Consider the following 71166-nt stretch of genomic DNA (forward strand, 5'->3'; position numbering starts at 1 on the left):
GACAGCAGATTTAGGCTAGAAACCAGGAAAAACTTCACAGGAAGAGTGGCCAAAATTTGGAATGGGCATCCAAGGGAGGTGGTGCTCTCTCCTACCTTGGGGGCTCTTTAAGAGAAGGCTGGATAGGCATCTGGCTGGGCTCATCTGACCCCAGCCTAGGCAGGGGTCAGGCTGGATGATCTGTTGAGGTCCCTTCCGACCCTAGCATCTATGAATCTATGACAAGAGACTTGTACAATATGGACCAGGACACTTTCATCAAACTGCCTTCCTCAATTGAACTTCTTCCCAGAAGCTGAAATGCTTCAGTGCTAGTAACCTTAGAGGAAAACAAATGTGTAAACGAGGACAGGGGACTACTCATGGTAATGCTACTTAAATACTTAACTTTAGATTTTATTTATATTTTTAAAAATAAACATCAATATTAAAATACTGATTGACAAATAAACCAGCAAACTAAGGCATTCTAATATGAAGTACATTATAAAGCAAGTGTAAGCAGATAGGTTTTGTTACTAGACTTGCTGTGAGCATCCTACATGGACTTCAGTGCAGAGCTCAAACGGGTTTGCTGCAGTGACAGCAGTTTTGCCCATAGCAAACTTAACAGAAGAGCAATTCTTAAACTTCCTACTATGGCTCAGGTGAGGTCTATGATAAAAAAGAATTGGGATGGAGTGAAAAATTTGTTCCACAGTGGTAACAGAACAGGCAGGGTTTACAAATGCAGCCATAAGCTTTCAGGTGCTCTTGGAGCTACAGTGCAAGTTGCTAGCCCCGGAGCTGGGGTGCAGGTGCAATCATGCTCTTTGCTAGTTACTGATCAGTGCCCCGCTCCCAGTACAATGATGACTGCTCTCCAACACACAGGCTTTCTTTATTTTGTTCCCGACTAGCTTGATTTTTATAGTCTAGGGGGAGGTCCCTTTATGTGTTAGTGAAACCTCAGAGTGAGCTCCCAGTCATACACACTACAAGATAAGTGTTCTGCAATGTTTTTCATGTGTGGAAACCCTGAAGAGCTGCTTAGTAGGCCTGTGCAAAGCAGCTAGTATTTGATTTGGGTTCGGATTTGACCCATTCGGGGGATAGTGATTTGATTCGGCTGAATCTGATTTAGCCAGGTCTATCCCACCCTGGCAATGGCTGCCCCACTGGCCCAGCTCTGTGCACTTGTTAAAAAAAAGCCCTGGTGCTCACCGGGTGCTGCTGGGCAGGGGATGATCACTGCTGCCCCCCACTGGGCCATACTGCGTGGGGGGGCCCTGCATGAGCCCCCCCAACCTGCCCCCCACTTCCCCAGCCCCCCCATGGTTGCCCTGCCTGGGCAAGCTCCATCCCTTTAAGATAAAAAATGAGAAAAGGGCCAGGGGCTGATGCAGGCAGGGGCAGGCGTGGGGTGGGGGGGTTAGGGGACTGGCAGGGGTTCCCCCATGGTCCACCCCCCCGGTCCCCCTCCCCCACCCCTAGTACTTACCAGCTAAGAGTCGGCTGCAGCTCCCTGCTGCAGCTACCCGGTACTGCCCAAATCATCAAAGCTCTCCAAATCTTTGCCAAAGATTCGGAGAGCTTTGAATGGATTCAGACCTTTCAATTGATTTGATTTGGCTTTGGAGAATGAGCCACCAAATCAGGCTGAATCTCATCCGAATCAAACCACCACCCGAAGCTTCGCACAGTCCTACTGCTTGTGACAAATGACTCTAAGCAGGCTCCCTTGGAGTCAGAGGACACATCCCAATGTGTGTACACGTGCAGTTTGCGGCACCTTAAACCCATCTGAGGTGCCGTAAACTGCATGTGGCATGTGTACAACCATTTGCTGCACTACTAATTTGCAGCATGGCAGGTCTGGGGTGTTTTTGACACCAGGAGATCCCCATGTCAAACTGCTGCTAAAAAAGGCACAGAGATCAGAGTCTGGTCGCTGCTGCCCCACAAGGCCCTCAGGACCCCAGGTAAGGCTGCTGGGACCAGCACAGGTGCTGGCCCCAGCCTCCCCTACCCCCTGGATAATTTGCCTTGCACCATCCCCATGTGCAGGGGCACAAATCTGTGCTGCTGTTATTTTTGCCAATGGCAAGCCTCTGCATGTGGGGACACACCCATAGACTGCAAACTCATCCCACGGTCCAAGGGATGGGTTTCTCTGGATTGTGGATGCAAAGTTGCAGATGAGGTGTGCAACCATGTAACGCAACAGCCGCTGCTTGGGGAGGTTGAACAAAAGCTCCAGGAAAGAGCTTGGAAATGGTTTATCATAAGGGTTTGGTGCCTTCACCAGTAAAAGAAACAAGGGTTAGATAGAGCAAGGAGGATGGGGAGACTCTAGGACTGCTTGCTTGCTTTTCGTTCGGCAGGTCTGGCTGAGTGCATCTTGCCAGAACAGTCTGGCTCTGTCACTTCCTGGTTCAGGGATCCTAGTCCCAGGCCATTGTCCCACTTGAAGTACCTGTGAAGCGTACAAGATAAAATCTCCTAACACGTCTTCCCCCAATCAACCTCCAGTGCTGCATATGTTTGTAAGTTAATAGCATCTCATTCAAGTGAACTGCCAAACATCCAGGGATAAGCCTGTCAGGCTTTGTGCTCTTCCTGGCCACTGAGAAGCAATGCAGCTCAGAAGTGCTATGTAGGTAAAGGGCTGTGTCACTCCTCTTCTGAACCAGGGTTTGCTCAGATCAGTCAGAGCCACGTCCGATGAAAAGTCTGCTTACAGCCTTCTAGCTTCACTGAGCACTAATATTTGAAAGTTCTTCATTGAAGTGTCCAGCAAATCCCCTTCCTTATATCCATCCCCTTGGTCAGACCTTCTGAGACCCTTCCTCTTCCCACCTGACTTTGGCTGCCTGTTTCGTTGCTACTTCCGATTTTCACTCCCCAACGTAACAGCCCCACCTGTTTCTACCACCTTATTCGCCCTCGGCTGAAGTTAGGAAGGTGTTCAAAGAGCAAGGTGAGGAGGAGTTTATGAACTAGACCAGCTTTCAGTGTTAATTGCCGTGAAGCTAGAGAGGGGCAAAGCAGTCAAGGTTTGAAAGGTAATCTCCCTCTCCAACTCCTACAGCAGAGAGGGATCCATCCTCAAGCAGAGAAAGTACTGAAGCTCCAAAAGACCCGGCTGGCTAGTTTAAGTGATTTCACAGCAATCTGGCTGGCCATCCCTCCCTCTTCTTTATCCTGAGGATCTCGCCTCACTGCTACAGAAAAAGAAAAGTCATTTATCCTGTCCGACTAATTAAATTATTAACTGTCTGTCCACATTCTTTTTTGACTAAACTCTTTTTCATGAAGCATGTGTGCATCTTTCAGAAAATTGGGTTTTGTTGAGAAACTGCACAGTAGAAAGCCAGAGCGCTTCTGCTTACTGATGCTCACAAGGTGCCTGATGGAAGCTGTAGCTCTGTCCCATTCTCCTCTATAAGCTGGGCTCCTGGCTTGGAAAATACCTCATGGGAGACCACCTCCACCCCAGACCCCAAGAGCAGAGCACAGTGCACTATGGGAGATACAGTCTTACCAGACATTCTGGCTGGAAAAGGAGGTGATCACAAGAAATCCAAACTCCAACTCCCACGTGAACTGCAGCTGCATTTCAACAGCTATTTTTGGCCCAATTGTACTCCAGCTCCTATCAAGGAATTTAATTTTTTTTTCTGTGGAAAATTCAGACCCAGATGACTTCCAACTCTTCCTCTGTTTACAGGGGGGAAAAAAGCCCTTGTTGGCCAACTCATTACAGAGTACTCCTAGGTATGCTCTGTAAGGGAACATACCCTCTCCAGCTTCAAGGGTAGGTAAGTGGTGGGAGGAGAAGAGATGCTGGAAGCGAGCTGTATCTGTTTGCTGCAAGCAATTTCACTCTACAAGCAGATGCCTTGTTACTTTATGGGGTGCTGCTGACTCATACAAGCCATTACTTTTCAGTGGAGGAGAGTTCACTGAAGTGGAGGGTTGGCCCCCTGTCATATTTGGCAGGAATGAAAACACTTGTGGGACTTTAGGGGTAATTTAATATATGGACGTAATGAACTGGGCTTGAGCTCTTGGATGGAGTATGAATGTGGTGGAGGTTCTGATCCCAGATGGTGAGACATGCATGTCCAGTGAAGCTAGTCTCCCTGGTTGGGAGGGCTGATCTAATGCTGCTTCCTTGGGATGGTAGGGCTCTTCCCCTGCTGCAGACACAAAGAGAAGAACATTCACTAAACTTTGACATGAAACCAAGACCTTTCACAAAAAAGAAGGGAGATTCCAGCCTAGCTAAGGGATTTGAACACTCATCTTAGCTGAGTGCCTAGATCACCAGGCTACTTGCTAGTCTGGAGTCTGTCTAAGTGAAAGGTCCATTTCAATCCCAGGAAAGCTTATTGCATGAATGCTTCTGTCCAAGCCTCTACTCTTCTGTAAAGAGTACCATCAGTTTTGATAAGTCAGTATTTTCCAGTGAAAAAATATTTTGTCAAAAAAACCAAAAACAAAAAATCCAACAAACTGAACTGGCCCTTGTACCGAACGCTAAGCAACATCAACCTGCAAGCAATTCACCTTCCTTATGCACACGGTGTTGCATTAGGCTCTGCTGAAAACTGGGAGGGTGTTTGGGGACACAGCTCCCCGGGCTGGCACAAACCCTTATTTTTCCCAGCAGAATAATGCCATCTCTGATCAAACAAAGGCATCTGCTTCTAACCCAAAAGCTTGGGGAACATGTGTACAGGCAAACCCACACCTTCTGTCATCTGCTGAGGTCCCTCTAACAGCTAATATATTCCCCGGGTTCACTTTCTGTCCTGCCAGCAGAGCTGACGAGGTGGAGCTGGGCAGCTCTGGCAAGAGCTGCATGGAGCTACCAGAACCTGCGTGGAGACGCACATGCTTTGGCAGCTTGATTTAGAAGCTCCTGTCTGCAAGCAGAAGCCCTGCAGTGTAGATGAGGCCATTGCAGGACATTGTTACTGGGGTAACAGTGAAAAATGTCTTTTCCAAGTTAACCCTCTTTTAGATTTCATAGACATCAGGGCTGGAAGGGACCTTGGAAGATCATCAAGTCCAGCTCCCCGCTCAAAGGGCAGGAAGTCAGCTGGGGTCATAGGATCCCAGCAAGATAAGCGTCCAATTTGCTCTTGAAGGTGTCAAACGTAGGTGTTTGAACCACCTCCGATGGCAGGCTGTTCCAGAGCTTAGGTCTGAAATGCTCCCATCTGACACACATTGTAGAATGGACACCTAGAGCACATGGGGGAAATCCCCTATTTTCCTCTCCCCCTTCACAATTTCTAATCAAGTTAATACAGGGAAGTCTCTTCCTCAGCTAGAGGAGGTTGATCCCCACAAAACCTTTCCAGGAACTCTGCCAGGCCCCGGTTTAAGTGATTCCAAGGCTGGGGTTTTCTCCGCTCCCTTTGGAAGCTCTCCTACTCTGAACCCCAACAGGAAATATTTGCTTGTCTTGTTCCTAATTTCTCCCCTCGCCAGTTCTATCTGGTTCTCTCTCATTATTCCTTTCCAAGCCTAGCCTGAACCATCCCTCCTTTTGACGAACTGGCAGAATCAAGCCCAATTCCCAAGAACTGCAGGACAAATCTCATCTTCCTTCCACTCCCCATACTGTTGTGCCAGGCTATCACGAGCGTTCTGGTGTGAAGAGGGCCTGCGCTGGGACTTGCATTGACATACCTCCTGCACAGATGGCCAAAGAGATTTCAGGAACCACTTTTGTTTTTTTGTTTTTTTAAGCCAGACAAGGAAATCTGTGGCTTTCAGCAGGTCCCAGTGAGCAAAGTGACCTGTCTCTTGTGCAGCCTCTGGAAGAATCTGAATGTGGCAAAAGATGCAATTGTTTTCACTGGGGCAGCATGAGGTTACTCACGGGAGACTGTGCCTTTGAGCTGTTGAGGTGGGTGTACATTAACACTGCAATGTTGCTGTGCCCGGCCTCCAGTGCAATTGCTACTGCATTGTTACCATCCTAGGAAATAAAAGAAAGAGGTGCAGGAGATACCCGAGCTTTCAGAGTAGATCACCTGGTGCAACTGTTAGCAAAGCAGCTTTAATTAATGCAATCCCATCTTCCTGCAACTACTCTGAGCTCTTTAAGCCCATGAGTAAGTACCACACGCCACTTGGGCTATGACACTGAGAACATTACTTAAGTTTTTGGGGACTATCTAAAGGAACAGAATAGAAGCAATAAGCTTATACACAGCTTATAGACTCTGTTCTTTTACAGAGAAGGTCAGGACAGATCCACCTTTCACCTCCCCTCTTACTGGGTGCGAAGTGCAGATGGAAACAACACTGGATGATGCCTGCCAGCCACATTCCTTCTGCCTCCACACAGCTGTTGGCTTCATCCAGGCCATTCTCCCTTGTCAATGGCTTTTTGTCTGAAGGGGTTTGTGTTTTGACGGACATTGGAAACACCCATTTGGAAATGTCATTTCGAATACATGCAAATCAAGGGTGTGTGCTGTGCACTATTTCTAGCTCAGAAAATTCCACTCAGCCAATCAGGCAGCAGAAATAACTTAATGGGCAGCCACAAATAAGGAATAATTAGTCCCAATTATACAATTATTATTATTATAATTATAATTAGTCCCAGTTGTACAAATAAGGGGTCTGACAACCAATCACCAAGAACAAACATATTTATAAAAATCCTGGTCCATTTGCAGATAATTTGCAGGGTGAAAATCCTCAGATCTGTGCATCGAGCAAACCTTGGGTTTGCAAAGGGGGCCATGCTGAAGAGACTGGCATATGTAGCAGAGGACAGCAGTGGAGAAACCAAGATGCACAGAGCAGGGTGAAAACAGTATGGAGCTCAAAGGAGAGAGGATAGGAGAGGACAGACTGGAAAATACTAACAGTAAAACCAAAGAGCCTGAGAAAGTACAAGGGGACTGTGTGTGTGAGCATATGAGAGGGCAGTAGGGGGCGTGCACGACAGCTCCTTTTTATCAACAGCAACTCTGTCCGATAGAGAAGACTTTATGGGGGTGAGGGCAGCAGCTTGGAAACAGGGCAGAGAAGATGCAGGGAGAAGCTCCAGCCTTGGGCCAGAAGTGGCACTCACGTTATCCACAATGGAGAGGTCACAGGCCGGCTGTGCCAGAAGCAGTCTCACAGTCTCCACCCGTCCGTGCTCGCAGGCACACATCAGCGCCGTGGACCCTTCCTCATCCTGCAAGTTCACATCGGCACCGCAGGCCAGCAAGGCTTCCACCATCTCCTGCCTGCCGTGGCTGACAGCCAGCATTAGCGCCGTCTGACCAGCCTGGAACCGAGAGAAGAGAGAGGAGGCTACAAAGGGGACTTGACACCTTCCAATCCAACAGGGAGAGGGCATGGCAACTTCTGCCAATGCCCACAGAGGTGGAGAAGACTGCTCCAAGACAGACAGATGTTACAAGGACATAAGACAGGAAGGTCTAACAGAACAGCAGGGAGTGCTGGGGAGGGGACAGGCCCACTCAGCCAAGGCTGATGCATACCAAGGGAGAAGGACTCTTTCCACTTCTCTTCCCAAAGATCTGCTAGGCTCCACCTAGCCCATAAACCTGCTCATCTCCCCCTTTCTCCACAGCTGAGTTCCCTCTTTGCCCCAGTGCACTGAAATGGAACAGTGTTATGTTAAAGCAGGATATGTTAAAAACTGCCAGAAACAGAGTCCAGGGGACTCACGCAGGGTCAGGCCAGCAGCCAGGCCCAGTGTCTGTGGCTCTTTCAGTAACTGCAGTCCAGCTCTTTTGCTTGTGGTCTAGCCCCGTTCCCATGAACTCCTCTGGGAGGTAGGAATCCACATAGCAGGCCTGCAGTCAGCCCTCCGCCTGTCGGGAGATAGGCTGCAATTGGGTAAAAAAAAAAAAAAAAATAGGGACAGAAGCAGAGAAGGAACTCCTAAAGATAAGGCCTACAAATCAGAGGCAGGAGCAAAGCCACATGATATCAATAAGCTGCCCCACAGGCGTAGTCCTTTTCAATACCTGTGGTTTGAGGAGCAGCCTGGGAGCTCCCCCATGCAGAACTGGTTGGGGATCTGCAGTATCAGAGATGTGACTGTTCAGTGGTGAACGGCCCCAGAAATACCCACCTGGCTTGCTTTAGCATTGACATTCCCCATACTAAAGAGTCTCCTGACAACATTCATGTCTTCTTCATGCTCCACAGCTGCCAGAGCTGCCAGCATGAGGGCTGTGTATCCAGCTTTATTCTGGTGGTCAACGTTACAGACTCCTGCAGAAAGACAAGATGATCAGAGTGGCCCCGGCTGGCAGGACAGAGCAGTGAGCACCCAGCCTTCCTGTGGGCCTCCTTCCCAAGCCAGGGGGCAGCTAATGGCAAGTTGTGGAATCCAGCGGCAGGGACAGGAATGACACGGTGAGGGACCACTGCACACTGTATGCAATGCAACCAGGCTGGCACAGTAGAGCAAATCATGATGACCCAGTGGGACAGGTTTTGTTTACCAACAGCCATGCAGGAGGGGACCAGATGACATCTGAGTGTGCATCATGGATGAGCTAGGCTGCTAGGAGGGGCTCATGGGACAAAGAGGAAGCCTGAGAGCAGAGAGGTGAGGCAGCTGCTCGCAAAGGAGCCAAATTCTGTGCTCCCATCTCTTAGGTAGGACCTAAAGATGAATTTCCCCTCCTCAGGGCTTCAAGGGGCTGAACATGACTTGGCCACATGGTCAAAGCCATAAAGCTGGTGTCTTTGTTGCACTCACCAGTGTCCAGCAGCAGCCGCACGATCTGGAAGTTGGAGTGGGAGACACTGTAGTGGAGGGCCGTGTTGCCATTCCCATCGGAGAGGTTGACGACATGGGCGAGCAGTGCTGGCGAGACTTCTGTGAAGGCCATGAGGTGGTTGGCAACCATCTCTGAGACAGAGGATTTCTGGCTGGACACGCGGAACCACTCCTGCAGAATGAGGCTACTGCTGGACAGCTTGGGAACAAAGAGGGCAGTGCTGAAGCCATCAAGTGCTTCTCTCTGGGGGAGCATGCTCCTTGGATGCAGCCCTTGAGCACTCATGGCTTCCTCTGCTAAATCTCACAGACCTGCTGGAAAGAGCTCCCCAGAGAATCTGTGGCCCAAGGCTGAGCCACATCCAGCCAAACCCTCCCACTGCAGCACAGTCAGCAGTGCAATTTATTGCGCCTTTTACCCTCAGTTACCTGACACAGCCCCAGGCAGCAGCAAGGTCAGGGGGCACTGCCTGTAGGATGGGCCAGCACTAAACCTCCTTGCCTTCTGTCAGCAGCCTTATACAGCTGGGCTTAGGCATTTGCCAGGAACTGGTGCAGAGAAGCATGCAGAGGGGATGGTGTGCAGGGTAAGCCTGTGACAGAACACTTTACCTTCCCTGGACACTGCAGCGCTGACCCAAGGATTGCTGTTCTCAGGCAGCAACATTTTAAAAACTAGTTTCAATAGGAAATCGCAAAACAGGAAATCATCCACAAACCGGATCATGTTAAACATGGTTTAAACAGGGACAACGGATTCTTATCTCGTTACCTGGATTAGCTTCTGTAACTCCTTTGTTCCGCCTCGTCTTTTGTATTTTATTTTTTCTCTCCTTATACATTGCTTTGTGCATGTCCTTTCACAGCATCTGATGGTGTGAGCTTCAGCCCATGAATGCTTGTGCTCTATATACTTTATTTTGTTAGTCTACCCTGCCTGATTTTAGACTAACATAGCTAACTACCTCTCTGTGCATCTTGGGCTCTGGAAGAGAAGATACATCAGAGAGGAGCCTTACACTCACATATTGGGTGGTCCTGAATAATGCCACAGCCCTCAGATCACTTACTTCCCCAGGCTCTTCCCACAGTGCCTGGGATGGCAAGATGAGCCCCACAAGACTCAAGGCTGCCAAGTCTGAAGCAGAGGGAAGAGACTTTCCGTGAGAAGAGCAAGGGATGTTCATGGGGAAGCTCAGGGCTTCAGTGTGTGGGAGAATGACTCGTTTCCATTCTCCTGGCTTCCAGGCCGCCTCCTAGCAGCCGCGCGTGCTGCAGATAGGGGCTCCAGCAGATAAAACTGCTGCTCCCGGCGCTGCAATGGAAAAGGAGTTGGTGGGTCCAAGTTTGGTTGATTGTAGGACTTTGAAGAAGACTGTTTGGGAGAATACTCTACATCAGGGGTGCTCAAATCCCAGGCCGCAGGCCAAATGTGGCTTGCAAAGCCATGTCATCTGGCTTGTGGGGCTCCCCATATGTCTGGAAATTTGGAGGTATGGTAGTGGTGGCAGCTACCTCTGCTCCCTTGCTGCCAAATTTCTAAACTCGTGGGGAGCCTTGCAGGCCAGATAACATGGCCCTACATGCTGTATCAGGCACATAGGGCCCAATTCCAGTGTACTGGGATCGGTGGAGACAGCACAGGACTAATCAGGGTGCACACGGCCCAATCTAGGTGTGGGGGGATGGGGGAGACGATGCAGGTCCCAATCTTGATGAGGCAACACAGGGTCTCATTCTGGCACTTGGGGCCTGATTCTGTTCACGAACTGGCCCCCACCATTAATCCAGCCCGTGGCCCCAAAAGGCAGAGCACTACTGCTGTATATGGCTGCGGCTCTCACCACAAAGAATACTAGCACACACTGCAGATCCTAAATGACCTGCCACAGACCCAAAAACCTTCTTTCAAAGTCCTGGCCCTGCAGACAAAGCACGTGGTTCCCAAAAGTATAGGAGTGATACCCCCCACCCCCGGCCTGTGGAACTATCCCAGCTGCTTCACCTTTCAGCACCCCCTTCTACTCACCACCTCCTTGCTCTTCGCAGAACTGGGATGGCTGAGAAGGCTCTTTACAATCACGCAGGCCTCTCTCATTCTCGGGCTCAGTTCAAACCTGTTAAAAGCAGGTTGGAGCAGGATCTGTATACATCTGGCCCACAGAACCACGGAGATATGTCCAGGAGAGGACACAGCTGCAAACAAAACAACCCTCAGCTTGCTAACAGGTGTGTGTACTAACATGAGGCCACCTTCCATCCATTCCTCAAGCAGCATAAAAGCAGAGTTTGCTGTGAGCAACCAGGACTGTGGGGTTGCTGTGAGCAACTAGGACTGTAATCTAAAATTGCTTTTAGATTTCTAGCAGAACAGGCTAGTGGGTTATTCAGCAATAAATGCCGAGGATTGTGGGGAAAGTAGACATGGTGCTGTGGTGGTGGTACCAGGGTCTGAGTGGGAGAAGGTTGGGGAGCACCTTATCCTCACAACCAGTAATTAACTTGTTCTCTCATTCTGCAAACTGGACCCTGAGCCACAGAGAGGACAAGTGACTGCCCAGTCACACAGCTATCCCACAGCAGAGCCTGGCAGTCAATTTAGATTTCCTGAGTCCTAAATGGAGGACTTTGGTTTCAGCCCATCCTCCCCTTTGGCAGGTTGATACCTTTGGCAGGTTGATCAGTCAAGGAATGTGGAAGCATCAGACTGGAGACAAGTATTAGCAACAGCAATGGAAGGGCAGGCTACAAAGGCAGAGCTCCAAGCTGGGTCTCAATGTTCCCCCGAGGTTTGAAAAGCAGAAAGCCCCCATCGTTCACGCTCTGTGCAGCCCTCGAGGCTTTGAGAACGCCAGCACTCAGTGGGAAAACTGAGGCTAAAGGTAGCTGCCTGTGGCAGTTTAACTTCCCAGAAGCAACTTGATTTCAGGAATGGAAATGGTCCTAAGACCAACCATAATTTAGGAATGTAAGGGCTGCCTGGCTACCTGCCCTTCTCCCACAGAGGCCAGTGTTGGACACTTCAAGGAAGAAGTGAGTATGCAATTATACAAGGTTCCTCTGAGCTCATTCTTTAGGCATTCATTTATGTCCCAACAGCACAAGGGATCATCTCTCATCCCAGCTCTACAGGTATGTGAATCACAGCTGTGCTGACGTTATCTATTAACATTAAAGGGGGTGTCAAAATAGGGAATGTACTTGATGCCGATCAGCTATTATATCTGAAAATCATGCCTTCTTTGGCTGTCAAATAGTTTATATGGGGGCATCTAACTCATCTGGCCCTGCAGGATAGATGAGGGGCATAGGGCTGGACTGTGAGCTGGACTGGGCATCTGTTGGTCTTAGGTGTACAGAGCTGGTCTGGTGCCTGACGTACGGTGCACAGGGTTGGACCCAGCTTGTTCTGTACATGGCACACAGGGCTGGTTAGAGGCACGCACTGCACGTGGCACCTGCAACAGACCAGTCCTAAGACAACAGTGTGCCCTTGTTGCCAGTAAGGCATACTGGACTGCACTGGTAGGAGTGTTGCCAGTAGGTCAAGGGTAGTGATTATTCCCCTCTATTCAGCACTGGTGAGGCCACATCTGGAAAACTGTGTCCAGTTTTGGGCCCTCCACTATAGAAAGGATGTGGACAAATTGGAGAGAGTCTAGTAGAGGGCAATGAAAATGGTGAGGGGACTGATACACATGACTTGTGAGGAGAGGCTGAGGAAACTAGGCTTATTTAGTCTGGAGAAGAGAAGACTAAGGGGGGATTTAATAGCAGCCTTCAACTCCCTGAAGGGGAGGGCTGAAAGATGATGGAGCTAAACTGTTCTCAGTGGTGGCAGATGACAGAACAAGGAGCAACCATCTCAAACTGCAGCAAGGGAAGTTTAGGTTAGATATTAGGAAGAATTTTTCTCACTAGGAGGGTAGTAAAACACTGGGACAGGTTACCCAGAGATGCTGTGGACTCTCCGCGTTTGGAGGTTTTTAGGATCTGGCTAGACAAAGCCTTGGCTGGGATGATCTAGTTGGGGATGGTCCTGCTTTGAGCAGGGGGTTGGACTAGATGTGATGTCCTGAGGTTCCTTCCAGCCCTAATTTTCTATGATTTTCACTGGGCATGTTTTCATTTTCCATATAACTATTGCATATGGTTTTGGGTCCTACTGAGCTCTTGCACTCAGTGATGTCCCATGGCAAGGAGTACAATAGGTGAAGCCTGTGCTGTATGTAAAAGTATTTCCCTATATTAGCTTATATTCCTTGATGTCATTCTTGTTTCTGGAGGGCGTAGGGCTCAGCCTATCTTCCCTGCATAACTCCTTATTCCCTCTAACTTTTTCATGTGGTCTCTTATTTATTTCCTGCTCACTTCATGCTGCCATTTAGCCAAAGTGGTTTTCCAGGTGTATGCAACTGGAGGCCTGCACTGGACATTACATGCTGCACCTGGTCAAATACAGCAGGCTTCTCTTGTGAGCAGGCTCCTCTGGCTGTGCCTCGCACAATCTTCAGTCACAGGGGGAGCAGCTCTTTCCTCTGGCTCTAGAAGCCACAATTGGAGGTCTTAGCAAACTTCTGAAGATTGAAGGACACAGTGGAAGCAGAAGAATGGCAAGAGACCAGCGTGGCTGCACAAGAAACTTCTAGGATTCCTCCAAAGCAAAAGAAAAGCATAGAGTCAATGGGAAGATGGGCAGGTCACCAAGAAAGCTTACCAGGAAATAGCAAGAACCTGCAGGGACAAAATCAGGGAAGCAAAGATGAAGAATGAGCAGCACCAGGCAAGGGAGGTTAAAGACAACAAGAGCTTCTATACATACACTGGCCAGGAAAAAAAAGACCAAGGTGACCAGGGAGCCAGCGAAGAGGGACTGCCAAAAGGGGAGCAGTTTGCAGGCAGTTGCTGGAGGCTGGGCCAGAGCCTGTAAGGGGTGAAGATCCCTTTGATATGGGGGGACATCACAGCCGAAGAGGGTAGGGGTCAGCCAGCATGCAGGCTGTTATAGGATCAGAATGGGGCCAGAGTGAGAGCTGGGCCCAATGAAAGAGAGCCCAAGGACAGCATCCTAATGAGGTCCTAGGTAAGACCTAAAACTGCACCCTATCAGGGGAGGGTGGTCTGGTGGGGTTGTCCATGGCTGGACAGTTTCCCAAAAATCCCAGGCCAGTTACCTCCCCAGTGAAAGGCAGGTAGGGGCACCAAATAACTCCAGCCCCCACCATCTGGTGGGTCATTCAAATCAGAGGGAAGCAGGGCCAGGCATGCCTAGGCACAGGCACCTGAACCCAGGGGGGTGTAAGCTGCCAGAGGATAGTGGGGCCAGGCACGCCTATGGGAGAGGCACCTGAGCCTGTGGGGAGGTTAGACCCTGGTAGTAATGGGGCCAGGTATGCCTATGGAAAGGCACTTGAGCCCATGGGGGTGTAATACCCTGAGGCCCCAGCATAGGGGCACAGTGTGGGCCCCAGTGAGCAGGGCAGAGTAGCTACCCCTGGAAAAGGGGTGCAGTGTTGAGGCCCCAAAGAAGGAGGCGAGCCGAGTCTTCATCAAGGCTGAACACATCAAAAGATGGCGGATATATCCCTCCCCCAGAAGTGGAGGGCTGAGAGTCGGTTGATTGAGTCGAGATAGTGCTGTCCCGCTTCCTGAAGAACTTGTCCAAGGAAGACTGCACTGAGCAGCGCCACTTCTCCCTGTAAAGCTCTGTGTAGCAGGCATTGGCTTCCTTCATCAGCCTGGCAACCTTAGCATTTCTTTCACAATTGGGATAGTTTTCGTCAAAGAAGGCTAGGTAACCATCCAAAAGTTTGAACGCACCAGCCGTGCCTTCCATCGTGAGAACTCGGGGGGAGGGCCTTTCATATTCTTCCATGGGCTCTTCCTCTTCATGGTGCTTCTTATCCAGCTCAAGAAGATCCTTGTTTGAGAGTTCCTCCCTATGGGAATCGAGCAGCTCAGCCATGTTTTCCTCGCTGACCTGCTCAAAGCCTACCCTCTTAGCCATCTCGACGATCTCATGTCTTGCATCACTGATAAATTCATCAGCAGCAAAGCCTTGGAAACGATTCACAACAGCAGGCCAGATGTTTTTCCAGAAAACATTAAGGGAACAGGGCTTATTTAGTTTAGAGAAGAGGAGACTGAGAGGGGACTTAATAGAAGCCTTCAGCTACCTGAAGCGGAGTTCCAAAGAGGCTGGAGCTGAACTGTTCTCATTGGTGGCAGATGACAGAACAAGGAGCAAGGGTCTCAAGTTGCAGCAAGGGAAGTTTAGGTTAGAGACTAGGAAGAATTTTCTCACTAGGAGGGCAGTAAAATACTTGAAAGGTTACCCAGAGAGGTGGTGGAAGCTCCATCCTTGGAGGTTTTCAAAACCTGGCTAGACAAAGCTTTGGCTGGGATGATCTAGTTGGGGCTGGTCCTGCTTTGAGCAGGGGTTTTGACTAGATGTGACCTCCTGAGGTTGCTTCCAACCCTAACTTTCTATGATTCTCTGAAGCCCCTGGAATCCCTTCAGCCCTCACTTTTTGGGCAATCACCCCTTCAGTCACCCACCAGGCACCATGCCTTGATGTCTTTTTACTTTTACAGAAAGGAGGCTGCTCCAGGGCTTCCTAAGTTGCTCCCTCAAATAATCACCAGGTGTCTGTGGTCCCTGCTTTATGGGCAAATCGCATAGCTCCATTCCATCCCTACACCACGTCCCATGCCTCGCAGATGGCATCCTCATCAATGTTCTCTTGCACTTAGCCCTTCCACTGGGGCTCCCGGACCCTTACTCACACTCCAGCCCAATCTGGGTTCCAGACCCCTCCCTGGGACCCTAGAAACCTCCTCTTCCCCTTAATTCCTCCCCAACCTCTGAACTACTTTAGGTGTTACTCTCCATGTTGACCTTCCGGAGCTGCAGCCATCCTGCTAAGGTGGTGTTTTCTCAGCAGGCTCCAAGCTGTTACTACTGGCTCATCTTGGTGGAGACCCATAGGGTTCTGTTCAGTGTGTTTATCTGCAGATGACACAAAAAACTGGGAAGAGCTGAGAACAAGCTGGAGGACAGGAGCCCAATTCAGAAGGATCTTGTTAAACTGGAGAGCTGGGCTAGAGCCAACAGGATGAAATTCAAGGGTGACAAATGCAAGGTGTTACACCTCAGGAAGAATAATCAAAACCACAAATATAAAATGGGAGACACCTGGCTCAATGGCAGCACCATGAAAAGGATCTAGAATTTTTGGTGGATCACAGACTCAGTATGATTCTGCAGTTTGATGCTACTCAGAAGGCAAATATGGTTTTGGGCTCCACCTATATGAGCACTAGGTACAAGACACGGGAGGTGATAGTACCCCTTTACTTGACACTGGTTAGGCCTCATGTAGATTATCATGGGCAGTTTTGGGCTCTACATTTTAAAAAGGACTTGGAGAAGTTAGGGAGGCTCCAGTGGTAGGCAACAATAATGATAAAGGACTTGGAAGGCAAGTCATACAAGGAGAGGTTGAAAGAAATAGGGATGTCTAACTTGTTGAAAAGGCAAGTAAGAGGGGATGTGATCACAGTCTTCAAATATCTGAAAGAAGAGGGAGAATATCTTTTTTCCACTGCTGCAAAGAGCAGGACTAATGGCCCGAAGCTGTCGCCAAGTAGGTTTGGACTGAATATGAGGAAAGACTTCTTTGCATCTAGAACAGTGAGGCAGTAGAATAGACTGCCTAGAGAAGTTGTGAAATCTGTCTTTGGAGATGAGCCAGAGGTTGGAAAAGCATTGGTCATGGATGTGCTAGGAGTAGCTATGCTTGGAGTACTCTGTAAAGAGCAGGCGTTAGAAGCTCACCAGATTGTTGAGAGATGACGAGTAGACATTTGTAGCCTAAAGCAGGTGGAAATTGGAGATGACAAGATGATGATGCTCAGCAGTAGGAGAAAGAAGCAGAGCTCCACAACTGGCTTAGTTATGAAAGATTAAAGGAGATGGCATAAGATTATGCAGGGGATACAGAAAGGGGAGTTCTGGCCATCCAGCAAGAGGGTCTGTCAGACATCCTAACAGACAGCCCAGCTTAGACTAACTACCCAGTTCTCCAAACATGCCAGAAGCTCTGTCTGGCAGCTCCGCCCCAGCTGATGAACCAGCTAGCCATTGTTAGGTCTTCTTAATGGGCTGGTGGGGAGAGCAGTCTCCTCATCTAAGTCCACCTGTGGCAGCAAACTGGAGGCCAACTAACAGTTCTGCCTGAAGGTCAGCTGTGGCAAGTGTCCTTGGATCCTGTGCTCCCTGGTTTTCTGGCTTCTGACGCTGCTCAGCTCTGCCCTGCAGCTGGATTCTAGCTTTTGGGAACTCCACTTGGCTTTGGCAACTTGGTCCCTGGCTCCAAAACCCTGACGTACCCTGCGACTTGGATTCTGCTTCTGGTTTCCCCCTTGGATGTGGTACCTTTGACCTCAGCACCTGTCTGGGGACACAGTGAGCACAGAGTCCTCACAGCAATGTGCCTCTGCACAGCTATCAAACTTCCACAGCTTTTATGGATGCACTTCTCAGAGTGCCCTGCAGACAGAATCCTTTCCAAGGGAGCTAGGTGGGCCTGGGCCTACCCCAGGGCATGGGAATTGCTCAGGATTTTGCTCAAATTACCTAAAAGGTTCATCTACCAACCATCCCAGCAGGGTGGTTGCCAACACCCCCAGGGGAAGGTCATAATGGGAATAAAATGAAACTCTTTTAGCAACTCTAGATTGAGTGACTGTATTAGAAATGGCTCCAACAGCCTCTGCTGGCAGCCTCTTGTTGGGAAATGCTGGCTTGCCTCAGGTACAAGATGCTCTACATGTCTGACTTGCACCTGTCATTTAAGCTCAGATTAGAGCTAGTCACAATTTTCCTAAGTGACCTTTTTCTCCTGCTGAAAGACAAGGTTGAAATGTTTTACCAAAACTGTCAAACTTTGGCACAATTTCAGATGCAAACAATTACAATTAGAACCTCGTGGCTCCGCTGCTTTTTCATTCTGGACAACGGGGAGTAATTTTCTGTGAAAAGGTTACATTTCTTTTTGAAATTTTCTGAAGAAGTGAAGTTAAGCTTTTCAATCAGCTCAAGCCAGTCTGCAGCTGAGGTTTCCCTGGCACGTCAGAGAGGCAGTGGGCAACACACCCAGCACTTGCTATTGCTCCTGGCTCTGAACGCTTCTGTGGAATAGGTCTAAATGAGAGTCTACTTGCTTCACTCTCTACCAGGTCCAAGGGACTTTGACAGCAAAGGTGCGCAGGGCTCTGAGATAAATGTACCTTTTGGCCAAGCCTGGCTGTGGTGGGTGCCAAGCAGAAATTGAGCCCTGAGGGGACCCTCCCTGCACTTACTTCTCCTTCACCTCTGGGGGTTCTGGGGCTGGTATTTGCTCTTCCCTGTGCTCATGCCGCTCTTCACTCTTTCTCTGTTCTGTGTCTACTTCAGGATTCTCCAAGTCGCTCTCATTCTCGCCCACATTCACATCCTCATCTGAGGAGTCAATGCCACCCTCAGCATCGCTGTCAGAGCTGTTGGGTGAAATCTTCTCAGAAGAGCTGTCTCCATCCTCCTCCTCGCTGGACGTACTCTCATACCTGCCGTGTGAGAGAGAGCAGATTAGGGTTCTGCCAACACAACACTCCCGAGGCAACCGTGTTGCACTGAATGAGATCTGGAACAATACTGCCCTCTGCCCCCCGCATGCATGAGAAAGCAATGTCTTTCTGCCCCGCTGCTGCATTTTACAAAGGACGGTCTTCAGGGTTTACAGAAACATAGGGTTGAATCTTTTGCCCCAGCAAGAGGTGGGAAGGGTACATACTCCCCGTTCAGCACCCCCACAAACTGTAGGCTCTTCCTGCCACCCTCAGCCTCGTTCTTTGGTAGCCCATCTCGCTTCTTCATGATGGACTTCAGGGATCCTGTGAAGAAACAGAGAAGGGAAGTTCACATGGCAGAAAGTCCCACCCCAGCACAGAAAGACAGGGTGGGAGATAGGACCGAATTCTCGCAGACATCCAACTGCAGACACACACTGTCTATTGGAGGGGAGGCTGACTTTGCCAGCAGGACTGAAATGGAGCAGGGTTGCTGGCCCCGGACACACAGGCATGGTAATGAAGATAGGAGGAAGCAGGTGGCAGTGGGCTGTGGCAGCTTGCCAGAGGCATGCTAACTTGAGCCAGGATGGCTTCCTCTCCAGAGCCTTTAGGCTCATCATGTAATTGCTGAGCTCTGAGATGCTCCTGTAAGTCCAGCCCTGAATGCCCAGGGTTTGTAGCCATCCAGACTTCTGCAGTCATCACACTTAGAGCACAAACTCATTGTAGCAGAAAGCTGGCTGCTCTGTTCACCTCTATTCCCTGGGGACATCCCATGTTTCAGGCGACTAACTCTCAGAGACACAGTCCAGAGTGGGGCAGGGACAGTAACAAACCCACGTGCCTTGAGCTCCAATTCTGACTAGCTGCTTGCTCGAGTGGGAGGTGCTAAAGACGACGCACCGTCCTTGTCCTCACATACACACTGCTTGAAATCCCTGTCTCTGAACCCCAGCAACACGCAGTCCTGCCCTCCAGACTCAGTTGCCTCCACCCTTCATGCAGCATCAAGCCCTGCCCTCTCACTCCTGCAGCACAGAGCCTCATCCACTCTGACAAAACTCTCGCTCATTTGTTTTTCCCATGCGAGAGCACAAACTGGAAAGCGGTCACTAAGCCGTGTCTGATGTCATCCCTCTCCATGCCTGATTGATGCAGCTTCCTCTCCGCTTGGCAGTAGGGCTCTCGAGTCTCCCCCCCACCAATGGTGAACAGCAATGCTGAAGTTAACACAGCAGCATGGGTGTCACCTGTTGGATGGGAGAGGAGACTCGAGCATTGGACTGCTTGGGGCTGTGCTGTGGTTCAGACTGGCTAACACCCCAGTTTCAGGATTTCTTGCAAATTAACAGGAGGAAAAAGATGTCAATGAAGTTGTTCTCTCAGGGACTGAGTTCTGTCTTTGGCTCAGATGTTCATGGAAAGGGACTTACCAGTGCCAGTACTCAGAGGAGCTCTGCTGTCATTCTCCCAAGTCGTTGCCCGGGCCGTGGGGACACATTCCTGCATCCCCGTCTTGGAGTCCTTGAGGCTCAAACACGGACTTTGTTTCTTTTCTGATGGCCCTTTTTCTCCTGGGGCCCCAGCTGCTTTACTGCCACCAGCAGCTCCAGGCTCAGTGAAATTTACCTGGTTTCCAGCTTCTCCTGCATCTTTCTGTCTTTGTGTAGACTCGCCAGCAGCTGCCTGTAGACCTGCCTCTGCCACTGCTGCAACACGTGGCACAGTGATCCCCGCCTCTAAATTGGCTTGAGTGGCTTTCTCTTCACAGGTAAGTGCTGAATCTGGACCTACAGCAACTTCTTTACCTTTCAAATCATAGTTGATTCCAATGCACAACATGCGAGGCGAGCAATCGACTCCCTCATCTATCATTTCCAGGGGACTGCCCACTGCCTGGTTCTGCATTGGCACTACTGCCTCTACACATGCTTCTGCCAGTTGAGGCTTGGCCATTATTTCCTTATCTATCAACTTTCCTGGCCTTCTGGAACAAACCTCTACCCTCAACTCCTCCAGCTCCTTAGTTGCTTCCTTTAAATGTCCTTCCATCATGTTGATTACCTCCTTCTGGTGGCTAACGGTGTGCTGCAGCAGCTCAATTTCCTTCTCTGATTCAGTAGAAAGCCCTAACAAGGACTCCATGACCCACACTGCAGCATCCCTGGTCGTGGTCTCCTGGCCGACTGCTACCTCTCGGCACGGCTGCTGCGATCGGTAGTAGAACACGACGTCGTTCATGTCCATTTCCTCACCCACGCCTACGGACTTGCACGCTCTGTCACTAGGTCTGGTAGGGCGAGTCCCCGTTCTGCCAGCTCTCACATTACGCTCTGAAGTGGACAGCTTCTCGGTGAGTTTCCTCAACTCTGTAATTTTACTTGCTCGAGCTTTGCCCAGTTCAGCCTCACCTTCCAGCTCTCCCTGTGTTTCCTGGCTCGCTGGGGGCTGCTCCTCGCTTGCAGTGGGAGATTGGGGAGGGAAGGTAAAAGCAGAAGTCTCACTTGTTTCAGGCGAAGCTTTCTCCTGTAAACCCGCCAGCAGCTTCTCCTTCTCCTGCTTCAGTTTAGAGATCTTCATCTCTAGGACTGGGATGGTCTTGACTTGTTCCTCCAGCTCCTTCAGCTGCTTGAGGGCAGCAGCCATCTGCTCCCGCACATGCTGCAGATGTGTGGCACTGAGATTGGTAGCTGGTGTAGTCCACCCTGAACTAAAAGGGCTCATTTTCATGGAACCTGTAAGCGATGGACTAAGTATGGCTTGGCTGTCCCCATTTCCATTCGAAGGCACAGAGGAGCATGAGCGGCTCTGGGTAACTGAGGCAGCACTGGAGATGGAGTTGCTTGTCTTGGAGGGGCTGCTGGGTGGCTTGGGTATTTGTGCATTCCCACTACTCAGCAAATTCAGCTGCTCTTGCTCTAGTCTCCTACTTGTCTCTAGCAAGGTTTTTTCCACACGGGGATTTCTCAATAGAGATTTGGGGGAGGGAGGTGGGAGGAGGTTTATAACAGAAGTGGGAGACATTGGGTTGGAAAGTTGTTTGCTCAGGGCTTCTCTTGTTTCTGAGGAGTTGGACTGTGTCCTAGCATGTGGAGATAACAAGAGGGTGGTCCTTCCATCCTCGCTGGCTGTGGATGCCAGTGATTCAGTAGAGGTCCATCCACTAGCATGGCTTCCGGGACTTCTGAGGCAGCTGAGCTGATGCTTGGGCCCTTTCGCTTTCCGATGCAACTTCTTCAGAGTTTGCCCACTCTGAATGTCATCTACATATTTCAGAAAATCTAGATCTAATGTGAAGCCATATGCCGTTTCCACAGAATAGGAGCTCTTCTCTCCATCATCCTGATCTCTATACAGGAAAGGGCCACCTAAGTCTGTAAGGAAAGCCAAAGAGAAGTACAGAGTCAAGGCAGTAAAGAGTACAGCAAACTCATCTCGGACGCTTGCTCAGCTCCTGCTGTTTGTTGCAGGGTATGGGCTTGATGCCAGACCAATTAAGTAAGTGGAAGGAAAGGCCCTGGTACTCCCTTGCCTTGCTGCAGACAGGAAGCAGGGATCTAGCCTCCATGTATTGCTTGGAGCCCCTTGTAAAGCATGAGTCCGTCTCTGTGATACCAGGTGAGTTTAAAACCCAAATTTGAAAATGAGGATTCATTAACATTTTTAAGGAGATGATAAAAATGCATTTACCATCACTGCAGACAGAGCTATGATATGGTGATAAAAAGGGCCTGGACACATCACAGTGGAAAGGATTCCATTGACTGCAGAAAAGGTAGATGCCTGAATACAATGATGTGGCCTAACTCAGGGGTTTAAATATGAGGAGCAAGGAGGTGGGCACCACAGTTCCCCTTTCCCTACTTGGGGAAGTAAGAGCTCTGTCTTTGCTGCACTACCCTATACTCGTAGCCACCTGGTCTAGGGGTCTTACCCACCGGAGCAGCACAATCCTTCATCCAGAATCGGGAGACAAAATTTGTCAGGTGCAATCAAGGTTCAAATTGCTGGGGAGCTTGGGGGGGCTGAGACCCCCATAAGAGATGAAAACCCCTCTTGAGCTAGTCAGGACTTCTTCACCCTGCCTGTGCCAGCCCCACCCCTCCCAATAGACATATGTCACTGCACACAGTCCCTGGCCCACCCCATGTCTTTCTAAACAGCCCAGGTGGTGGTGGCAGCTCCTTCCGGCTGTCACTGCCACTGGCTCCAGCTCCACAGTACTGGCAGGGGACCCATACACACATCCCCAACCCCGGCCAATTTTTTTTGCAGGCTCCGCAAGAGTTGAAGTGTAATTCAAACCCTGGGTGATGCCCAGGGCTACTTAGGAACTTGCTGTCCGAAATGATTTTCTGACAGAAAACGAAGTTTCTGCAATACTGCAATTTCCGAAGGGGAAAAAAAATCCTCTGTTTTGTTGAACATTTTTGATTTTCTATTTGCAAAAAAATTAAACACTTGTTTAGCATTAGTGTGGCCCAAACTGGATCACTGTTCTGTTGAACTGACCAGAAGTGGCTTATTGACCCGATTCTAAATGAAATGTTAAACTAAATTTTCTTCCCCATTTGTGCACTGTTTGGGGGGGGGGGTTTGCCAGAGGAGAGTGGGGGCAGGGTTGGGAGGGGAACTGCAGTTTGATTCCCCATTCTTTGCTCTGAGTCAAGCTTCCTGGAGGACTACATTTCCCGTCATGCAAATCTTTGTAATGCCTCCTGGTAAGCACAGACTGGTCCATAGGGGGGGGCATCAGGCTCCTGAACTGCAATCCCCAAGATGTATTGACATTTATTAGTGTTAGATGTATTGACATTTATTAGTAAAAGTTTTCAGGATTTCCATTCTGAGAAAAAGTTCACATTATTTTTTTTGCTCCGATGAACCAAATGCTGAAACAGATGGAAATTCTGAATTTTGCTCAGCTCTAGTGACAGCCACAGGTGGGTCAGCCTGAGGCTCTGCAAATGCTCACCACTCAGAGGGGGCTGCAGTCTGTACTATTTACATGGGTCGCAGTAGCTGACTGCCACCCCACAATCTCCTTAGGGCACTGCTGGCCTGGCATTATCTGAGCATTTTGTGTTTTCTGTTAGGAACTGCCTGCATCTCCTTACCTGGCAGGTTCTGGTTCAGGTGTGCAGGCTGTGCCATCTTCTAGGGGATCACAAAGCCATAGACCAGCAGACTGTGAATCTGAAGAGACAGGTTATTGTAGAGTGAATTGCCTCCACATATATGGACCTGCCCCCATAAATGCACACAGCACAGCCTGGAGGGAGTCCCATCTATCAACAACCATGCATCCTCCAGGCTTTGCACCCAAACAATAAAGGAAAACCCCAGTTCCAAGGAGAATACTTTAGCCAGGAATATGACATACCCCTATCGGGTAAAATCCTCCTCCCTTTGAGCTGTCTGTACTCAGACACAAGATTTTGTCCTCCCGCAAAGTGGGCCCAATGGAGTACCCAAAGCAGCTGCCAGGAGCTAGAACGATTACACATGGCCCCCTTTGTCTCCCTCGCCCTACCTAGATTCGGCAGTGTTTGCACTGGCTTCTGCTCTCAGCATGCCTCAAAGCCAGCATGACACCCCCCCATCCTGGATGTGGCTAAGTGCACCTTCGAGACACATTGCCAGGGGGGTTTTACATCTTCAGGGGTGCCCTTCAGCCCCAAACCCCTCTGCTGTCTGCAGCTTGGCCACTGAGAGCAGACTGAAACACTCCAAAGGTCATCTCCCTGCCCTGTGGTGTCTCAGCTTTCTCCTCCTCACCTAGGTCTTGCCAGCTCTTAGCAGAGGGGAGTCTGTCAGCTAGAAGAATCGCACCCGTGTCCAGTCACGTGCTCAGAAATGACAGATTCCCCTTTCTTTGGAAGAGGCCTGCCTATATGGTCAAATGCTCGGAAATCCCCCTTACCACTGACAGCAGTAAGTTATAAAAGATAACAACAAGATTTATTATAAAAACAAGAGCAAACATAAATCTGTAACCATATGTTGAGATACAGAGATATAAGAATAAGCACATGAAAGAAAATATCAGAACAATAATCTGATCCTATCCTGCATCTAAAAACCACACAAATGCAGTTCCTACTCAGCTCAACAAGTTAGAAAGCAGCTCCTGCCTCCATCCTTCCCATCAGGGCTTCCTGTAACTTCTCCTGTCAGCCCGTGCCACCCAACCCACTGGCTCAGGGTCTAAAGGCATTCCCTATATCTGGGAAAAAAGACAAACTTCTGCTCTCGTGGCAAGGTTTAAGTATGGTTCCTTATTTATACATTTGCACGCATTAGCCATTGGATTCTCGGGGACTACCATATATATAACTTCCTGCCCCCCAAGTGTGTATGTGCTTACCAGACCAGAAGATGTTCCTGCTCCAAATATGATCAGGAGAATGCTTGTATCCTTTTAGACCTAAAAAGTTACCAGTCCAATATCCTAAAGATACTACCTCTCACCTAATTTCCCCACTGCGAGACATGTCTTTCCCTGAATAGACCAAAAAGCCACGTGGTAGTCTCACTACAGGCCGCTCCTTTTAAAATTTAAGTTGGTCATTGTCTGGAACCACAGGACTCAAATGCCCCAGGCCCCTTCCACAAAGGTCTATTTGATTAGCTGTTAAGCATACCCATGTCAGATGCTAATTAGCCAAGGAATGTCTAAATTAAATCACTGTCCTACTAAATTGTTTTGACCAAAATAGGAAACATAAAAAGTACATCCACACCAAATACCATAATTCATACAGATATAATGATAAGTACAGCTTGACACCATCTGTATGTATAGATGACACATGCTAGTCAGTAAAACAAACTCAAGAAAATATGCATGACATTCCCCCAAACCCTCAACATAACGGAGGTCTGTGACAGTTCTGCATGTTATTTTACCTAGCAGCTAAGTCCTTTCACCAGTGGCAATGAGGAGACCTCACATAAAACTTGGAAAGGAAAATGTAACATGGAAAAAAAAAGAAGAGCTCCAGCCAGACACCTCCAGATGTTATCTGCAGCATGGACAGAAGCTAATTACACTGGGGCAAGGGCAGTTCCTGGCAATATCTCCCTCCTTTTCAGTTGTAGCTTCTAAAGTGTTTTTCAGTGCAGGAAAGTATAATCCTTTCACGTGTGGGGAAACCGAGGCAGAGAAGCAACTTGTCTCAGATTATACAACAGCACAGCTGTGAACAGAGACCAGCCTTTTGATTCTCAGCTAGCATGTGAACCACTGAACCACGCTGTCATAATTAACAAGACCTGCAGCAGAGGCGTTTGCACGTAAGCAGGGCCTGGGATTGTCCATCAGGAGGGTAGTTGGGGATATGGCTCAGACCCTGAAGTGAGCTCACGGCTCTTCCTAGGAAGGTGTTGATCTAAGCCCAGTAGTTCCAGCTGCAGGCTAGTTTCCCCGGCAGGAACGAGCTTTTACAATCAAGCTGTTTGTACATTTATGGCAAGTTTTTAAGCCTTCTCTGAAACATCTGAATGCTTTTTGGCCTCATCTCAATTTAGAGGCAAGCGTTATAAATGCCAGCTCTAAATCATTCAAGTTACAAGCCCCTCCCCAAAATCAGGATTTTGCTTTGAAATCTGGAGATTGTAAAACATTGCAATTGCAGCCTTTTTGTTCTCTTGATTCTTGAATTATTAGAGGCACGTTTTCTAACTTTCTTCCAGAAACACAAGGCCTGGCCACTGAGGCCTGGATTCCCCTCTGCCTTGACATCTTGCCTGCAGCTCAAGTGAAAGTTTCACGTCTCCTCGGGAGTCTGATCCAAATCCACCCCTGACTAAACATGTTTCTTTCCTAATCCTCCCTGCAGAGCTCGCTCTCTCTCCTCTTCTGACAATGGGCAGCCTTCACTGATTTTAATCCACCCAGGAAAGTATGTAGCTCTATCTTATTCTTTCAATGAGAAGCCCTCACCCAGCTGGGCTGGTCTGGACCTGGTGGCAGGGCAAGCAGTGGGGGTTAACCCAGCTGCCACTCGCCCCCCTTCCCCTGCCTCAAAACAGGCCTCCATCGCTGGGGATTTGGTGGTGGGCCCTGCCTCCACATTCCTGGCTCCTCTACCAGCCCTGCAGGCCAATTAAAACAGCTCCATGGGCCAGATCCAGCCTGCAGGCCATATTTTTGATGCTCCAACCCTATAGTGATGCAGCTCACTCTGCGGGAGACCTCAAAAAGGAAGAGAAGGGCCCAAACACCTTTTCGTTCAATAGGCTAGTGCAGGGGTGGCCAACCTGCGGCTCCTGAGCTGCGTGCGGCTCTTCAGAAGTCAATACAAGTCTCCTTGAATCTTTGCACAAGCACCTGACGTGACGTGTTGGCTATGGAAGCTGGTCACCGTGCGCTGGTGCCACACGGTGCAAAGATTCAAAGATATTAACTTCTGAAGAGCCGCATATGGCTCCAGAGCCGAGGCTGGCCACCCCTGGAGTGGTTCGGCACTTCCTCGGAGCGTGGGAGATCAGGGCTCTAGATCCTCCTTCAACCAAGTCTTATCTAGGTTCATCCCAGTTGTTAAATCTTGCTTGCTTGGCAGCCAATGGTGATGAGGCCAGAATGAGAGCATGCAACTGGGAGTGTAACTCTGCCCAATGGGGAAGGCACTGCCCCGGGAGGAACCAAGGGAGATCTAAGTTCCCAGTGCATTCACTTTTAATTTCTTTCCAAAGGTGGCTTGGCATACGCCATGGCAACAGTTGGCTCTTAGTTGCAATAAGATAAAGAGAGGTGAGATTTCCTGAATTCCTGACATGCTCAATGTGCAAAACATAAATGGAGGGGGGCAAGTCTCAGAAAGCGGCAAGGAGCCTCCCCCCAGGTGCTATGGCGGTGCTCGGTGCTTTCCATCACCTGGTCCGAGTCTCGACACACTCAGCAGTTCCTGGTTATCTCTCTAGCCAGAGGACGGATCACATGCAGCTCTCCGCTCAACCACTGTTGTATGAATCATGCCCGCTAAAATTAGCTCCTTGCAGACAGAGTAATTCCATACTAGGAGCAGAGAGGCAGAGAGAGCACGTGTTACTCCTGCTCACTTCACTGATAGCGTGCGAGGTGCCAGGGATAAGGCATAGTCTCATCCCTACCAGAGGACTGCATTGGAAAGGGGAGGGGACAGACATCAGTGATGTAAAAGGTGTCAAGTCAGGCATCTGACAAGCTCGGGCTGTAAGAGGACCAAGTATTTTCTTATCTCTTCTCTAGCCGGGCACCAACGTGACAAGGACAGGAAAGCACAAGGAGAGGAAGAAAGGAGAAATAGAAAAGCAAATGGCTCACAGAGGGGTGCAGAGGTGAACAAGCCCAGTTCTTCCTTTAATCCTATGACAGCCTGTTAGGAAGTGCCCCAGAAAGACTTGAGATAACTTGGTCAACCTCCTTCCTCATCTAGCAGAATAATGTTGTAGCTATGATGGTCCAGAAAATATGCCAGAGGCACAGATATGGGCGGGGGAGAGGGCAGGGGTGATAAAAGATATTACCTTCCCCCACCAATAAATAAAAATCCTTGTCTTTAGAGTAATCAGGACCATTCTCACAGGGCAAGAATGACATGGGAAGAGTAGCTAAACCCAGAGACAGCTGTAAATAGCAAGATAAAGCCTAGAGATCTGCCTGAATGATGCCCTGCTAATAGTTACCTGAGACCATAACAATCTTAACAGAGCTGGAAGAATAAAGAGTTTTCTCTTCAATGGCTGAACTGGAAAAAAAAAATCAGGGAAGGGAAAAAATCAGGTTTTGGTTGAACTAAAAATTATGTTCTTAAATGTTTTGATGAAATGAAAAAAACCATGTTTCACGTCAACACAAAATAGTTCATTTAATCCACAACAAAATGTTTTGCTCAGTACTGGTTTTCCATTATTTAACTCTTTCAAAACAGTAAAACAGTTTGTAAACGAGCATCTGGAGTCAGGCAGAAGGCAGGGTACGTGTACCCCTTACAGACTAAGTCAGAGATGTATGTATGTATCTCTCTCTCTATATATATGATTTTGTAAACTCAGGCATTATTTTAAAATGCCAATTTTTTCTTTTGAAAACTTGCCCTCAGTTTCCCCCACTCCCTCTAAAACTCCACTATCATCAAAAGGATGGCATCCAGCTCCCCGCGGGAGTGTGAGGCTGTCTCATGACCAGCCTGCTTAAGTGACAATCCCCACGCAAGGCTGCTGTGCCAGGACAGACCTCCCGAGCACTCAGCAGGGACTGTACATTGGCCCCATTGGTCTCTCCTCTTTCAGTCTGGTTCTGAGCTCTTGTTCTTATGACCATGCAAACACATCCTGTTTAATATCCCGGTGGTAAATATGACTCACGTGATGTCTGACTGTGCGGCATTTCATCTACTGCGAGTGCTTGTGGCCACCAGCGCTACCCAAGGACTGCTCCCTGGGAAGGCAGGCTGCAGCAGGTCAGCGCTTTGCATTGTGTCAAGCCGTGCTTAGAAGAATCTCAGAAATGAAATCCTGGGGCCAGGGCTGGGGCAGCTCACAGGAGCCTCCTGGCCTGTTGTCAGGCAGCTGCAGGGCGGGGGGCAGGGGTGGATGTGAGGACTGGCCAAGTGAGTTAAGTGTCTCCCCAGGGCAGGGAGGGAGAGGAGCAGACCTTCCTGCCATGCCATCCCCTCCTGCTGACCACTCCTCCCCGAGCAGAGGGGCTGCTGCACAATGGCTTTGCAAGACTGCACGCAAAGGCTTGCCATATCCAGGTTATCTGCAAAGCGAACACCCCCCAGGGTTGCCTTCCAGCATAAGCATTACAGCGCCGATTTTCAAGGAAGTGGACTGCCGGTCATATGAGACTAATCTTTCTCTGTGGGCAGAGGGAACATGTGCTGGAGGCTCTGCTGATCCTGAGCTGATTTTCCCAGCCCTCTATGGGGTTTGTCTGGTTGCAGTTTCCCAAAGACACCAGTCATCATCCCTTATGTTCAGAGCTTAGAGCAAGTAGAAGTCAATCCTATGGAGCACAATCAGCAGCGGAGGCCCTTCCTCCTTACCAAACAGCAGGGCCATAGAGCGTATGCAGGTAAAGGGTAGGGGGAGCAGAAGGGCAGACAGCAAGCATAGCAAAACTCAGCAGACCTTTCAGGAATGAGTCTGAGAATACCATGAAACAAGGGGGGGAAAAATCTATTCATGGAAGTTTTCCAAGACATGACTGCATTAGCTGGGGAGCAGATGCAATTGTTCACATCTGACCTGCTGGAACATCTGCCTGCATCTGCTGGCCTCTTGCACCGGCACTGCAGGAACAATGATACTTACTTTTATGGGAAATAGCTTAAACAAACACATTCCCAGTTTGGGAAGTAAAAAGGGAAGGGAGTCTGCAATTCCCAGAACCAGTGCCAGGTCCAAGCTGCCAGCACTGCAGGTCTAAAGGGCTTGTGATAAGCTCGGGCTCCAAAACAACTCTTATCTGATGTGATCAATCATATCAAGCGGCTCAGCCACTTACAACAGGGGTGAACTTTGTGCCTCAGACCTCTTTTTAGAGTAGGACAAGTTGTCTCTCACAGAATACCAAACACCCCAGTACAACATAAATACCTCCAACATAGTTTCGCAGCCAGCTTTCCACTGGGTCATTTCCCTGCCTATTCCCAGGCACTGCATGAAATAAGCAGGAGTCATAGTCCTGTACCTGGATTTTGATACCTTCAAAATTCACTGGAGCTGGATGTGGAGTTTAGTGTGAAATTCATATCTGGGTATGGATTTCCCAAAGTTTGGGACTGTTCATCTTGGGTTTCTAGTTTCAGCCTTTTGCCAGAAAGAAATGGGTGTGATGTAGCAATGCAGCACAACGGCCGCTGCATCAGTCTCCATATACCTACAGCATCCTAACAGGGAGAGGCAGGAGGCTAGGAACTGTCTGCAGGGAATAGGGAAGGGGCATTAAAAAGGAACTGGAGAAAACACTTAGAAATCCTCCTGCAGGCTACAGTACTGACGACATGGCAGGCAGATGTTCTTAAAGATCTATACAACTGACAGGGGACATCTGCTCTCATAATACTCTGCAACTCATTTGAAATAATAACAACACAGGTTTCCCTCGATTTATGCGGGTTCGATTTATGCGAATTCGCTCCCCCAACCAGGTAAGTCTGTGAGTTTGGGAGGGGGGGAGAAAGTCTGTGAGTTTGGGAGGCAGAGGAGGGGAGGGGAGGAGGAAGAGCTGCGGGGCTGCTGCAGCTGCTCTGGGAGCGGCTGATGCCAGTAGCTTGCAGCTGCTGCGCTGCACCGTGCCCTGAACCCCCCGGGGCTTTGCTTTCCCAGAGGTACTGTGCCCTGAACCTCCCACACGGTGCAGGCCAGCACTCCCAGTGCTGCAGTAGGGGCAGGCAGCAGCCTGCAGCCGGATGAGAGCAGGCTGGGGCTGGCGGCAGCACCGGGCTCTTCCCAGTGATCAGGATGGGCTGCAGTGATTGGAGGGGGGCTGCTGCCACCCCAAAATTCACTGTAGCCCCCTGCAACCTACCCTCCCAGCGCTGCTGCCAAGCTCTGGGAAAAGCCTGCAGCGGTTGCCGGCCCCAGCCTGCTCTCGTCTCACCGCAGGCTCCTGCCTGCCCCTGCTGCAGCCCTGGGAGTGATGGGCACTGCCTGCTTGCAGCCGCCAGCCTGCACTGCGCCAGGGGTTCAGGGCATGGTGCAGCCCAGAGGCTGCAGGCAGCTGGTGTTGGCTGCTCCCACGGCCGCTTCAGCAGGGGCTGTGGTGAGTAGGGAGAAGTGGCATGAGTGGGGCTGCCACCCCCCCTGAGCATCATGAAGGGGCCGGTCCCACCGCTGCTGCAGCCTGGGGAGCGGCAGATGCCGCCTGCTCGCAGCCACTGGGCTGCACCATGCCCCTCTCCCTGCTCCTTCCCTACTCCCAGTCTTGCTACCTCAGGAATGCATCCCTATCTGTTTCATTGTAAACTGGGTTTGCTTTGTGCAAACTCAATTTATGCACTGTTCCCTGGGAATGCATCTACCGCATCAATCGAGGGAAACCTGTAATAAAAGAGAGAGGGTGAGCAGCGTTTTCTCTCCAATAACACAGCTCAGACTCCAGCTGGACACCACTGGCTCAGTGACTGCTTGTGGCAGGGAGTGCCACAGGCGAGGTGTAGAAAATTATTTCCTTTGAGCAGTTTTCAATTTGCTGGCTTGCAGTTTCTTTGGATAGCTCCCAACGCTTATACTACACGACAAACAGAACTGACCTTCTCTGGTCTGTTCACTGCTGTCTACGCCCCTCTTAATCCCTCCCCAACACTCAGCAGTCCTACTTCAGATGGAAGCCGCTCCAGGTTCCTTATTGTTCTTACCGTCTTCCTTATCGTCACTTGCCTTTAAACTGCCACAATTTCTGCTGGAGCCTCTGGGAGGGGGAGGGTACTGACTGCAGAGTACCCACACCAGAGCACTCCACTCATTCATGCAGCAGCACTCCAGTGACAACTCTAGTGCCACCATCCACTTGGAAACTAGGAACATAAATATAGTTCCAATCATTCCTTCCCAGCTGCATTTCTGTATGTGTGCAGCCAGCGCTGAGCTCTGCTGGCCAATGCTGCCCGTTCTCCGAGCTGTGAATGAGGCAGTAGGGTCAGAGTCCTCTGCAGAAGGCTAATGTAATGCAGAACAAGGCTAATGTCTGCACTAAACCTCTGGTCCTGGGGGTCCATAGACTATGTCTAAGGGATCTGTGAAAGATGATAATGTTCAAAAGTATGTGAATACCCATGCTTACAATGCACAGGGGACCATTCAAAATTTCCAAAGGGGTCCACACCTTCATTTGAAATATTTTAGAGGGTCCACAAATGAAAAAAGGTTGAAAGCCACCATGCTAGATGTATCTACTCTTATGAACAGTAAGCATTTTTATCGGGTAGCGTCAAAAAACCTCAGCCACTTTAGAGACTCATTCATGTGCCTGGTTCGAGGAGGTCAGTGTTACAGATGGACAGACCAAATGGCTGAAACAATGAGTAGTGTTGGTGAGGAAGGATCAAGCACAGGGCAACAAAAATGACACAACCTGTTAGCGTATGACAACTCTGTGCACTGTTCACGGGCATGCCACACCATCAGCCTTACCAGATGGCAGTCTCCTACAACGCTCACAGAACAGGTGTGTATTGAGACAGCTGAGTAGAGCGATTCTGCCTTTAATCAAAGTGCTGGGCCTTTATTCGGTGACCCCAGTTCTCAAGTGCCCATAGCCACTGCAGTATGTGAATGCAAGTTGATATCCAATGGGACTGACTATGTAAACTGGGTACAGTAGTGCCCACACCTCAGCTCATCCACTGATATAGTAGTGCCCACACCTCAGCTCATCCACCGATATAGTAGTGCCCACACCTCAGCTCATCCACCGATACAAATGGATGGTGTGCACATGGAGTGCTAACTGTTTTCTTCTGCCTTTGACACTGGGCCAGGGCAGCGGTGTTATTGCTGCTAATCAGAACTATCATCTCTCATGCCTAAAGCATGAGCCAGGAGAGCTGCCTGCAGGAAATATTTCAGGCGCCTTCGGTGGGCATATGCTGCACAACTGTCAAGCAGGAGGCTAACATCAGGGGCGGGTTTGCTTTTCCGAACAGTGGCCATTTCAGAGTCACATCTGCTTGGGAGAGGCAGCAGAGGAGCTTTGTACCAACTCACACTGATGGCATAACATTTTCCCCTAGACATGCTTGCAATCTACTGCCCTGTCTGAAGCCCTATAATTACATGCTTAATAACAGACACTAAACAACAACCAAATGGGGCCTGCCACTTCCTTGAGCATTCAGTCACATTCACATAGAGCTGTTCAGCTAAAGCCTTGTTTGCAGGCTGCATCTGCCTGGAGAATGAACGATACATAATGGTCCCAGGAGGGAAGACTTGTAAACAAGCAAGATTACAGGCATTCATTCACAAGGCAGATTACAGTTTACTGGCAGTCACATTAAGCAGCTTGCAAGGGCTGCACAGCACCAAGGTCTCGTCCAAGCTATGCTTTAGTTCTTGAAGCCCTTTACACCACTAGTTTGTTCCCAAGAGCTCTGCAAAAACCCCAGCAAGACTTAACAGCATCAGTGTGGCACACAGCTAAAGGTAGGCTGGACTCCACCAGTCTGCTCAAGTGCACAAGTGCATCCATCGTGGAGCGGACTGGCTATTACTTCAGGTTCTTACAAACATACAAGGCACTAAAGCCCTTGCTGGTCTCTCACTGTACAGACAGCAACACCTCACAACACGTTCCTCCTTTGAATGGCAAAGTCACCAGTACTCTGCAAGGGTACGGCCCCTGCGCTCCATGCCCAGAAGGGATCCTCATTCCTGCATGGAAGAGGGAGGGTTGCTGCTCTGTGGTGTCTCTCCCCTTATTCTCCAGGCCTGGACCCAACAGAGAAGCTTTCAAGGGACTAATGGTCTTCGTGTGGGGGTGGGAAGTGAAAGAGAAGATTAAAGCGAGGGCTGGCAAAGTGCTTTGCCTCCTAACACAGGTGGAGGTGCCACAAACTTCTCTGTAGGATATCCCCACTGGAGGAGGATTATAACAACAGGCATTTTCCCAACCCATAGGATGCAAAGCTATTTTCTGTGAACTACAGCTTGGGGTGCTGTGGCAGCCGGTGCCAATTCACCAAGTAGCAGATGCTGCTACACCTGTAGTTGGCATTGGCTCTAATGACAAACTTCTTCCAGGTGCAATCCCCTATGAGCTCCTGCCTCTAGAAGGAAAGGCCACCACCCTCTAGACCATGGTTTGGCAAGCCCATGAGGAGATTGGGTTCATCCCACAGTGGCATGCAGCAGCAGGGGTGCGGGGAGTGGAAGGGTTGGACAGGAAATTGGTGGCACAAAAAAAGTAAAACAGCAGCCCGCAGGAAAGAACAGGGAGGGCCGCGGCACTGTGGAAGGGACTGGTGCTCTGGGGCAGTGGCTGGGTCTCAAGCAGCAGCCCACCATTCATAAAAGATTGCTAACCACTATATTCTAGACAATGCACCTGTATTAGTGCTCTCAGTCATTGGCACTGCACCGCCCAGGTATCCAAAGCTCTCATGAGGTCCAGTGAGACTGTCCATGACCTGGATCAGACTCTCCCAGCTGACAAAGCTAGAGGACATGCCCACTGGACGAGGAGCACTACAGTTGTCACCTAAAAAGGATGGGGCACTGCAGCACAGCAGCTCCAACTTCTTCCCACAGGTTGTGTTTGGGATCGCTCTACTCCTGCCAAACATATCACCCAGATTTTTCTATTGTAAATTCCATGATGTTATCCACTCCATTTTCTGTTCTCTGAGAGGCCAATCCAGAGCCACCAAAGACAACAGGAGTCTTTTTATGAAACTTCAGCAAGAGGTGGATAAGACCCTGCACAACATCTCACCAATGTTCATCCTCCTGCCAGGTCAAGTGTTGACCACAACTCTGTGACCCCAAGTACAGCTACACAATGCAGCACCGTATGCTTAACAAATTAATTACCTTGGATACAGTGCCATACCAACATGGCTCTTCTGTTCTGGTACCTGAGCTTCATTGTGCCCTCTAGACACAAATGGTTGTGCCCTGGTGAGGTTTAGAGGGTTCTGCTGGACCTGCATCATTAGCATTTCTGGTTTTAAGTGTGATCCACGTCAAGGCCCTTTGCCAAGCTATTGAGCCACAGGGGTAAATATTACTGTTATGAGTTGGGTTAGAGCCCACTGAAACTGGAAGGCATGAAAGCTGAACTTCCATTCAGGATAAATGGAGGAGCAGGAAATGTCCCTTTTTTTGTGTACTGCTTAACAACAAAGGCTGCTTTCTAAAACATGGGCCTACAAGGCAAGCCTGAGTCATGTGGGCCAAGGCGGTTTTTGGGCACTAACTAGTGGAGCTGTGCATTTAATTCTTCCACTTAAAAGTCAACATCCAGGTTTATTATTCACTGCGTAGCTTCCTCTGACTTGGAATAAAATCAAGGCTATTCCTGCAGGGCAGCATCTGAAGAGGGCAGCACTTCCTTTGATGTTCCGCAGTTTGGAGACCTTCCAGTTTGTTCTTCGTTTCTCCTATGTGTAATGGGTGACTACAGCCCCTGTGGAAGAACAGATGCAGTTTGCAGCAGTCCATGTTTTGGCATGGAGGCTGAGCTCTTCTGAACTCTTTACTTGATTGTCTTCCTACCCCTCTGCCATTTGTCTTGGGGCAACAGTCCTGAGGCTTTGAGAGTTTCTTGGTGCTAACAGAAGGGGTTTCCAAACTTAACATGGCATGTTGGGAGGTTTTGGAGATGTTCATACATATGCAATTCTGGATTCATTTATCACATGGTTGTATTCTCAAATTGTTGCTTTTTCAGAGAAATGAGGGAACATGCGCGGAGACAGGGAGACAGATGGTCAACAGTGACTACAGCCCTTTTATGACGATTCCCACAGATGTATTCAATTCCTAGCTACATATTTCCTAAGTGCTGTCTGCCCATACTGGCAGGCATAATTCAGCAGCTGAGATGCTTACAGCCCAGGTCACTGTTAGCCTGTGGATTACACCATTCCTCTTTTATCTTCCCAGGGACTCGTAGATTCATAGATGCTAGGGTCGGAAGGGACCTCAACAGATCATCCAGCCTGACCTCCTGCCTAGGCTGGGGTCAGATGAGCCCAGCCAGATGCCTATCCAGCCTTCTCTTAAAGACCCCCGAGGTAGGGGAGAGCACCACCTCCCTTGGATGCCCATTCCAAATTTTGGCCACCCTTACTGTGAAGAAGTTTTTTCCTGATATCTAGCCTAAATCTGCTCTCTGTCAGTTTGTGACCATTGTTCCTTGTTACCCCAAGAGATGCCCTGGTGAGCAGAGCATCTCCAGTCCCTTGCTGCATCCCCATAATGAATTTGTAGGCAGTCATAAGATCACCTCTCACCCTTCTCTTGCGGAGGCTGAAGAGGTCCAGGTACCTCAGTCTCTCCTCGTAGGGCTTGTCCTGTAAACCCCTGACAATATGAATCACCCTCCTCTGGACTCTCTCATAGAATCACAGAAGTCGGGTCGGAAGGGACCTTGTAGATTTTCAAGCCCGACCCCCAGCCTGGGCGGGAGAAATAGACTGGACTCAAATGGGTCCAGCCAGGTAGTCATCAAGCCTCTTCTTAAAGATCCCCAGGGTAGGAGCCAGCACCAATTCCCTAGTCATAGTCTACCAACATCCCTCTCACCACTTCCCTCTCAAGTCTACCAACATCCTTCTTGAAGTACAGCGCCCAAAACTGGATGCAGTACTCCAACTGCAGTCTAACCAATGCCGAATAGAGGGGAAGCATCACCTCCTTAGATCCTTTTGTCATGCATCTGCTGATGCATGATAAAGCACAGTTAGCTTTGCTGATGATTTCATCACACTGACTCATGTTCATCTTGAAGTCCACTATGACTCCAAGATCCCTTTCCGCTTCTGTGCTGCTGAGAGGGACACTTCCCAGCTAGTAGGTGTGCTGGATATTTGTGAAGATCCAGGGACCTTCATCAGTGGCACATACATCTATGATCCACAATCTTTTCAAAAAATTCAGGAAGTCCTCATATCTAAGTACAGCACCAAAAAGACAACAGAACTTATGACAACATGATTTATACAATGTAATTTGAGGTGAAAGAATTAGGATTATTTAGTTTGTAGAAGACAAGACTTAGGGGGGACTTGATAACAGCCTTCAAATACTGAAGGATGGTTATATGGAGGATGGAGATAAACTATTCTTTGTGGCCACATGACACAGAACAAGGAGCAAAGGTTTCAAAACTAAACTGAAGAAGACTTAGATTGGATGTTAAGAACTCTCTCACAAGGGCATGGTTAAGCATCTGGAGTACTGTGTCCAGTTTTCAGTCCTCTGCTACAGAAAGGATGTGGATAAAATGTAGAGTCCAGCAGAGGGCAAAAACAATGGTTATGGGGCTGGGGGACATGACTTATGAGGAGGGGCTGCAGGTACTGGGCTTATTTAGTCCAAAGCAGAGAAGACTGAGAGGGGATTGAACAGCAACCTTCAACTCCCTGAAGGGTGGTTACAGGGGAGATGAAACTTGACTGTTTTCAGTGGTGAGAAATGACCACGGAACAATGGTCTCAAGTTGCAGCAAGGGACATTTACATTAGATATTAAGAAACATGCTTTCACCAGGAGGGTTGTAAAGCACTAGAACAGGTTAACCAGAGAGGCTGTGGAATCTCCATCCGTGGAGGTTTTTTAGACCAGGCTAGACAAAGGTTTGGTTGGGATGGTCTAGTTGGGGGTGGACCTACTTTGAGCATGGGGTTGGACTAGATGTGACCTCCTGAGGTCCCTGCCAACCCTCATTTTCTATGATTCTATGATTAAGCATTGGAACAGGCTACCCAGACAGGCTGTGAAATCTCCATCACTTTTTGAGAGCAGGTTAGACAGACACTTAACTCAGATGATTTAATTAGGGATGATCCTGTCTTTAGCAGGGAGTTGGACTAGATAACCCACCTGGGGTCTCCTCCAACCTTACTATTCTATGATGCTATGAGTCAGGCACTTCTTCACATGGGGTTCCTGATGTGGAAGGCAGACAGCTATATTTCAAGATCCAGTTGGAATCAACAATTTATAGTAGTTTGATATTTTTAGACCTTCTGTGAGTATGCATCCCATTTGGGTAAAAGTACTGGCTTAGGAGGTGAGCGTGAGATGATCTATGCCTGTGGTTGGCAATACAAGTGCACTGATACATTGGTCCAACATCAGATCAGAATCAATATAAAGCAAATTGTCTGTATTGGAAATCAGCCTAATATGGCTGATAAATGGCCTGTGCATGTGCACAGCTACAGTGCAGCACATAGGCGGCAAAGAGCACCACTGGGCAGCTTGAAAAGCTGCGTGCAGCTGGTAAGTCTGGTGTAGGGGAGGAGGGAGGGAGGGAAGTAAGTCTGGAGGGGAGAGAGAGTAGGGAGCCCTGGGGTGAGGGAGGAGGGTAATCCACAGGCTAACCAGGTATCAAGGCCCCTGCAGTGAGGGAGGAGTGGGGCTGGGGCTGGGGCACGGGCTAAGGCAAGCGCTGCCCAGTTGGGGCGGGGCGCGGGACAGAGCTGCGGCTCGTCCAGGGGGCGTGGGGAGGGAGGGGGCGGCTCCCACCACTGCTCCTGCTGCTTATCTGGGAGGGCCTGGGGGGGTGGGGGCAAGTGCCCCCCAGTCTGCATGGGGTGGGCTAGGGCTGGGGCTGTACCAAGCTCTACCTGGCAGGGTGGGGTTGCATGCAGGGTGGGCACCAGCAGTGCTGGGAGGGAGGTTGGGGGTGTTACGGTGAATTTTGGGGCAGCTGCAGCCCCCCCCACACCTCCCCCCAGTGCCACCACTACCCACCCCAAATGCAGCTTTGTGCCACCAGAAAGAGCCTGCTCTGCCCAGCCCCGTGCAGATCCAGGGGCACATGTCCCCCCATGCCCTCCCAGATGAGCAGCGGGAGCAGTGACAGGAGCCGCCAGATGAGCAGTGCACAGTGGTGGGAGCCACCCTCCCCTACCCCCACAGCCCTGGATGAGTCACAGCTCCGTCCTGCACCCTGCCCCAGCTGAGCAGTGTTTGCCCCCGCCCCACTTCTCCATCACTGCAGGGCCTTGATCTGCCACCCACGTCCCTTCCCTCCCCCCTTCCCTTCCACAACAGACTTACCAGCTGCACGCAGCTCTTCAAGCTGCCAGGCTGGTATCAGAAATTGGATCAGTATCAGCCAATATACCTCCTTAAAAACTGGCTATCAGTTTCAGCCCCAGAAATCTGTATCGGTACACCCCAGTTGGAAACCTACCATCATGAGCCGTATTTGGCCCAGGGAGTTTCAGTGGCATAGTGAGCTTTGCCTGTGCTGTGCCATAATTGGGAAGCCGGGGGAAGCAGCAGTGGTGGCTACGTGCTAGTGCCAGCCTACCTCAGACTGAGCTGGGTCATTCTGGCGCAGTGCCGGAAAACATCGCTAACCACTGATCTATGCACCCACATTTCCAGGACTGGGACAGCAGAATGTTCCAATATTAAAATCAAGGATTGATGGTACCAAGGTAGTTCCCTTCAGGAATTTGTTGAACAGATGTTATCTGCGCCTCTTTTCATTAGATGTCTGTACAACTCAGAAAATCACAGAACCGGAGGGACCTGTAATATTGTTGTCATTTGTCCAACACTATAATCAAGTCCAGCCCCCTGCCAAGGGCAGGAAATTATTGCACTCAAATGAGCTTAACAAGGTGCTTGTCCAGCCTCATCTTGAACGCCTCTATGGAGGGTGACTGCACTATGTCTGCTGGGAGTGTGTTCCAGATGCTGGTGACCCTTATAGAGAAAGAGTTTTTTCTTAAGTCTAGCCTAAACTTACTCTCTATCAGTTTATGCCCATTGGTCCTCATCATCCCTTGAGGTGCCTTTCTGAAGAGTTGCTCCCCTAAATCTTGATGCTCACCCCAATGTACTTGTAGGCAGCTATCAAGTCACCTCTCAGCCTTCTCTTGCTCAGACTGAACAGGCCCAGTTCCTGGAGTCTCTCCCCATAGGACCTATCCTCCATGCCTTTAACTATGTGAGTGGGCCCTTCTTTGTACCCTCTCAAGCTTATCCATATCCTTCTTGAAGTCCAGTGCCCAGAACTGGACGCAGTACTCCAGCTGAGGCCACACCAGTGCCGTACAGCAAGGGAGGAGCACCTGTCTGGATCTATTGGCCACACATCGGCTGATACATGCCAGAGTCCTATTTGTCCTTTTGGCGACTTCACTGTACTGCTGGCTCATGTTCACCTTTTGGCTGATCATGACCCCCGGGTCTAGTTCAGATGCTGTGCCAGCCAGTGGGCCACCACCCATTGTGTAGTTATGATGAGGGTTCCTCCTACCCAGATGAAGGACCTTGCACGTCTCCCTGTTAAACCTCACCTGATTCCATTCCACCCATGAATCCAGTCTGTCAAGGTTGTCCTGGATCTTTACCCTGATGTGCCCATGTTGCCCCACAGCTTGGTATCATCCTCAAACTTAATCATTGAGCTTTCCATCCCCTTGTTCAAGTCATTAATAAATACATTAAAGAGCACAGGTCCAAGCACTAATCCCTGGGGGACACCACTGGAGGCAGCTCTCCAGGATGAGGCCATCCCATCTATTACAACTCTCTGCGAGTGGCCTCTAAGCCAGTTGTCCACCACCTCACTGTAGACTGGTCCAGCCCAGTACCCTCCAGTTTGTTTGAGAGAATCTCATGGGAAATGGAATCAAAGGCTTTACTGAAGTCTAAGTAAATGATGTTAACTCATGTCCCTCATCCAGACAGCTAGTTACCTGGTCATAGAAGGACACTAGGTTTGTCAGTCATGATCTGCCCTCGACAAAGCTGTGCTGGTTGCTTCTTAACACCCCATCAATTACCAGCTTGTAGTTAATGGCTTCCTTAACAAATTTTTCAAAGATTTTACATAGGACTGAAGTCAGGCTGACTGGTCTATAGTTTGCAGGGTCATCCCTCTTCCCTTTCTTAAAGCTGGACACCACATTGGCCCTCTTCCAGTCATCCAGGACTACTCCCGAGTTCCACAGCTCTTCAAACAACTTGGCCAGCGGTGCTGCTATGAGCTCAGCCAGTTCTTTCAGGACTTTCGGTGCAGGCTGTCTGGCCCAGCAGACTTGAAAACATCCAAGCGCTGTAGGACATCCTTCACCTGGTCAGGACTGATTTCATGTAATCTCTTGTCTTCCCCATGTTCCCTGGGCCTCTGGTCAGCTGAGCAGCCCCCGTTTGATTTCAGGAATACTGATGGGAAGTATGTATTTAGGAGTTCTGCCTTTCACGGGCATCAACTGTGGGCTGCCCCTGACTATTCATTAGGGGTCCCACAGTGGATCCCAATTTTTTCTTGCTCCCCATGTATCTGTAGAAGGACTTTTTGTTGTCTTTTATTCCAGTTGCCAGCTTGATTTCCATGCCTACCTTAGCTTTCCATGTCTGGTATCTGCAGGCCCTGGCAATACAGGTGTATTCCTCTCTGGTTGCTGAGCCATTCTTCCATTGCTTATATGCTTCTTCTTTCATTTTCAACAGCTCCCTAATATTTCTGTTGAGCCAAGAGTTGGCTCCTTTCCTGCTTTTTGTCCACGTGGGGATGGCCTGTTTTTGAGCTGTGAGAATTGCCTCAAGGAAGCACCACCACTCCTGGACTCCCAATCATCCAGTTGCTGGTTGCAAAGAGCCTCTCCAACTAGCCTCTTGAGTTTACCTTCTTGAAATCTAGGACTTCTGTTCTGCTGACTGATTTCACAGTCTTACGGTGAATGATGAACCTTATCAGGTTGTGACTGCTGTCACCCAGAGTACCGCCAATCCTCAGAACACCTATGATGTTCTCCCGCTTGATCAGTACTAAATCCAGAGTGGACTTACCCCTAGTAGGCCCTCCCACAACCTGTGTCAGAAACAGATCGCCTATTATTGCGAAGAAGTTGGCTGACCTGTTGGAAGTGGACGAGTGGTCTTCCCAACAGATGTCAGGGTAGTTGAAGCCACCTATGACAATTGTGTCTCTAGTGCTAGCTGCCTCAATCAGCTCTCTGGAGAATGCCTGATCACTATCCTCTTCTTGGGAGGGAGTCCTGTAGTAGACTCCCCCCATCAGGTCTCCCTCTTCTGATCCCCCTTGTATCTTGACCCAGAGGGTCTCAAGGGACCCTTTCCTGCTGTCAGATGCGACTTGCAGGAAGGGGTACCCGCTCTTTCACATAGAGGGCCACACTTTCCCCCTTCTTCCCAACCAGATCTTTCCTATAAAGCCCATAGCCCTCAATATTCATTATTGGTGAATGTAGCTGTTTGTGTGTTGCAAAACACTGTGCCTCCTATTTCAACGCTTTCAGAAGCAGACGATTCCAAGAAATGGTGTTGTATGCCAAGCCGGTACACAAAAGCTGCTGCAACTTTGAGCCCATGTTTGTAGCCAGACTCTACGTGTCTCAGTGCACGAGAGAGGACCAAGTGCTGCCAAAGAACCACGTCTTAGATGTGATTCTTAGAGATGCTAAGACAGTGCTTTGGCTAAGTGCTGGCTGAGAAGGGGCTTTGATCCTCAGCAACTTGGAGGATTCCTGCTGTGCTCAGGGACATGGGTCTTTCTGTTAACAAAGGGTGCGGTCTTTGATGTAATTTTGGCTCCACAGAACTTTCCTAATGGAAACGATCCAGAAGACACCAAATTTGGCTACTTACTTACGTCATGAAGGGGCAAAATTATTTTTAGTTTGGTGCAGACATACTCTGACATTAAAATTTATGAGCAAAGAGGACTCTTCACCCCTTTCTGACCTCTAGATAGAGTATTCAGAAGTTCAAACTCAACAGCTACAACCCCGGTGTTCAGAGCCAGTTCTGTAAACAACCTTTTCAGAGTAGACACGGGCTTGCCAAAAACAGCCAACAAGGAAACTCAGTATTTGCCCTGGATTCTTACCCAAGTGCTGCACGGAAACACAATATCCTTCAGCACAGCACTGTTTTCTTTTCCACCACCCAACACTTCAGATTCACTCCAGGCACCCCTTTCCCTCTCAGTGACAGATGTGCTGCTACAGATAGTCAGCCCTATTTAATTATTGCTTTCTGCAGTCAGCTCTATGCAGCCAGGAGAGTCCACAAATCTTTTCATGCCTTTTTTTCCCCCCTCCTAAAAATCCCAGGATTTTAGGCATATTGGACTAGATACCGTGCTCCATTATATCCAGAGCAAACCCAGTGAAAGTAAACTGGTTGCTCTGGATTTCTCCTTTTATAACTAAAAACAAGTCCGACTACACACAGAGGTAGGACGCTGAAGTGTACCAGAGCTTCCAGGAGATCCCCCAATAAAACCGAGCTGAATAAGCTTCCCATTCTGCAGATGCCAGACAGACTTGCCCATTCAAATACTCCACAGCTCAAGGGAAAATGCATTGAGCCAGGAGCTAAGGGATCCTGCCGTTGAGTGTGCTAACTAGAGGCAGCGGTTAATATTTCTACCAACTTCCTTCTGCGAAGAGCAGAACACTCCTTCCGCCAGGTAATTAAGCCTCAGACTCAAAACAGAAAAGCTTCTCAGGGGCTTTTACGTGCACAAAATAAATCAAACCAAAGGAAGGGGAACAGCAACAGAAAGAGGGCCCCTGGCCATCTTTCTCATCAGAATTAGTTATGCTGCTTCCTGAAGGAAGGGAAACATTGGGAGCAGCTCCCATCCGCTAGGAGATATGGCATTGTCCTGCGAGGGAAGCATGCCAGAAAAAGCCTTCCGTGCTCTATCTCAGACTTCCTGAGGGTTTCAGCCTTCAAAAAGCCTGACTGGGAGTCTAGAGTTCAGCCACCATGCAGTTGAACACATGCTGGCTCTCCTGATCTCCCACTTGCCCCTCCAGCTGGAGCCTGCAGAAACAGCTGCGCTGCGTCTCAGCTGTGGACAGCGGCCTTCGCTCTCCTCCAAGTCCAGCCCCATTTCATAGTAATTTGCAGGCACAGACTAGGAGGCCTAAAGCGCCTGGGCTGCCTAGCAGATGGAGCTACCCAGAGAAGTCCTGGTTGAATCCATTTCTTTTAAGGGGAGGCTCCTGATGAGCACATGGAGCCCCTGCTGCCCCTATCAGGGTCATAGTCATGCAAAGGCAATTCTGGACAGCTTGGCTTGTGTAGGCGACGTATTGGAAAAAATGGAACCAAATTATCTTGCTGGGATCCTATGATCCCTGCTGACCTCCTGCCCCTGGGGCAGAGGGCTGGACTCGATCCTCCGGGGTCCCCTCCAGCCCTTGTGTCTATGAATCTATGAATCTAGGAATTATTACCCATTTAAGTGCATCTACGCATACGTGCAGGCTAAATTACATTTAGCTCGACCTAACTAGGGTTCTGGTTCTCAGGAATCAGAGGTTGATGCATTAAAGGTTTTCACCAGTTTAGTCAGCTCCACTTCAAATTGAACTTAGCGTGATGTGGCTTTTCTATCATAGTCCAGGTCACAGTGCCTGGGTGAGGAAGTTGAAGGTTAAAGGGAGTCCAGTGAGGAGGGCTGGCTGGAAGACTTGTCCGTTAAAATACTCATTGTAGAGACATCACTGTTAAATCATGGCCACCTTGCCATAGCTTGCTTTTCTCTCTGACTCATTCCTGAATGTGCTCTCCAGTTAAATAGGGTGAAAAAATGTCACTGGAAGGGGAAGGGGACAGAGATGTATCAGGGCAGCTCCAAGCCCGGTGCAGCACCATGCTGACTGCAGTGGTGCGATCAGCTGCTGCGGTGGCAGTGGCTATTCTTGTGCTTCCCCTCTTCCCACTGCCCCCAAAGGCAGTCCCCAGGGGTGCTGCCCTGGCAAATGTCCCTAGGCAGGGTACTAGCTCGCCTTCTTGCCAGCTTTTCTAGCAAGGGGACGTAGTACCTGGTGCAGACACTCCTGTGTTCCCCCTGGCCCCAAAGGCACGTGAGTCATTGCGCAAAGAGCAGGCTAAAGAGCACTTCCTCCCCAGGCAGACAGTCCCTAGCCCTGAACAGAGCTGGTTAAACAGTAACCAGCACAGCTGAGAAAGTGAAAGCAGGATTCTTGTTCACATGGCAGCAGTTCTGCCAGAGTCCCTCCAAACTCATGCAGGGATGCCAGGCTCTGCAGCTGCCGACGGAGGCGTCACCTCGGCTAACTCAGCTCTTGCCATTTCTGTCAGTATTACAGCACTGCCCATAGCTGCACCTCATGGCACAAGCACATTGCTTGCAGCCTAGATCACTAACCACGGAGTCATGCCAGAGACAGGAGGAGGGCAAGTGTTTGCCCTGTGTTTTGTCCACAGCCAGTCTCCTTGTGCAACTCAAGAGACCCTGAGCTTGACTTTCCTAACACTGAGTTTATAAAGGCAAAATACAACCAATCTACAGTGAAAGGAGAACTCATTTGTTTAAGTCTCATACTATGACTGCTCTCAGTCCAGAGGTATCTCCCCAACCACAGGTGCATCTCACTGTCAAAGCGCAGCAGGAATAGGATACCCTACACTAGAGGATGCTGCTGCACCCGAGACAGAGGACTGCCCAATTCAAAGCATTCCTTCAACCTGTAAGCAGTTAAAGGGTCAGATTTTTGAGTACCCAGCCACTGGTCCTAAACAGGAGCAAAACAGCTTTGACAATCCAGCCTTTACTCTTTTCCATTGAATCAACCAGCAAATGTTCTGGATCTTCCCACTTCCAAGTTGTATCTGAACAACCCCTCATTTTGGAAAAGTTCTCTGGCCTCCTCAGAGCTCAGCACATCCCTTCTCCGTGCCTGCAGACTAGCAGTCCACGCTCACTTTCCTGATGCTCGGGCATTTCTGCCATACAGAGCCACCTCTGTGCCTTTTTTTTTTTTTTTTTGGTACTTCCTACTGGACCCTCATTACAGTGAAAACCACTATTTTATTTTCAAATTTAGAGTCAGATAAGTCTGGAAGCAGAGCCCCCTCCACAAAGTCCCAAGACCTAGACAATTGCTCTGCTTCTCTTATTTTGTGCTCATTGTCACAGTTAGTAGAAAAGGAGACAGGGTGCATCAGCTGCCCAAACACCCTGTTCTCCATCAGTGGCCTGAATTGATACTGCCCATCCCTGGAATTTGGGAGGACAATCGATCACGTTCTCCCCAGTTTTCCACTCCTTGCTTTCAGTGTCAAGGATCAGCTGGTTCCTGAACTCTCAGCTTTGGTCTATTCATTTGACTATACAACAAAACAAAAAGACACCAGTGATTATCTGTATGATACTCACGTTCCAAGTCAGGTCCACACAGCAACACTGGGCATCCTCATAGGCCAGGGGGCTTTGAATTCAACAGAGCTCAGCTCCAATAAACACTTCCCTCATGAGTCACATTCCCAAACTATGCACAATGTCAGGAAACATCAGGGATGCCAGACCTTTGGAATGTGCGAGTGGAACGAGAGCCTGGGCAGGGCTGCACATTTTGTGCAGCGTTAAAAAGGGCACTGCTCAGCAGCAGGTGTGTGCATGGGCTGCGGGTTCCCAATTCTGAGCAAAGGCCGCTGAGTGCCGCTTGTATAAGCCACTCCAAGTAATCAGGTCTGTGATCTTCAATGGTATGTCTCTGAATGTTCCTGGCAGGATTCTTAAACTGCCATAAAACAGGGCCTACATCCCCTGCGGTATGCAACACTAGGTAATATGGCAAACTCTCTGGATTTGCACAACCCTGCAAACACCTTCCACATCTGAGACAGGAACAGCCAAAGCAGGCCAGCAGCTGTCCAGATGGCCAACTGAGGGCTGGGAGGTATCCAAGGGAAGGGAGGCAAGAGTTCCCGTACTCTGCTGGAGCAGTACCCTCCACGAAGACAGTTTGCAGGCACCTGCTCAGACACAAACCACCTCCAGACATGTACAGAAACGCACTGCTAGTCTCACCCAGCCCGCTAAGGGTGGGAGGAGGCAGATGGGAAGTCAACAGCATTTGTGCAGCCTTAGCTGGCAGGGGGAGACTTGAGCCCAGAGCAAAGGAACACACCCATTTCAATGAGATCCTCTCCTTTGCCTCAGCCTCAACTGGTCTCAAGCCCTTTTCCATGGCAGTCATGTTCTCAAGGATCAACGTGCAAAAATCAAGAGATTGTCACCTACTTGGAGTGGCTTATACAAGCAGCACTCAGTCCCCTTTGCTGGATTGCTCAGTATTGGAAACCTGCAAACCATACACACACCTGCTGCTGAGCAGTGCCCTTTTTAACCCTGCACATCAAGGATCAAAGTGCAAAAACCAAGGGAAGATCGCCTGCTTCCAAACACACAACTGCACCACTTAGTCTAGTTCTGCAACAAGACCGTTTCAGAAGCAGAGGCTCTTTCAGCTTTGCTGCCCATGTACAAACTGCAAGGCAAAAAAAAAATTCTCGTTTAAAGGGGAATTACTCAGAATGAGATAAACCACCAGCCCGTGGGTGAGGAGATGTAAACCCAATCTAGGCAGTGGTGGTGAAAGGGTTAACTCCCTGAGCAGATCAAAGACTGCCGTCCCTGCTCAGAAGCAAGATAACTTAGATAGCAACTGTCAGCTGAAGACCTGCCAACCTCTTACACCACTGGTTTGTGTTGGTTTCCTACTGGAGCCAAATTGTGACTTCACAAAGCCACCTATTGTCCTTCCAAAAACAAAAAAGAAAAGAAAAAGCAAAGATCAGGTAAATGCCAGGTTGACGGAAACTGTTCCTGGAAGCCCTTTGCTTAAATCCCTGGTTGGGAAGACTGTGAAGGTTGGCTTGTTTGCAGTGGGTGACTTTCCCATAGTCCATAGGCACCACTGGGACCACTGTCATCACTCACCACTCAGGCTCTGTTTGATATGTGGTTGGCTGCATATGCGTATACTGCCTGTAGGGCTTTCCACCGTCCTTTAGTAGAGCTAAAGGACAATCTTTAGCAGCAGGAGTCAGTGGTGTGTTCACACACATGCTCACACACATAGGCCAGTGCTACGTTGCTCTGGTTACTGCTACTGATAACGATAACGCTGAGTGGAAAGTGTGTCTCCCTTACATAGCCTGATTTAACAACAACCAAATAGTTGCAGTAAAGAGACAAGAGTCCGGATAATATCTGAGGAGTGTAACAAGTCAACACAAGGCTTTGGAGGGGGCGTTTCACAGGCAAAGGAATTCATCTCAAATCCTTTCTACATGGGCCAAGAGTGGCATAGGATGGGCAGACAGCTCTTGCCTAAGGAGAGTATTGCACAAGGCAAAGCACAGTAATCTGCCACCCTGCAGCTCAAAAGCAGAATTAAGAGGCAAGGGGGACGCTGTCAACGCAGGGGGCATCACTGACCTGGCAGAGTGGTGAGCAGGGCGGAGAGCTGCAGACCCCAGTGTGGTACAGTTAACGGGGAGTGAGATTTGGGGTGCAATGAGCACCATCTTGACCACGACAGCTAAGGATGTGCTAGGGTTTGGTGCATGTGACAGAAAGATAAAGGTCTCATTCAACAGATGAGCAGCACTATGTCCTACTCGGCAAGTACGACTGCTATTTTTGATTCAGGTCATCTCATGGAGTGGCACAGTATGGCTTGGTTTGGGGGAGGGAGGCTAGCAGACAGAAGGAGATGGTCTTAGGACACAATTCAGTGCATTGTGATGGTTGGTACATTGAATTAAAACTCAAAACATTTTGGATTTTCTGGCTTTTCAAATTGCAAGGGTGGTTTTGCACATGGGTTTTCCTAAATTACAGATCTCCTTAAGCCACTGCCCCAACTGGCCAGACGTGCATTTGTTCACCTTCAGCTCCCCACTCAGTTGTAGCCTGGGAACACTTCTCCAGTCTAGTCTGGAAAGTCCCAAGCACTGAAGCTGGAGTAGGATAAGTGACCAGGGAGGCACATGTTGAAGACTTCAACTCATTATTTTTCTATGCCAAATGACTTAGGTCATCAAAAATGCAAGGGGAACAGAATCCAGACCAACTCAGGCCAACAAAAGCTAATTTATCTCTGAAAAGCACATTTCCCCCTAGGCTGTGGAAAGGCGATAAGCTCTGAAGACCCAGTGCTGAGACTGTTCCAGAGTCAAAGGGAAACCACTGAGCAAGCAGGCTGCTTCCTCTCTAACAAGCAGGCAGGAATCCTGGATGAGAATTGCCAAAGTGATGCTGGGAATTCCACATCCTTGGGAACAAGGATGGCAGCAAGCAAAAGCTTAGGGCAGGGAAGGCAGGTACTGTACAATGACCAGCTTGGGCCTGGTTTCAGAAATGCGAGTTACCTGTAATTCCAGCTGAAGTCTGAAGGTACCTCAAGTGCTCATCTACCTGCACAAATCTGGGGTCATGGCCTCAAACACTGGGCACTCAGTACCAGCAGCCACTTTTGGGGATGTTGAGCCTAAGGAGAGTGAATGAATGCTCTTTGATGCCAGCAATTAGATTTGGCTCTAAATTGAATTCACATAACCAGAGGCCTCTCTGAGACTCAGGATGTTGCCACCTGAAAACTTCTCATGTGAGACTCTATAAAGTGTGTTGTATCCCCTTTTCGCTCCTCTCATCCAAGAGGAACCACCACTGTGGGCAGTTCCTATGAGCTCTCTTGTCCTCTGTGCTAGGTAGACACGGGGGAACCGTCGGTCACATGCAGACGAGTGACCCAACACTTCACTGAACACTCACCTTAGTATTTGCTGAAACCCTGGAAGCTGGTATTGAGGTAACTGTCCACCTGACTTGTTTCTGGTTCGTAAAGTCTGTATCTTTGACTCCACCTCTCTTCTCCAGGAGCTGTTAAAGAAAGGGACCAGTGCAGAGCATGATCCTCCATTGGCCAGCCTTTCACTGAACGCAACAGCTCTGAGTGATGTCTGTAGGCCACCTCAAAGACAACCTCCCAACACACAGTCCAGGCATCTGGTGTTAGAACTGGACTGATTCGAAAGTTCACTCTGAAGCCAGAAGGCCCAGGAGGAGGGGTGGGGTAACACTGACTCAGTGAGGTCACAGCTGGAGGGAGGGAGAAAAGCCTGAATATCCTCAGTAGCCTAATTCAAGGGTGGAGTCATTATTTTATACTTACTGTCATCATCTCACCCTCTTCTGAGGAACTAAGGCCCACTTATGCTTTGCAAAAAGGCATTGCTGCAAAGGATTTACATGTACATCTTAAGCTTACAACACCTAGAAGAGGTCCTGGGCCAGATCTTCATGGAGGACAAGGGCTTGGATTCATTGATTTCAGTGCAGGCATATGATTAACATCAGCTAGGGGATCTGGTTTTACATTTCTAGTTATGTGTTTAGCTTTGTGCAACATCCAATAGAACAGAACACACAACTGCTGAGACCATTAATCAGCACCAGCAACTAGCCAGGAGAAAAGCACCTGCACCCTGTCCCACAATTCTTTCTCCATTCTTTCACAGACAGAAATGAAGGGGGCTTGCGACATATCCTGAAGGGCCAAGCATAGGTGGATTAATGCAGGGACCAGCTGGGCCTGGGCCCAGGAGCCCCTGCCTCAATGTAGACCAAATCAGTGGCCAGGATGCACAACACAGCGGGCCATGGCTGCTGAGTGCTGTTTGCTGGGCACCCGCTGCAGCTGGACTGAGCCGCAACAGGGCGCGGGGCCGTCCCCAGAGCTTGGTGTGCGCCACAGGTGTCTGGCAAGCAGTGGCTCCACACCCCTGGCACTGGCTTCAGCGCGGACCTGTGGGCAGCCCCAGCTCCTGGCCCAGCCCTGGAAGGCAACATGTCCCACTCCGGCCGCTGCTCCTGCTGCACCAGTTGGGGACAGAGCCCGTGACTGCAGAGCAGGGCACAGGTTGGGGGCGGGGGCTGGGCCATGGGATGCAGGGCCCCAGGCCATCTTAATCCCCCCTGCAGCTAGGCTGCTTTAGACTGGGGGGTGGGGAGTGTCAGAAGGTGTTAGAAACACAACGAGTATGTTTTACAGAAAACTGAACATGCATTTTTAGCCAAGATGACTTCTGATTCTCATTCCACCATATGCTGCAATGCATATACACACAATCCATGTAAAAGGGGCATGCACTGATTTATGTATGTACATACATCTGTTACACCTCTGTCAGTGCAGCTTGCCAAGTGTGTACGTACACCCCCAGGGCATTTGCACATATGCATGTTTGTGTACACATGCACCCCGTGTGTACAGGAACACACACAAGAGAATACTTTCTCAAACTACCAGCGCTGTTTACATTTGTCTTTTTTCCCCCCTTTCTACAGGGATTAACATTCGTCAGACTTCACAAAACCTCATAATTTAGCTCTACAACCAAAAGCAATTCCGCAAGTTCAAACAGGTTCCTAGGCCACTGTTTCCAGTGAGCAGGTTTTCACCACATACTGGAAAGAGTGCAGTAATGACCCCCCACCCCTACAGGCGCACATACATACTCTTCCCAGCAGAACTGCATGCCGCTGTAGGACTTCATACCCAAAGCCCAGCTGTTAACTCATGCTAGACACAACTGGAACTGCAGTCCACAGGCACTATTGTGAAATGAATGAGGATTAATCCCACTGAGGTCAATACAGATCAATCTGCATAAAACTGATTAAAAGGGGATCAAAATCAGGCTCAGGGATTGTGAATTGATACCACAGTTGGTTTAGGCCTCATATGAAAGTGGTGAGGCAAGTACTCTGCTTGTTTAGACAGTGGAAGAGTTTTGCACTTCAGTAATAATAATAAAAAGCCTAGCTCAAGCAACAATCAAAGCCCTTGTTCCCAAGTCATATTACTGAGCACTTTGATATTTCTGAACCTCTGGGAGCGCTTTTGCTAATCTATCACCTTTGCCAGTAAACCTCTTCTGTGCCCTACTGCACCCTCTGCTCACACTTACTTTTTTCCTACCCCGCTGACCTGTCGAGCCACTGATAGGGGCCTCATCAGTGTGCCCGTGTGTGCTGCAAATACAGTGTCCCTTCGTGGATCCTCCCAGGCAGAGGAGTGAATGCTTTCAGAGCCCAGGCACCTCGGCAGCGCTCCTGTGGTCCCTGCCGTAGCATCATGGGCTCGGGCTGCTGCAGCTAAGGGACAGGCTCACCACAACTGGCCATTCCTGGTGCCATTCACTCTCCACCCTCCCCCACATACACCACTGGGCACAGGGCTGCACCTGCCATGGCAAAGACTCCAGGTGGGAGCTGGGGGCGTTCTGGCACCCCCTTTAAGTCAGCGCCAAGAGCTGGTGCCTCACTGCCACTGCAGTCATGCTGCTGCTTGCAGGGTCTTCACACTGGACAGCACCTTGCCCTGTAGGGCTGCACTGTTCAGACCAAACGCAGCCGGTGCTTTCATGACAGCTGGATTTACTCCAGGAAGAATGGCCAGCCTGAGAAACTGAATCCGAGGCCCAGGAGGATTCAGTGGGATGCAGGCACCTGTCATGATACACAAGGCACTCGGGGGGATCAGAGCATTAGGACAGAGAAATGGAGGCTGCTCCACCCCTGCACAGCTCAGGCTCAGTGACAACAGCTGACTGTCCCCTACCGCAGCGGTTCTCAACCTTGCAAAACTCAAGGCGCCGCTTGGAAAACGCATCTCTCCCAGGCGTCGTTTGTTTCTTCAAGTACAAAAACACAGCAGAGCCACTCCGCCGCTGCAAAGGCCTGGGGGAGAGCGCGGCGGGCCGGGCGGTGCACACGACCAGGCTTTCCTCCGGGAGCCTCCAGGTTGAGTCCCGCGGCCCGGGTCTGCACACCTGACAGCTGCCCCGCGCACCGCCGCGGGACCGCTGCCCCGGGGGGGAAACCTGCGCGGTCAGAGCAACCCTCCACCTCCCACGCCGCCCAGGGGGCTTGCTCCCCAGCCCCTCCTGCCGCTCCCGCGGCCCCCCCGGAGCGCAGCCGGCTCCAGGCGAGCTCCGGCCGGGCTGCCTCCCGCCCCGCGCCGCCGACCCTACCTTCCGCGAGGCGCCGGCCCGACCGCGCGGGCGGGGCGAGGGCGCGGGGACCCCGGTTCGCGTCCCCGCCCCGCGCGGCCGGGCGCCCTGCCCCAGGGCCGAGCGCGGCAGCCGGGGCGGGGCCGGCGGCTCCCGACAGCCCGCAAGGGCCGGCCCGGGACGCGGCGGCGGCTCGGCTGAGCCCGGGGCTGCGCGAGCCGCGCGCGGCAGGAGCCCCTTCCCTCGGGAGCTCCCCCGGCTGCCCGCTTGGGCCGAGAACAGCTGGCGGCGCCCTAGGAAACCCTCACCTCTTGCATAACTGCTGGGCCATCGAGGCTACAACATCGCTCTTAAAAAACGAATTAAATGGTCCGTGTCCCGAGCCACAGGAGCCCAAACCCGAGAGGCAGTCCAGAACCAGAAGGGGCCCACTGCCCGGCAGCACCCCCACCCGTGCCCGCGGCTTCAGGCGCTTCCGGATCCTGTGGCGGGCGTCCCAGCGGCGGCCCGGAGCCCGGGGCTGCGGATGCCCCAGCTTCGCTTGCCCTCGGCCTTCCAGCCGCAGCAACAAGCTAGGGAGCAGCCTCCCCTTCCCATGCGGCGGACATCAAGCCACGGGTAACCATGCGTTACCTGCGTGGGTGCTATCCCGTGCCAGCAGAGCACTCTTCCCCCGGTGCAGCTAGGAAGCCTTCGTGGTGATCGCGGTATTTCCCCTGCCAGCTAAACATACAGCTACGCTTGATCTGAGCCGACGAGAAGCCAGCCTCTTACATTACCCCAACATATAGGGAGCCCTGCAGAGAGCAGGCCCCAGTGCTGGGCTCTGGGCGCCGTGCGGCACTGCACATAGACAGCCACCCTGCCCCGGCGTGCCCCACGCCTATTGCCAGCAGAGCTGTGTTGATCCAGGGCTGACTTTTCCCCACGCAAACCCATCTCTTGTGCTCACAGGCGACCGGTGGGGGGCACATATACCCTCTGAGCCTGGCCCCTGACAAGTTGCGCTTATACAATTATCCAAGTTTGGTCCCTTCAGGAACGTGGTAATTAATTCACCGGTAGATGTGGCTAAGTTGCGGGGGGGATTGCTGAAACACCTACTAACATAGCTACATTGGCAGGTGGTGGTGGAGCCCTCTGTGCAATGAAAGCTCTGCTTGTGTCAGTTTGAGCAAGAAATAACCTGTCCATGGCTCCTGGGGTCTAGCTATGCCAGGTGACCATAAGATCCCACTGCTTCTATTTCCTGCCAGCATTCAAGTTGACCATCTTTGCTTTTAACTATTTCATGTGTCCCTTTCTTGTTCTGTTCCCAGTCTTGTACTCCCGGAGTGAAATGGGGTGGTTACGGTACCACAGGAACATGCACGTACAGGACTGCAAGCACGCGTGGGTCACTGAGTCCAGTCCCCCCCTCTTGCAGGTGCCGTGTTACGCTGAGCAAGTCCAGCATTGAGTAGCTGGGTTTTTTCTCCCCAGCTGCTCCTGCTGGGAGGCTGTCGTAGAACTTCGCCGCTCTGGGGATAAAACATCCTTTTATTTCCAGTTGAAATGGATTCGTTGTCAGTTCATAAACATCTGTTCTTGAGCCAGCATTGTCCTTTTGCTTAAATCACACTTTTCCCTTCCTGCTGTTTACTACCCTTCCCAACCCCTCATGCAGTTATATAGACAGCAATTACATCCCTCTTCCACCTTTGCTTTGCTAGACTAAACAAAGCCAAACTCGTGTAGTCTTTTCTTGTATGAGACGCTCTTTGTTCTCCAGATTTTCTAGGACTCCTTCTCTGAACCTGTTCCAGTCTGAATTCGTCTTTCTTAGTGACCAGCACTATACACAGAAGATGACTCATTAGGGCTTTCTCCATCTTTACTGAAAATACATCTTTTGTTACATCCTGTGGTTATGGTTGCCTTTTTCATGCCTGTACCACTTTGATGGGTCCAGTTGTCTTGTAAAAAACTTACACTCCCAAATCCTTCTCTTCCTCAGTCATTTTCAGTTGTTGATGAGCACTGACCATCTGGCAGAAATCTGTGTTGTTAGTTAAGTGCATCGTCTTCTGTTACTCTGGTTCTCAAGGTCAACCAGCAAGTCTTTCTCTAGGAGATCACGATCATCCCTCTTTATTGACAAAACTCCCACCTCTGTCATTGAAAAATTTCAGCAGCACATTCCTACTTTGTAGGCCAAGATTTTTCATGCAAATATTAAATTAAAAGGGCCCTAAAATGGATCCTTCAGGAACTCCCTCCAGCTTGACAATTCCCGCTTTCAACTCCACCCATTGCTGTCTCTTTTTTAGCCAATCCTTTATCCACATTACAATTCTTGTACTAATCTACCTCTTGTCCAAGTAAACTAAGAATTTCTCAGTTGGCCCAATATCAAATGCTTCACTGAAGTCCAAATAGATGAGATATACTGCTTTTCTTTTGTCTAGAAAATAAATTATAAAAGAAAAGCTATCAGGGTTGTCTGGTACAAAAAACCCATGTTGCCTTTTATCCCACTTTTCATCTATCTCTGTGCTTTAATAATTTTCCTTTCAGAATTTGTTCTAAGGCTTTGCATACCATTGAGCTCAGAGGCCTGTAGTCGCCTGCCTTCCATTTTTCTCTTAAATACAGCAACTGCATTTGCTATTTTTCACACATAAGCAATTACCCCCAACTTTATGAGTTTATTAAAATGCTTGCTGTGGGACTGTGTTTTCATATGTCAGATCTTTCAGACTTGTAGGACAGAGATTATTTGACCTGAGTGATTTTTACTGGTTGAGCTTTGCTGCAACCTTAGTTGAAGTAATTTCAACTTCCATACCCTCATTCCCATTCTCCCACTGACCTTTGCACTCATTGACATTATAACCTTATTGAAAACTGAAGAGAAGGATTAATTTAATTGCACTCAGATTACATTTATGGAGCATACGGGAGTCACAGGAGATAGAGCAGCCCAGGACAACAGACCTGTCCACAGAAGTTTGAAGCTGCTCCTGTTTCTCATCCTGCTGTGCAGAACAGATCTGGGTCATAGGAGAAGACCAGGCACAGCACATTCTCAGTGAGAGTTATGTTTATTAGGAATTGGCAGCCTGAGCTCACTGCAGATCGCTTATGCTGTGCTGCACCTGCAGAGGTCTGTAGCCTGACAGCTCTTTGGGGCCTTGTTATCCCATGTCTTGTACCTTGCATCCTCTCTAAAGATACCCATTTAAAGAGCATGCAAAATGGTGCCTTTCTGATGCAGTTACATTTTACACTCACTTTTTGCAGTTATAAATGGCCACAGATAGGCTCAGAACTGGACAGTTGGGGCCTGTGTTCTCTGTCTGGTCCAATCTTCCTATAGGAAAGCACTGTGTATGCTCAGCCGGTGGATAAATAAACCATCCCAAGCAGACTTCCCTTGCCAGCATGCTTACTGGTCCCCTGATGCGTTGTATTAGGGATAAGCCTAAGCAGGATGTTTCCACACATGCCTGTATGTCTGCAGGCTTGGGGTGGGGGACAGGAAGTTTGTTTCCTGGTACCCAGTATCCTCACTTGAAGCCTTCCTGTCAGGGGGTGTTAGCATCCGCAGCAAAACAAAGCAAACAATCACAGTATTATTGGAAAAGCCATATAATCCCTGGCTCACCAGCAGTGCCCTATGTATTACCCTCCTATGAGGCCTTGCACCACAGACCAGATCTTTGATGTTAGAATCATATGCAAAAAGCACCATGACCACTCAAAAGAACTCCATCATAATTTCATAGACCTTAAAAAATGCTTTTGACTTGTGGTGCAAAGCACTTTGGCCACCGATGAAGAAGCATAACATCAGTCCCACACTGATAAGTCTTATAGATGAACTCTGCAGCAATACAAGTAGTGGAGTCATGAATGACTGGTGCCTCCCAAGACTGGCGGAGCGCAATTTGTGGGCGGCAGCATCGGCAGCAGGGTGGTGAGTAGCAATTGCCCACAGAAGCTGGCAGCGGCCAAGCTCAGGTGGGACACCTGCCCCCCCAAGCCTTCCCTACACCTCGCCTATGAGTGGAGTCCTGCTTGACAACAACATTGTGGAATGGTTTGCAACATCAGAAGGAGTAAGCCAATGTTGTCTTCTCTCACCATACTTGTTAAATTTATACCTGCGACAAATCATGTCAGATGCCTTAGAGAACTTCCCTGGAACAATATCAGTTGGAGGACAAGAAAAGAACAACCTTCACTTTGCTGATAACATTGATCTAATAGCTGCAACTCCAAAAGAGCTTAAGGAAATAACAGAAAGGCTGCATAAGGCTACAAAGAGATATGGAATGGAAATTAGGGAGAAGAGCAAAGTAATGATAACATCAGCCAATAGCAATGATGATGCATCAGTAAAAATTGGTAATAAGAAGCTAGAAAAAGTAGCACACTTTAAATACCTTGGAGCAACCCTCACAAAAGATGCTACATCAGAAAAAGAAGTGAGGCCGCAGCTGGAGTCCTGCATCCAGTTTTGGGCTCCACAATTCAAAAAGGATGTGGAGAAGCTTGAGAGAGTCCAGAGGAGAGCCACGCGCATGATCAGAGGTCAGGAAAACAGATCTTACGATGACAGGCTGAGAGCCACGGGACTCTTTAGCCTGGAAAAGCGCAGGCTCAGGGGTGATCTGATGGCCACCTATAAGTTTATCAGGGGTGACCACCAGGATCTGGGGGAACATCTGTTCACCAGAGCGCCCCATGGGATGACGAGGTCGAACGGTCACAAACTCCTGCAAGACCGTTTCAGGCTGGACATAAGGAAAAATTTCTTTACTGTCCGAGCCCCCAAGGTCTGGAACAGTCTGCCAGCGGAGGTGGTTCAAGCACCTACATTGAACACCTTCAAGAGTAAATTGGATGCTTATCTTGCTGGGATCCTATGACCCCAGCTGACTTCCTGCCCTTTGGGCAGGGGGCTGGACTCGATGATCTCCCGAGGTCCCTTCCAGCCCTAATGTCTATGAAATCTATGAAATTTATGAAAAACAAGAATAGCAATCGCCACTGAACAACTAGCAAAGCTGAAGAAAATCTGGACTAGCATCAACATCATAATGAAAATGAAACTCCACCTACTATATGCTGTTGTTATTTCAACAACTCTATGGCTGCAAGACATATTAATAGGGTGTATCTATACTGAAGTCAGTGTGTGATTTAAGCTCATGTAGACATATTGGGGCTAACTCTAAACCAGGGGTGTTAGACATATAGTAGATGGGACTGTTGCATCCAGTCTGCCAGTAGTCTGAACTGGACTACTAGAAGGGCACGTCCTTGGCTCTGAACTGCCCTATGTGCACTGCTCAAATGCAGCTCTGTGCAGGTGCATGGCCCTGGCTCTTTGTCATTGCCCAACCATCTCGTGCCTTCCAGCTCTGCACTGCCTGAATGCAGCTCCATGTAGTTGCACATGCTGCCGCCCAGTCCCAGAACCACCCTGCTGACCCAAAGGTAGCCCCATGAATCCTGCCCAGGAGGGTTTTCTGCAAGCCAGATCCAGCCCAGGGTGCACAGTGAGTTTGACACCCCTGCTCTAAACCACTTAGCTCAGGTTCTAATACACATATAACCAGAGCAAGAGGGAACACAGCATGGACTACAAAACCTGGCCAAGAAACTGAGAGATAGCTGGTTAGCTAGCCTGTACTTAGCTTCCTACTGCCACGACTTATGCCAACATTATACCCAGTTAGTACATGGTGACGTTAGCACCCAAGCCAGCTAGTCTAAAGTTAGCATGGGTATTTCTAGACGAGCTGCAGTCACATCTCAGGACTGCAGCAGAGATTTGCCCTAATTCTTTATGCTGGTTTGGCTGGACCTATTGACTACTTGCTTGTACCTTCCCTTTGTGACCCTACACCATGTTATTTTGGTGTCAAATGTGGTATAACACATAGTAAACTATGGAGGATCAGCTTTTCCACTGGTGTATTTCCATTAAAGATAACACATTTACCCCAGCTGAGGATCTGGCCTTTAGCCCCCACAAGTGGACTGTGCCCTTACCATTCCTGGATTGTCCTGCTCACACCTGCAGGTTTTTGTCTTTGTTCTTTTTCCTCTTTTCCATCTTCCAGTTCCAGTGCTTGAACTGAAGACAGATTTGCTCTGAGCACTGAGATGAGCAAAACTCAAGCTCTGTCTGGCCTCCTAATAAGTGTGAAGGTAGGGCTGGCACCTGGCATGGACCAGTGTGTTGCATCTGGTCTTGTCTTTCTGAAGAGTCTGGAAGGAGAAGTGAACAAAAACTTCTCATTTACAGGTGTTGACTTCTACCTATGACAGCTGCTCTCGCATTGTTGTAGCAAACAGGGGGGCTGAGAGCACTCAGGCTTGTCAGTACTCCAGAGGTGGTTGTGAAAAACCCATTTTCCACTCACTCTTCAATCTGAAGGAAGATGGTCTGCTTTAATATTGTCCCATGAGCTGGGCAGAAATTCTAGCACCAGGGCTACAAATGTAGGAATGTAGAGGAATAGGTTCTGGGCAAGGTACAATGGGGCAGTGAGTTATTATGCAAACCCAGGGGACCTGCTAGGTGAACAAGGTCCATGCACGGGGTGCTGTTACGTTACTAACTTCCTGACTCCTAGAACCAGTCTAAACATGCATTAATGTAGCACTTGGAAGGAATATTGAGCAGATGGAGACAGTGGGACAGGTCCAGGGTACTGGTGCCCATGCCAGCCCTGGTGGGGAGCCAAACACACTGTCTCGCTTTCACGCCCCAGATGTATCCCAGACACGCCTTATGCCAACAGCCCTTACTCCAGAACTTTCTGAAGGCCCCAAGGACATTTGCCAGTGCCCAAGCACAGCTGTCAAACGGCCCTGTGTCATTTTGTTACCTTCCCTAGAGTTTCCCATCAACACTAATCAGTTGCAGGTGGTATTTCTTGTTGGCACAGTAGATTGAGCTCAGCCTTTTATCTTAGTCAATATTTAGATCACTTGGCAAGGCACCACATGGCACCTTACAAATGGGAAAAGCTGGAGGCGGCTTTTTTTTCCTCCTTTGGCAGTTTCCCTTTCAGCCTTATCAAGAGTTTGGAGAGAGCATATCTGAGAAAAATGCCATCTGCACTTTTCAGTTTCAGGGATTTACCTTGGCCAGTCTCCAGCCCCAAAGTCAGCACTGCTGTGCCTGCTACACCAGGCAGGGAGACTTCCTGCTATTGATTTGCCCTACACACTCTCTAATGCTTTGAGGGGAATGCTTATACTTGAAACACTGAAAGGAAACACTGCATCATAAGGGATTTAGTGCTAGCATGCTACATAATCCAAAAGGAGCAGGTGGATTAGCCCTAGAGGCAGGCATAGTTCCTACTGATACAAGTCCTGTGCCTTGGCTGTGTTGTAGACACCCCCTCACAGGTTGCACATGCACAAGTGGGACTCCATCTTTTAATCCAGTTCCCATTATTTGGACTGCCTAAGCATTTTTGGCTGAGATTTCTCATTTGAGGCTTTCAGATGCCACCAGATGGAGACAAAAAAGGCCTCTCAGATCCTCTGAGGCATCTCCCTAGCCTGGGGCAAAGTTATTTTGCAGAACACTTGTGAGAACAGCATTCAGTTCAGTTTTAAAAGCCTCAAGCAACAGGGCTTCTGCCCTTTCCCTTGGGAGGCAATTCACCTTGTCTCATATGCCTCCCTGCCAAAATGCTTTTTCTTTATGGTCACCCTGAAAGTTCCCTTTCTGAAGGTCTCCTAGACCTGACCTGTGAGTTTCCAGGTGTCTGAGGGGATTTTTGATTATACTTAGCATGCTGTAGCAGGTTGCTGCTTACAGTCCGTTAACATACACAACATTAAGTATATCTTAACCATGTACGGTCCTTGGAATTCATTTTGCCTGGGCCACATGGTGAGTTAGTTTTGCACATCAAAAAAAGATCATGGATCCTGCCAATTCATAAGACCAGCATGGTTAAGAAACATCATTTGCTGGAGTCAGTAACGCAAAAGGGAACAATATAGGTAGCATCATGTTTTTGACTCCTCAGTCTGAATCAGCAGGTGCCCATTTATACTATGTTGACTTTTTAAAGAAAAATACATTTTAAGACTTGAAATACAATCATGAAAGTTGGCAACAGCACAGGTTTTTATTTCCTACCTTTAACCCCTGCTCTAGGTTTTGTAGCCTCTCTCTGCAGAATAAAGTCTAAGTATACCTAGCTAACCCTCCTGGGTAGCCTTAGGGGTCATGCTCTGGAGCTGTCTTATAGTTAGGCCTGGCAGGATTTGATTTTTAACAGTAAACATTCATAAACGGTGATTTCACCGCACACAAACCAACAAACAAATATTTCCACTGTAAATAATCAAAATCTATAGACAAGGGATGTAAGAAAAGTAGACATGGGTCAGACCACAGTTGGAATACTGCATCCAGTTTTGGGAGCCACACTTCAAGAGGGATGTGGATAACCTGGAGAGGGTCCAGAGAATGGCCACTCGTATGGTTAAAGGCTTACAGGCCAAACCCTACAAGGAGAGACTACGGTACCTGGACCTCTTCAGCTTCCACAAGAGAAGGTTGAGAGGCAACCTTGTGACTGCCTATAAACTCATCATGGGGGCACAGAAGGGAATAGGTGAGGCTCTACTCATCAAGGAACCCCTGGGGGTCACAAGAAATAATGGCCATAAGCTAGCAGAGAGCAGACTTACACTGGACATTAGGAAGAACTTCTTCACAGTTAAGAGTGGCCAAAATCTGGAATGGGCTCCCAAGTGAGGTGGTGCTCTCCCCTACCCTGGGGGTCTTCAAGAGGAGGTTAAGTAGGCATTTGGCTGGGGTCATCGGGGTCTCTTTCCTGCCTATGCAGGGGGTCGGACTTGATGATCTGTTGAGGTCCATTCTGACCCTAACATCTATGAATCTATTGTATGATGACAAGGGGAGCAGTTTTACAGAATCGTGCTGACTGTAGCTTGGACTGCAACTCCTAGAAACCTGAGGGGACTGGGAACAAAGGAAGAGAAAGTGACAAAGCGGATGAGGGAGCTACACGTGAGTAGAGGACTGATGGCAGCTCTACCACTCAGCTGGTAGCAGTCCTGAAGTGGTTACGTTTGTTGTGGTGGGCAATTAAACTACACTATAATAATAATATACTGACATTAATAAATTGTCTGCTCCCCACGCCCCTAATTTCATGCAACCCTGAAGATGTAACTCAATAAAAATTGAAATAAATGCTTAAAAATAAAAACTGATATCATCAGACAGGAGTATTAAAAAAAAATCAAATTCTGCCAAGCCAACTTACATTCTGTGTGATATCCCTTCCTTGTTAGAATCGGATAATGGTCAGGCCTTCTGCTCCCTTCCTGGCCCTGAACTGTCCTTGTTTTTCACAAAGGAAATTCCCTTTTGATAACATTATGGTTGTTAAAAACCTGGCACAGTTAGGGGAACCCTGAATCCCCATACCTGACTCACCCCATGACCCTCTTTTGCTTGATATTACAGCAAAGTAGATTTAGATGGGATATCAGTAATAATTTTTTTACTGTTAAAACAGTGAGGTGGTGGAACAGACTGCCCAGGGAAGTCATGGAATTGCCTTCATTGGAGGTTTTTAGGAAAAGGTTGGACAAACTTTAGTTTTGGAATGGTCTAGGCTTAGCATTTCCATGCTGGCCCTGCTGGGACTCCATTCCTAGTTGTCATGAAGGCTTAGCAAGACCCTCTTTGCTAAACGCTTTCTCCCTTTTTTCACAGTTCATGTTGCAGGCTTCTTGTGGGACTTGGACAAGTCACTTAGCACCTCTGTGCTTCAGATCCCCATTTATACAATGGGGATAACTGCATTGTCCTTTGGCACCGGGTAGGGGGAAGTTTACCTGTGTGGTCTACAGATACAAGGGTGATAAGTTCATATAAGTCCTCCTGGTTTGCTACTTCTTAGGCTGCACAGCATAGCTCAGAGCTAGGTCAGTCTTTACTATGAAAAATAAGAGGCTGGATTTTCTCAGCCTTCTTGTGTACTAGTGAACTATCAGGATGCTGCCCTTGTGCCAAAGCCACTTGAGTCCCAACTGGGAAAAAAATGCCCATGACTGGCAATTCCACTCTGTTGATATGCTGGATAGAGTTTGGAGAAGAATAATTCAAGGAAGCATCTTTCAAAGCTTAGCCCACTTAAGTTATCTATGGGTAACAGGTGACTTCATCACAGTCTGTATGTACAAACATAGGGAAAAGATTCTGGATAGTAATGGGCTCTTCAGCCTGGCAAATAGCAGCATAACAAGACCCAGTGGCTGGAAGCTGAAGATAAATGCATTCAAACCAGAAATAAAACACAGGCTTTTAGTAGGGTAAATTAGTCATTGGAAGAACCAGCATATAGGTGTGGTGGATTCTTCATTCATAGATACTAGGGTTGGAAGGGACATCAGCAGACTGCCCCAGGCAAGAAAGAGCACATTGTTCAAGACCTTTAAAAAAAGACAGGGCATCTCTTTTTAACAGGTCAGCTCTAGGTCAACTACCAGTTGTTGAGCCTATTGCAGGAATGAGTGGGTGGGTGAAATCACAGGGCCTGAACTAGGCAGAAAGTCAGACTGGATCCTCAGAACAGTCACTCCTTTCCAGCCTTAAAATCTAAGAAAGCTGTAGGTGAAGAACCTTTCACCACTGCAGCATTTTCTGTTTTAGCTTCAAAATTTGTCTATGACAAACATTTTTGAAGGCATCAGAAAACTCCATTTGCCTGGAGCAAGGACAGCTCCTAGCTGTGCCAGAAGTCCTACTCTTAACCAAGAGGATGACATGTTGTCTCACTTGCACCCAAAAGATAGCTGGCAGAGGATGCGGCCAGACATTACCTTACAATATCGATTCTCAGTCAGGGTCCCATGGACCCTGAGGTGCTGTGAGATCCTTTGAAGGTTGCCACAGTGTGCCACAGCATTAGCAGAGTTAGATGTGAAAACACCTACACATGATAGACAAGACATACCCAGAAACTTATAGAGTTGAAAACATTCTGACCTGCTGTGGTCCTCCTGAGTCATTAGCAGAAGAAGAATTGCTCTATTATTTTTCCATAGTAAAAAAATAAGTAAAAGCTGAGTGCTGGCATTTTCTGAGGAGGGCTTTAAGTCTAAAGGGGCTAGGAATCACTGTTTTGCAGCAAACAAGTTAATTACGCTGCTGCGCTTCCCAGCACCTTGTAAGCTGGGGTTTAGGCTCCCACTCTGACTAATGTATGAAGAGAAATAAGTGCACATTCTAGTGTCTTGGCAAGCAAATAGTACCTACATCAAAGTGAAAAGATGACTGAATAAAAGGACTTGTGGGAACTTATCTGCTCTGGCTTTTATCTGCATTACTCACCCAAGTTGACTCTTGTTCATTCCAGCGACAAAGCTTGCTTTGCACTCAGCAGTAGGTTAAAGGTGGTTCTCATTCATTTACTGCCACACAGACAGCAAGAAATCAATTATAAATTCTTCAGTATGGTACAACTTCCAGTGAAACACGGGATAGTGTCACATGAACAAAAGATCTGCAGTTGAAGCCCTCATTCAGACTTCCTTTGGGCATTCAGTCCTAGGTTGCAATGGCTTTAACCTAAGTCTTGTTGTTGTGAGTCTTGAAAGATCCTTCTTGTTTTGTAGTTGGGGTTAGATTTGGGACTTATTAGGCTGACTTGCTTGCTTCTATAGGCACCAGAGTTGTGTACTCAGGTGGACAAGTCTGATCTGCTAAACCAGGGCGGCCCAACTGGTGGCCTGCAAAGGGTTAAACTGCGATGCCTCTGGACTCTTGCCCAGCTGCTGTGCTGCTCCCCACATAGATCTGGGTGCAATAGCAGCAAGAGTCTCCAGGCTCCCCTGCCTACCTCTGGCTTCTCCCCAGGTGCACCATGTGCCAGGTCACAGACACACAGTGCAGTGGGATGGGTATATGTGTGTGTGTGTGCGCAGGGGCATACCTGTGAGGAGTGTCAACCCAAGCGGGCTGTGACTTGTCCTGGTGCAGCCCATGGGGTGTGTGGTGAATCCTAAAATGATAGACATATGGGGGCTCAGCGTAGGCATCTTTCTTTGCTTTGCTTTCCTTCTCCTCCCTGTTTGCTCTGTTCTGTTCAAGCTCTTATATTGCACCTACAACCCTAGTTCCAGTCATCCTTTGAGGTTTGGTGACTTGTGCCTTCTCTTTAGTACTGCCCATGTTATGGACACTGGAGATGGATTCCCCTGTTCAAAGTCCTGGTGCTTCCCCTGGTATCTGAACTTATGCACTGTCTCCTACTTGGCACCGATTTTCCTGTCTCAGACATAACTGTGCTATTCTAGCTTGCTCTTCCCTACCTCTCCTGCTATAGATATACATCAGCTCAGTGGCCGTGTGGAGGTGAGATTCTGACAACTGGTGGCATATGGTTCTTCCCATACTTTATTCTAACTTTTATACTGTTTGTCATGGTTTGATCATGCCTAACTGAGGAAACTCATTGACGGTCTTCTGGAGCTTAGGGCACAACTTCCACCTACTCAGAAGAAGAAAACGGATGATCTCTAAGAAAGGTCTTTCTATTATTAGGCTCATTCACTTTTAATCCTAAGAAAAAAACACCAGCTGAGTCCAGACAAAGTTAGAGCATCCTTCTGGTCATTGCTTTAAAGTCTCTTTCAGCCTGGGTCTCAGAACTGTGCCCTTCAGCACTATACAATGCCAGCAGAAACATTTTCTATAACTGTTCCTGGAAAGAACTGGAGAGTTATTCCCAGCCATCTCATTTCAGCCTATCTATCATCCATTTATCGCAGCTATGATTTCATGTTTGACTCCCCCACACCCTGCCTTGTTGTTATTTAGCATCTGAGAAAAGTCTTTGGGTTTGTACTATCAGCATCGCAACTCTCTTTTGACATTTCAGACAAAGATGAAAACAGTCACGTGTCTGCACACAGAGCAGCCCTTCTCCTCCGTCCTAGCCGGGAGTAACCAGGTCTCCTCTTAGCTGAAGGCCTCAATTATTGAGCTGGGAAGCTTAGTAGAGGGGTCAATAAAATGGCAGTGGAAACTTCCCTGCAGAAATTTCATAGAAAAATTAATCAAAGAGTCTTTCTACGCATTTGGCTGAATACAGGGCTGCTGTTCTGGTCAGACAATCATACTATTGAGTCCACAAGGGTAGAAGTGGGACTGACAATTCCATATTTCCTCCTCTTACCCCTTTGCAAACTAAGTCAATAGATCTCTGGCACCCTTAACTCAGATATTTAATCTTATCGTTGTGACCATATGGACTGTTTCCTTTCTCTTTATGGATTTCAGTAGGATCACACATAGATTCATAAAATAATAGCAAAGCCAAAATGTTTTCTGAATATTATATATTTATAATAATTCCTCTGGATGTGGGAGAGAAACTAAAGAGTCCAGCACTGTTTGTCACCTTTCTTCAAAGGTTTCCGTGCCCTTTTCAAGAGTAAAGGGCATCTGGCTCCCCGGGTGACCTGGATGTTCTGGATTTTGTCCTGTCCACCCTAAATGTAGGCCTCTTTGCCACTGCCAGTATGTGGAGCCATGCTAACATAACCTGCTTCACAGGGACAGAGGGGACAGAAGCTCGTACTCACACATGGGTTACACTGATTTATGATTTTTACTCCCTCCAGCTAACATCTGAAACAGCACATTTAAAGAAGCGAGGTAGGCAGACACTCTAAACAGCAGGCGATGACCCACAGACCTACATCCAGGGCTTTGTGCTATAGGACAAACGCAGGCCCCATAGAATCGCCATCTAGCTGCCATTTGGCACAAGTGTATGCTACTATATTGGGTCATTTTGGAGAAACAGAACTTCTGTATGAAACAGCATTGCCTTTGTCAGACTACAGGGCTGGGGCAGTTTGACCTCAGGCTGGCTCCTTTGGATAGCATCCTTTTTAGGAAGTGCTATTTTTGCAGTTTTTTACCATTTCTCCGGTACCTAAGGGCTTGAGTTTGTTTCTATAACACTGCCGGCTCCCACTCAGATTGTCAGCAGCAGGCAATTGAACCTCAGCCCCTGGCTCTAAAATCACGAGACTCTCCCATTTGAAAGCTTCTCTTAGCTAAGGCTTCAGCAGGCCCCTCAAACTTTGTAAAGAGCCCAGGCATCACCGGGGTTGATCTAGGGTTTTGAAAAGGGGGGAGGTGCAGGCAGGGGCAGATCCACGGGGTGCAGTGGTACAGTTGCACCCCTCTTTGATTTTTGGTCCACCCAAAGGTTAAAAATAAGTGCCTGGCAGTGGTACTAGCATTTCTATTTAGGCAGCAGGGAGGGAGGCACATGACTTCATGACTTATTATAAACTACTTGCTTCTTTCTAAAATGTTCCGTCCACAAGTGTTAATGGCCCTCTCCTTTTCAATGGTGTTAACTGTTCTGGGTAATGTAGCTCCTATTTCACAGCCCTGCAAATTGTTTTTAACTGTAGCTAAAAACATTAACTCAGGTGAATATTAGCTTAGGTATGGAAATAACTTTCAGTGAAGCACTGGATGCACTGTCAAGATACTCAAAAGAGCTAGACTTTGTTTTATGGATCAGAAAGAGAGATGTACACTTCATTCTAATGACTACAGGACTAGTGAAACAACGTGTTTTGACTATTTTTGCCTCCCTTGCTGTATTTTTATATCTAATAGATGAAACAGCAAATTAATGCACATTCCAGCAGTTATTTTTGTTATTGCTTCAACCCTAAACTCCATCATACAACCCCTAGCACATTAGCAAAACGTCTAGTTTCTTTTTAACTAGAGGAAAGTATGCATTGAGTTATGTGATAATACACTACACCATCTACACCCCACTTTTCAAAATCCTAGATCTGCCCATGCATGCAGGTAGTCTGGTGCATCATCCCATAACACAATACATATTTTTCTCCAATTAAATAGAAACTACTAGCTTTACTATTATGCTGTAGGACTATATTATTCAGTTTATGATCCAAACAAAAACAAGTATAACTGAGTCTGTGGGGGGCTGACTGCCAGCTCCAGGGTAGGGCAGGCACTTGGCACTGGCGGGTACCGTCTGGCCACAGAGAGGGCTGCTCTCTACACCATCACACAGGTGCCCCAAAGTGTCATTCACTGTCCTTCTTTCCTCGCTTGGAAAGAGGGGCAGGCAGAGAGAGGCAGCCGATTAAGATTCCCAGGGTAATGGCTGGAGGATGTCACAGTACCAGAGCCACTGCTACTGCCAGTTCTTCCTCTGCTTGCACTTGTGAGGTGTCTGTCCAGGCGGAATTGCTCACTGTCTAAACTTCCACCCAGGTCCTGATTATGTGCTGTGGAGACTGTGGCTTGCAGATTCCTTCCAGTGATGGCCAGGTGAAGGAGTGTCTGTGATGTGAGCGGTGCCTCCTGGTGGTGTCGCTCAGGGAGCAGGCAAGAGAGTTACAGGAGGAGGTAGCAAGGCTCTGAAGCACCCTTCTCCATGAGGACTTCATCGATTCCATGACAGAGGAGACCTCTAGGACTGTGGAGGAAGGACTGCTAGAGGCAGCGCTAGAGAAAGAGGAGGACGTGGACACCCAGAGAGGTAGAAGCTAAAAGCTTGTGACCTCTGGCAGCAAGCAGAAGTTACCTCCACCTGCAGTGGTTTGCCTGAAGAACAGATATGGGGCCCTAGCAACAAAGGAGGAGCACGTTGCATTGGTGGAAGAGGCTGAGCCAGGCCTGCCCAAGGTTGGGAGGATAGAGACCACTGCCACCAAGAGAAAGCGACAAGTGGTGGTGGTTGGAGACTCCCTTCTGCTGGGGATGGAAGCATCAATCTGCTGGCCTGACCTGTTCTCTCTGGAGGTCTGCTGTTTGCCCAGAGTCTGGATCTGATTCATCTGGCCATCTAACTACTACCCTATGCTGCTCGTCCATGTGGGCACCAATGATACTGTGAGGGGTGACCCTGAGCACATCAAAAGTGACTACAGGACTGTGGGTGCAAGGGTGAAGGACACAGGCTCAGGTGGTGTTCTTGATTCTTCTGGTCAAGGTGAAGGGTGTGGGCAGGCGTGGATGTAGTCTTAGATTCATAGATTGTAAGGGGCTGGAAGGGACCTCACATGATGGTATTGCCAGCAGATGATGGCTACACAGATGACGGCTGCGTAGATGGTGTCGCCCGCAGGGATTTGGTCTCTTGGACCACAGGATGTTGTTCCAAGAAGGATTGCTAGGAAGAGAGAAGTTCTACCTGACAGGCTTGCTAATCTAGTGAGGAGGACTTTAAACTAGGTTACTAAGGGATGAAGCTCTTAGGTAAGTGGGGAAGCACAAGCAGGAGTGGGCAATAAGAAAAGCCTTCTCATTCTTCCTGAGAAAGTATGGCGATCAGCTAATTACCTCAATGAATGCATGAAGACCAGGAAACAAGCAGAAGAAATTGGAAGTCCTCATATAGTCCCAGAACTGTAATGTGATTGAAATAACAGAGATTGGTGGGATAGCTCAAGTGACTGGAGCACTATCATGGATGGGTTTAAATTATTCAGGAAGGACAAATAGGGGAGAAGAGGAGGAGGAGTTGTACTGTATGTAGCAAAGCTGTATGATTGCTCAAAGCTCCAGTATGAACCTGGAGATAGGCCTGTTGAAAGCCTCTGGGTTAGGGTCAGAGGGGAGAGCAACAAGGGTGACGCTGTGGTGGGTGTGTGCTACACACCACCAGACCAGGAGGATGAGGCCTTCTTCAAACAGCTAGTGATACACCACGCACACAACAAGCTTTGGTAAGTTGGGTCAAAGACATGGCATCACAAGAATTGTCAAGCTTTCCATGTGAAAACCAGTGGAGAGGGGACCTGTTCCAGGCAACAGCTGTGAAGCTGAACCAGTACTACAAGTACAACCCGTCACTACCACCACGTTTCAAACAACCGACTGCCTCCTTGCTTAGTGCTGATCACATTTTTTACTCCAATCAGGTGCCTTTGCTGAGCTTTGACCCTCAGCTACTGAAAGCAATCCTGGGACGGGGCAAAGAGCATGACAAAGACCATGCTGCTTACATGAACTTCAATAGAGTGCTGGATGCCTGTGCCTGTGTTCTTGGATTCTGTCTGTGATTGGTTTCCACATCTTTACACCCTGGCAAGACGCTACCGTACCCTTCCAGTGAACTCGGTGGACACTGAGCATGCCATCTCAGTGTACAGACAAGTGTTCACCTTGCAGAGACAGAGGAAGTCAGTGGCAACTGCCGGTGGATGTTGCATGCTAGCGTTTAACTGCGAAGATGAACTGCTTGACTCAAGGTTAGCACTGAGTATTGCTAAACTCCTTTTTACAACATTAATATAAATTATGGTGATGGTATAAGTTATAATTCATGGTGTGTATATCTTTAATTTCATAAGACATCCCAGTTTAGAACTGAATTGAATGCAAAGCCTCAGGCCAGACACATCCCTACTTTGGAGCTAGGCCTGATGCAGCTGTGCCAATATTTATGTCAGCAGAGCCCCCTCGTGGAGACAGAGCAAATCCCTGCAGAAAGAGTTTGCCGGACAGCAGGTCCACAGCCAACATGTTAAGCAAGGAGTGCACTCTTCCCTTGGCAGAGCTGCATCAGCAGCTGGGGTGTGCTGGCAGAGCTGTGTTGGCCAGGCTGTGATTCACTCATGCTCCTAGATGACACAGAGCTATCAACTGAATTCTGTGCTGTAGACAGAGCCACTCTCCAGAGCTGTCAAGGACACCAAGGCTGTGGGCCTGCCCAGGTACCTCAGGCATTAATGTTCTGCGCTGCTATATGGATGTCCCCAGGGATGAGTGATATCTCTGATTTTGTGGATTCCTTGAGTAAATAATTGCCTGTGGACACAGAGGACTGGGCTGAATGGCCCAGGAAGCCCCTTCCAGTTCTGTGTCTGGTCCCTGACTCTGCATGAGGGGTCCTGTGTTGGTCACAACTTTGGTGTGGGTGCACATAAGGGGCAGCTGTATTTCAAGTCCTTCCACACAAAGGCTTTTAGCCATTTGGAGGAGGCCAGATCTACTTAAAAGCAAATAAACAAATCCAACCCAACCAACTGAAACAAACCAAGAGTTCTCAAAGAACAGAGTTAAGTATAACCACGGGAGTCTGCACCAATGGAGACTGGATCAGCAGTTGTTACTTGTGTGGGATGTGCTATGTTTGTACTCTTTCTAGAGGAGCAAGAACATTTCACCTGCACCAAGTGTGAGCTGGTGTCCCTATCGGACAAGATGGAAGGGCTATCCATATTGTGATATCAAG

General features: G+C 49.0%; 1 protein-coding gene across 8 annotated transcripts; it reads right to left on the reverse strand.

Annotated features, from left to right (window-relative positions):
- Positions 1 to 375: 375 nt before the first annotated feature.
- KANK3 (KN motif and ankyrin repeat domains 3) lies at positions 376 to 56242 on the reverse strand. Of its 8 annotated transcripts, XM_090028010.1 has the most exons (12): positions 52880 to 53052; positions 49617 to 49724; positions 23488 to 23566; positions 19804 to 21744; positions 18592 to 18691; positions 18122 to 18364; positions 10788 to 10875; positions 8738 to 8957; positions 8102 to 8244; positions 7085 to 7285; positions 5876 to 5974; positions 376 to 4181 (listed from the first exon to the last, which is right to left on the reverse strand). In XM_090028010.1, the coding sequence occupies exons 3-12, from the start codon at positions 23522 to 23524 to the stop codon at positions 4143 to 4145; spliced, it is 3111 nt and encodes a 1036-aa protein (XP_089884136.1). In that variant the 5' UTR covers positions 23525 to 23566; positions 49617 to 49724; positions 52880 to 53052; the 3' UTR covers positions 376 to 4142. The 8 variants fall into 8 exon arrangements, with proteins under 8 accessions (XP_089884136.1, XP_089884141.1, XP_089884137.1 ...); XM_090028015.1 differs by lacking the exons at positions 49617 to 49724; positions 52880 to 53052 and adding an exon at positions 56132 to 56242; XM_090028011.1 differs by lacking the exons at positions 49617 to 49724; positions 52880 to 53052 and adding an exon at positions 53167 to 53299.
- Positions 56243 to 71166: the final 14924 nt, after the last annotated feature.

The sequence above is a fragment of the Crocodylus siamensis genome, chromosome 14, assembly GCF_052110815.1.
Source record: "Crocodylus siamensis isolate JL-2025a chromosome 14, ASM5211081v1, whole genome shotgun sequence".
Taxonomy (NCBI): domain Eukaryota; kingdom Metazoa; phylum Chordata; order Crocodylia; family Crocodylidae; genus Crocodylus; species Crocodylus siamensis.

What these genes read in the sequence shown, in the direction of transcription:
- KANK3 (XM_090028015.1), bottom strand. Translation starts at nt 23,524, where the DNA reads ATGGCACAGCCTGCACACCTGAACCAGAACCTGCCAG. An exon ending in CCTGAACCAGAACCTGCCAG is followed by an intron (nt 21,745 to 23,487) that starts GTAAGGAGATGC and finishes CTTTCCTTACAG; the next exon opens with ACTTAGGTGGCCCTTTCCTG. An exon ending in ACCTCTCCATTGTGGATAAC is followed by an intron (nt 5,975 to 7,084) that starts GTGAGTGCCACT and finishes TTTATTTCCTAG; the next exon opens with GATGGTAACAATGCAGTAGC.